At 39.3% G+C, this 72,089-nt stretch overlaps 2 protein-coding genes across 2 annotated transcripts; both read left to right on the forward strand.

Annotated features, from left to right (window-relative positions):
* The first annotated feature begins 8,273 nt into the window (after positions 1–8,273).
* Positions 8,274–22,099, forward strand: LOC129499988 (protein FAM240B-like). The gene is made up of 2 exons (XM_055310150.1): positions 8,274–8,656; positions 21,994–22,099. The coding sequence occupies exons 1-2, from the start codon at positions 8,514–8,516 to the stop codon at positions 22,097–22,099; spliced, it is 249 nt and encodes an 82-aa protein (XP_055166125.1). The 5' UTR covers positions 8,274–8,513.
* A 10,289-nt stretch (positions 22,100–32,388) lies between these two features.
* On the forward strand, positions 32,389–53,005 carry LOC129499989 (protein FAM240B-like). Its single transcript, XM_055310151.1, has 2 exons — positions 32,389–32,638; positions 52,879–53,005. The coding sequence occupies exons 1-2, from the start codon at positions 32,496–32,498 to the stop codon at positions 53,003–53,005; spliced, it is 270 nt and encodes an 89-aa protein (XP_055166126.1). The 5' UTR covers positions 32,389–32,495.
* Positions 53,006–72,089: the final 19,084 nt, after the last annotated feature.

The following is a 72,089-nucleotide window of genomic DNA, read 5'->3' on the forward strand; positions in this document are numbered from 1 at the left end:
CCATGCCCTGGGCAGGGCTCTGCTCCATGACACCGTTGGCTCCAGGATAGGATATTTTTGTGTGCGATGAAAACATTCCTCAGCAAGAGAATGGCCCATAATTCATAACTGTCCATAGTGTCAGATGTATGCTTTTGCATAAAGGCTTTTTTCTAACTTTTTATTTTGAAGTCATTTTGGAATTTGACAGAGTCACAAACCTGTCACCCAGTTTACTCCAACATCTTACATAACCAGATACACTTATCAAAACTCTGAAACTAACATTCATATGATAAAATTAACTACAGTTAATTTGGATCCCTCCAGTTTTTCCACATATATCCTTTTTTTCTGCTCCAGGACCCAATCCAAGACACTACGTTGCATTTATGTAGTATATATATTATATATTTATCATGCCTCCTTTGTCTTCAATATGTGATAATTTTTCAGTGTTTACTTGTCTTTTGTGACCTTGACACTTTTAATGAATATTTTGTAGAATGTTCTCAAGGTTAAATTTATCTACAGTTTCTCAGGAATAGACAATTTTCTGGTGTTAAGGGAGGTATACCACAGAGGTGATGTGCTCCTCTGTCAAACTATATCGGGGACATATAATATCAACATTGCTCATTACCAGTGACACGAACCTTCATCACACGCGTAGAATGGTGCTTTTTTCTCAACTGTAAAGTTACAATTTTCACCTTAGTCACCAAGTCATCCCCGATGCAAAGGGAAGGGAATTCAGTTCTACATGTGGTCGTATGTTAAAACCAAAAGAGTTAGTAAATTTGGGGAGGGATGTTTTTGAGGCTATGCAAATATCCTGTTTGCCCTTAAAGTTTCATCAGCTAATCTTATTATTCACCAGTGGATCCTGCCTGTAGCAATTATTACTGTGGTGTTGTCATGATGACTTTCTATTCCTTCTCTCCTTCTCCTTCTAAGAATTCATCAGAATTCTTCTGAAAAAAAATAGTTTTCCTTCCCCCTTATTTATTTTTTTCAATACTTTATATCAGTTTGGATTCATTCTTTGGGCTGTAACTAATAATCAGGTTTTATGTATTTTGTTGTTTTGTGAATGGGAGCTCTTTGAAATTGACTCCTCTCTCTTTTGCAATGCCCCCCCCCATCTATGTTTTACTTTCTTACTTTTTGGCATTACAAAATGCTCAGTACAAAAAAACCTTGAAAGGTAAAGTGTGTCTAGGGATTATTGTCTAGGTTGGTGATCTGAATAAGAGGTTGGGGTAAATATGAAAGAAGTAAGGTAAATAGCGGTTTTTCTCTTGAAAAGAGAGAAGATTTATTATTTTTTAATCATTTATTTGAAATAACTTCAAAGTTATAAAACATTACAAGAATAGTTCAAAGAGTTACCCTATACCATTAACTCAGATGCACCTATCACCACCCTGTTTACTCTACTATTTGCTTTATTATCTACCTATTTTTTCTGAACCATTTCAGAATTAGTTGACTCATCATGAGCCTCCACCTCTAGCTAATTCAGTGTGTACTTCCCAAGAACAGATCATTCTCTTCCATAGTTATAGCACAGGTGTCAACTTCAAGAAATTTAACACTAATGTGATCCTGTTATTGTCCATATTCCAATTTTGTCCATTGATTCAATATTGACCTTTATAGCATTTTGAAATTTGATTTTTGAACAGCTCAACTAACTAGATTGATGTTTCTGATCTTGCTGGTCTTCATGTCCAGCTGGGTGCCTAGAGCTCCTCTCCTCTACAAACTGTTGTCTGAATCTTGATAAAAGGCTCCTAACCAAGCTCTCAGGGACTGTTAGGAATTGCTCTTGCATCTTGGGGTAATTATATTCTCTGGTAATAGACATAATTATCCGTACTTTTTTAGGGAAGATGAACTTTCCCCTAAATGAGTGGGGGAAGTGGTTCAAACTGTGGGAGGTGATGACAGGACCTTTGGAATCAGCATAGGTTTAGAGCTCAGCTCTAGCATTTACTGGTTCTGAGATTTTGACAAGAACTTAAACCTTCTAAGCCTGGCTTCTAGTCTGTTATCTGGGAAAATAATACCTGCTTCCCAGAGCTATTGATATCATTAAATGAGATAATTTTCAAGATCTCATTAGCAACTGCAAAGCATGATTTATTGCTCACTGTTACTAATGCGTGATGTCAGCACTGGATGAGCAAACAGATGAGGGACTGTGAAATCAGTAGGTCTGGGTTAGATCCCTGACTCTCCCCCTTGTTAGCTCTGGGAGCTCTGGGACAGGAGGAAAGTCATTTAAGTTCTCAGATTCACTTCCTCAACCTCAAATAAGGGAATAATAAAACCTACCACCATGTGTTGAGAATTAAATAACATTTGGTGCTGTACTCCGTGCAGTTTGTGAATACGAATATAAATGATGGTGATAATGATGAGAGTTTTTCCTTGGGCTAGCTATTACAATAAGTGTCTTGGATGGTAATCTCATTTAATTCTTAGAACAATTAAGTTTTTTTTACATGAGAAACTTAAGTTTTAGAAAGGTTATACAAATTTTCCAAGGTTACATGGACGCAAAGCCCCTTCTTCACTCATACAATTATTAATTACTTACATAGTAATTGTTGGTGTCAGCCCAATTAATTCAGATAAGCTACACAGAAAATAAAAGGGCTGAATTATTATGGACACATTCCATAAAAACATTTTTTTGTATATATCTATTTTTAGTTAAAATTTCCAACTACTCAAGAATTCACTCATACTACCCCAGGTGGCCTTTTATTTCACCTGCACCTTTTCTTAACACCCAAATATCACACTGTGGGCAAAACTTGAGATGGCTTTGAAGGATATTAATTGGAGGGAAAACTATAGAGACAGATTCAAGACTTAAATTCAAATAACTTGACTGGATTTTGGAAGGCAGGTAAAAATAAATGTGGTTTTTTTTTGTTTTTTTTTTTTTTGAAAAAATACTACACTGAGGAGAACTTCTTTCACATAATGCTCCAAAATCTCTCTGTGAAGGAGGAGAGGAGAAGTGGGGTCTGAGGGTGGGACGGGAGGAAAAACCCATCTTAGGCCCATAATTAGTTGCTGTTATCTTAGAAACTGGACCTAGAAATATCATTCCTAAAGATATTTTCAGTGAAGGTGAAAAAAGACCACCTCAGAGGAAATGGGGTAATGTCTGTGTCCCTCAGCAGCTGCAGAGGCAGAATCTCCAGCTGTTAGAACGAGCATTCGGCAGAATGGTGAGAAGATGACATTTCATTAAGTGCTGATGCAGGAGGGGTCAGTGCACCATGTAGGTGTTTGTTTTAGTCCTTATCATGCCACACATAAAACAGGTAATAGTGAGCACCTCTGACAGGCTTTGAATTTGGCTAGGTTTCAATCCCAGCTCCACCACCATTGATGAAGTTGCCTTGGGCAACAGTGACCTTGGGCAATGGCTTGCCTCTTTGCACCTCTTCTGTCAAATGTGGATAAGAATAACGTGACAACTGAATGCAAGATGTAAAGCCCTTTGAAGAGTGAAGGGTATTCAGTAAGAACTCAATAAAGGGTATAAAACTAAGCCACAAATCATAGACTAGCAGCCCACTAACCAGGTGGTGAATGTGTGGCATCAAGTTTTACTGGCCCATTGGTTGAGGGAGTCCTGCTCCATCTATGGACTCACTTTTCTTTATTGTCCCACCAAGGCGGAGTATCCATTGCCAATACCCTAGTATCTATCTTAAAGAAGAGAAATGTATCACTGTACTTGTGTTTTTTAAATCAAAGTAGGATACAAAAAAGATAAGAACAGTGACTCTGACATATATTTTTAAAGGAGGAGAAGCAGATACTATTTCTAAGTGTTGATTGTGAAACAAACCTGAATAACTCATTTATGGTAAACTTCTGGTCACTAGAGCAATTTAACTTTTCTGCTCCTGAGTTTTGAACCATTGGGAGTGAAGGACAACAAAGCTCTCTGGGTATCAAGAAAAATAAGTTATCCTATATTCTTAGAGAATCTCAGGATTAGAGGGAACCAAAAATAAGCACATGCACTCACTTGAGAGGTCTATTCCTCTCCTTTTTTAAAAAGTTTTATTTATTTATTCATGAGAGACACACACACACACAGAGAGAGAGAGAGAGGCAGAGACACAGGCAGAGGGAGAAGCAGGCTCCATGCAGGGAGCATGATGTGGGATTCAATCCTGGGATCACACCTTGAGCAGATGCTCAACTGCTGAGCCACCGAGGCATCCCAGTCTATTCTTTTCCAATCTGCCCATACCATGAGAAGAAAGCAGCAAACTGAATTGTAGAAAAGATGAATGTAAAGATCTAAACTTGGGTTTGTAGAAAATTCACTTGCACAAGAACAGAATAAAGACACTTGAGTTTGAAAATTTCCTCAGTACAAAATAGAAACTTAATCTCAAGGGGGGCACTTGATGGGATGAGCACTTGGTGTTATTCTATATGTTGGCAAATTGAACACCAATAAAATAAAATTTACAAAAAAAAAGAAACTCAATCTCAAAATCTTTAAATGTGACTCAAGAGATTTCAGGTACCTGATGGATTTATGTATCTGCACATTCCTTAGTATTTCTATTTTGTGACTATAAAAGCACCACTGATCTGTCCCACAGGAGATCACACCAGCTTTCTTCTTTCTGGTCCTATTCAGAACGATTTGAGAAAGTGATACCTTTTCACTCCCATTGGAACATCTATTGGGGCAGAACCATATCCACAGAACATATAGTTGGTGGTTTTCTCCACCTAGACCAGTCCATGCTTAGGTTTCCCATCAGTACGCCCAGGGAAAACTGTATTCTTTTTATTTTCTGTTTCCTGCCTTATTTTGACATTCTTAAGCATGTTAGGTGTCCTTCAGTCAATGTGATTATAAGATCTGACTACAAAGATCCCCAAATATAACATCATAAATGATGTAAGAGTGAAACTCATCACCAAGAGCTTCTGCTAAAGGCTTCTCTGTATGCTTTCCAACACTGGACCTTGGACAAGAAGGGAAGCATCTTATCCCTGAGATCTAAAGCTATCTAATTCTGACAGCCCAGCAACAGAAATGAATAAACCTTAATTACATGTTGAGTCAATAAGGAACAAAGTATTTAAAGTCATGCATAAACTAAAGACAAGAACTTACTTAGGTGGTGGTTCAAATCTCTCAACCAGGGATAGGACAACAGATTGTGAACTCCCTCAGGGCAAGCATGTTCTAGGTTGGTAGATGAACATTTAGGGAATAAAAGGCAATGTATTTGGAACTTTTGTCTTTATTACTACGTTTCATCTCCACTTTATAGATAATAAAACTGGGGGTCAGAGCACATAAAGGGCTTATTGTCCAAAGTCACAATAGTGACAACAATCCTCTGCCCTCCTCAATTCCCGGGCCATCCTGTCTGTCAGGGCATACCCTCTAGTCCTGGTGAGTGACAGTCCCTGTGGGACTGTAGTTGTGGTTGGCAGTTGGGATAGTTGTTTTCACACATCCTGTAGTGGATGAGGTGAGACCTGATGAAGAGTTCCAATCCTAGTTGCTTCAGGGATAATGGCAAAAGAAAGACTGACCAACAAGGGTGGTATCCCATCCTCAGGTAGAGAGGCAGGAAAGGGGCTACAAAGAGAAGCTCAGCAGAAGGAAGCGAGCAGAGAGAAAGTGAAACAGTTCAGGTTGCCCTGTAGAGAAAGCACAGGGAAGAGATTTGAGAAAAGCTAAAAAACAAAAAACAAAAAACAAAACAAAACAAAACAAAACAAAAAAAAACATAGGGCCAAAGCTGCAGGTAGAAAATTCATCTCTTAAGAAGGGCAATGAGGGAACCCTTAAACTGCATCCATATGAAAGTCATGTTTCCTTTTGGCCAGCACAGTTTTCAACTCCTTCTTGAATAAAGTGTCTCTACAGATGATCCCAGTGCCCACCACTCTCTGTCACTTGGGTCCTGTAGCTTCGCTCCTATATGACACCTACCTGGGCACTGAGGTATCTAAATTCACGACTCCGCCTTAAGTCCTCCCAAAGGTCACAGCCCCAGAAATGCCTCCTGATCCAAAGGGAACAGGAGATGGAACCAGCATGTATCAGATTCTCCAGAGCCTTCTGCTTGATTTCCTTTGGGCTCACCTTGATTTAATTTACTCTTTCAGTGTATGGACACCACCCTGCTTTCAGCTATTTCTCTTAAAGTAGCTCATAATTATGTAGCTACAGAGCCTTGTAGACTAAATCTTCCTTCCATATCTTTTTCCCAAATAGAATGAATGTGAAATGACGTGATTATATGAGTAGTCTGGGTGCCTGCATAGGCTTCTTTTTTTTTTTTTTTGATAACTTTTTTAGAAAAATGTTAATTATAAATTTCAAGAAAAGAAAATAATTCCAGTGAGCACTTATTTGACTAAACTGTCCTTTCTCTGAATATGGAATACCTAATATGAACTTGAAATTCATACTCAACTTGAAATGTTTAGGAGCATTTTGTAATAAAGGAACACATGAATAAGTACTGCATTACTTTTGCTCTACTTAAGTTACAAGTTTGCAAGTTTGTCTGTTCAAAGCAAGGACTATTTTCTTATCAAACGTTTATACAGGCAGAGTCACATGAGGAAAATGAGAAAACTTCAGACACTTCTGCAGCTTCAAACAAATCCATAGGAAACCTAACTGCTACAGAGGAGCACACCTAAACTCTAGTTCTATGAATGCTGGTATATATTTTTAACAACTCTTTTAATATTGAATGACTAAGAATTTATTAGAATTCTTTGCACTAAATTTATTAGCCTGGGGGAGAAAATAAGTGGGAAATACACTCTTAGAAGATGGAGTATGTGTTAGCTCCAAGCTAGAGCTTCAGAACTCAAGTGGGGCTTTGAGAAAACCCAGAGAGGCTTCCTGAGACTACAGAGGGCCTTGAGCACACCCCCTACTCAGAAAGTGCAAAAGTCACCCTCCAGACCATCTGTCAGCATCTGAGGCCTTTGGCAATCCCAGGCCAGGTCTTTTTAGAAAAAATTTAACTTGACAAGTGTCATTTAATTTAATTTAATGAAGAATAACTAAGAACCTATTACATATTTCAAGATATCAAAAACAATAGCAAAACAGTAAGGTCCAGGTTCTTCCCAACCTCCAGCCAGGGCCAAAGCCCTTCTCTGAACAGGTACTTACCAGCAGACAGGAAAGGATCTTTTCTGCTGTCCTTTGCATCTGCCTGCTTGTTAAAGCCACTAAGATCTGGAAAATGGGAAATATTCACATAAGTAAATATTTTTGAGTATTAAACATGTGCACTTTCATGGGACACACATACACGTCACACAAGCTTGTTCTGGATGTGACCGTTTCCAGGTATGCCAACCATTTCTTGTGATGAGAATCCCAGGGCCAAAAGTATCCACCTTGAAAATGGACAGACCTAGGTTCAAATTCCCACCACTTTGTGTTCAGTTATGAGGACATAGGCAAATTCTATTTCTCAGTTTCCTCATCTGAACAATGAGTGTAGAATCACCCAGCTCCCAGAGTTGTAGGAAGGATCAAATGTAAGTGTGTATAGAAAGCCTATCACATATTATGGGCTCAATAAATGGTAGAGGTTATTGTTACTCTGTGAGGAAAGACAGAAAGAGCATAACATCTCTCGATTATCTACTTGCCATATACTGTGTTTAGAGCTTCTGCATGTATATTTCACTTTGTGTACATATACACACAACTGTGACATAACTGTTAAGAATCATTTCTTTAAGTTAAAATCATAACTATCACGCAAATATAAAATGAACATGAGTCAAATATTTTATTTAACTTATTAATGAGAAAACTGGTAAGATATTACAAGTAATTAAAAAAATTAAAAACACATAAGTAGTCTATCAAGAATATTGAAGTGAATTTAGAAGTATTTTAAATTGCTTGGTATCCACACAGCTATCAATTGCATTCCCCTAGACAAAATTTATTTGAATCTCTATGTTCAAGAATCATTTGCATTACTATGTTCTTTCTATTATTTCAGAGTTGTAAAGCAGCTTGAAGACAATAACATCAGATCATCTGTAGGGGTTATTAGCACCCTTTAAAATTTTTTTCATTTCAATTTTTTTTACACTTTCTGACAATCGTTATATTCCCATTTGCAATTGAAGAAACAAAATCATGGTGATCGTGAAATCTGTCTACAACCACAAAAAGTGTAAATGGCAGGGGCTGGATTTAAACTCACCTTTGGAGGATCCCTGGGTGGCTCAGCGGTTTAGTGCCAGCGGTTTGGTGCCCATGGTGAGATCCTGGAGTCCTGGGATCGACTCCCACATCAGGCTCCCTGCATGGAGCCTGCTTCTCCCTCTGCCTGTGTCTCTGCCACTCTCTCTCTCTCTGTCTCTCTCTGTGTGTCTCTCATGAAGAAATAAATAAACTCACCTCTCATCACTCCAAAATTAGAGTGGTTTTATCTGAAGAACTGGGATTTGTTTTTTCTTCTATTTTTCAGGGGATGAACAATCAATATATCCGTCGGGAAGTCTTTTGCTGTGAAACTTGTCATGAGCTCAAAAGTTTCTGGGAAAAAGAAATTAGCAAACAGACTTGTTACAGGGAACTGGAGGAAGATCGTCAGGGAAGGAGCGCCCTGAGAAAGTATGTGGATTGTTTCTCTACTATTTTTTAAATTAGCTTTCTGTAGAAATATACCAAATGTGAAGACAGGAGACTGAATTATTTTCATTATTACTGTTCTAAGAATGAAAATATTCAGTATGGTATGGTAAAGTCAGGGCAGCCATGAGAAGAAAGGAAGCAACACCTGGAAGAAGTTTATTATATTCATAGTTCTAGAGAAATGTTCACTGCATACCATGCAGGGCCACAGAGGAAGCACCAGGTCTTGCGCAGTGGCAAAAGAAAGAAGCAAAAAAAAAAAAAAAAAAGACAGAAGCATGGTGAAAATCTAGTCCAGAACTGTTATTGGAGTTTCTGAGCAAAAATCAGGGCAGAGTAAACGGTTTAGGATTGGCTAGTTTGAATAATTCCAGAGGGCTTTGGGCTAAGACGTGGTTTATAGTTGTATGGCACTTAGCCCTGGGATGATTTAAGAAATGGGAAATATGGCTTCATGGGTGAGTCTTATTGGTGGTTGGGACCCCAGATTTAGGATTGGTTGACATGTTTACAGCAAGCCTTCTGATATCTCTAAGAAAAGGCAAGTTTTGGGCTTTTCCATGACCAACAAGCTTCTTAAGATGTCAAAACATCATAAATATAGAAAATTCAAGACACAATTAAGTCATCTACTCATTCAGTCTTATCACCACATATACCATGGTTTTTCAACCTTGTACTATCGACAATTAGGGCCAGGGGTAGGGGGCGGTCCTGTGCTTGTAAAGTGTTTAACAGCATCCCTCATAACATTACAGTCCAATAGGACTCTCCCCTACCCATTATGACAATAAAAAATATCTTCTAACATCACCAAGTATTCCTTAGAGGGCAAAGTCACCCCTTATTGAGAACCAGTGACATAGATAAGGATGAGCCTTTTATACATAAATAAAATGAAGTTCTATTATTTATACTTGATAAACTGAAAAAAAAACTTTCCTCGCCATTCCTCTGTTGCAATCCCCAGCACATAAGGAACACTGAAGTTCAGGGTTAGGTCAACAGATATATGTAAGTATAAAAGATCTCACATCTAGGATGATATATATTAATATTCTTGGGGAAAGGAAAATGTGGTTTTCCTCTCTTTGGCAAAAAACTGGTTTTTCTTGCCAAAGGAATCTCCTGAGGGGGAACATATAGTTATGAGAGGTCACATGTGTCAACAGAACTCTGAATAAAAAAGCCTTACCCTTACAAGTGCAGAACTTTGGAGCAGACAGGTCAACCCAACTTTTTAGATATTATCTAGTTTCCTCTCTCCCTAAAATGGGAACAACCTAGCTAAGCTGTCTGTTTTGCCAAGATGCCTACTTCGAAGTGGAGTGGCAACTGAGCATTCTGCTAGTCACAAGGCACTATGCCTCCATGTTTCTGATCATGCTGAGCTGAAAATAATTGTAATTCACATGTGTTGAACCAATATTAACTTCTAAAAACCTTTTTTTTTTTTTAAATCTCTGGAGGGGGTATAGCTTCTCTCCATAGCCAAAGAAGAGACATGCCACCATTCCAGCTACATTCTTGTTTATCTAGAAAGCAAAATCAGGCCTTTGTACATGCTAGAATACTTGCATATTAGAGCATCCAGTCCTGGTGATTCCAGGAGAGTGAGGAAAGTCAGTTGTGTGGTTCCTGCCATCTTCCAGCCTCCATGTCTTGGCCCCACAAGCCCACTGGGAGCCAGATCCCAGCATGAACTCTCTGTACATCTTCTAGATGAACAATGTGGAGTTAAAAGTATGATTTGTAATATCATTTTATTTTTCTCAAAATATATACACAGTCTATCTGTATATACCAGCAAAAGATTAAAAGAAAATGCACTAAGATACGGAGTGATTTTTTTTTAAGATTTATTTATTTATTTATTTATTTATTTATTTATTTATTTATTTATTTATTTATTTATTTGAAAGAGAGACAGAAGAGAGAGGGCACAAGCAAGGGGAGGGACAGAGGAAAAAGCAGGCATCCCACTGAGCAAGGAGCCCAACTCTGGGCTCCATCCCAAGACCCTGGGATCATGACCTGAGCTGGAGGCAGACACTTAACTGACTGAGCCACTCAGGCGCCCCTAAGAGTGATTATTTTTGACTACTAAAATGGCAGATTTGATGTGTATGAGCCCTCCTAGTATTTCCAGTTTCTACAAGGATGTTCTGCCATTTTGTAATTAGGCAAAATATTATAAAAAAGGCAACCAAGGGGGATCCTTGGGTGGGTCAGTGGTTTAGTGCCTGCCATCAGCCAAGGGCGTGATCCTGGAGTCCTAGGATCGAGTCCCACATCAGGCTCCCTGCATGGAGCCTGCTTCTCCCTCTCCTATGTCTCTGTCTCTGTCTCTGTCTCTCTCTGGTCTCTCATGGAAAAATAAAATAAAATCTTTAAAAAACAAAGAAAAAGGCAACCAAGGAAGGGGCAAGATTGCAGAAGAATAGAGGGACCTCATTTCATCTGGTCCCTTGAACTTACCTAGATACCTATCAAATCATTCTGAACACCCAAAATTCAAACTGAGATGTAAGAAAAGAATTGCTACAACTCTACAAGTAGAAAAGTGGCCACTTTCTGCAAAGTAGGAGGAGGTGCAGAGAAGTGAATCCCAAGAGATATATTGGAAGATAAATGGGATAAGGGGTGGGGATCGTCAGTAACTTGGTTCCTGGAAAGTGATATAGTCCCCAAGTGCAAAATAAGGACCCTTAAAAATCGGCTCCAGTGAAAGATATCAATGCCTGAAAGATGTTCAGGTGGTGAAATGGGGCAGAATCCTAGTCGGAACAGTATGGCCCCAGGATCTCTGGAATCACAGAAAGAATGGGGGTGCCTGAACTGGTAGAGTTCCCAAGCATTGGAGCCAGGAAACTGGTTAGGTCTGGGAGGGGGCTCTGAGATCAGTTCACCATAAACTGTGAGCAGTGGTCCCATGGGGTGACAGCTTTCCATGTGAGGACTGTGCAAAGGACAGAAACATAGAGATCCTCTGCCTTCCCCTGAGAGGGGTGGAGCATATCTTTATGCACATGATAAAGAGCTTCCAGGAATAGACAGAAACTGAAAGAATATGTGACCACCAAACCGACTCTGCAATAAATATTAAGGGGGTCCCTGTAATAGAAAGAGGGTGCAAACAGAAACAATCCACAAAAATAGGGACTGAATAGGTAATACGATGACACTAAATTCATATCTTTCAATAGTTACTCTGAGTGTAAATGAGCTAAACGATTGCATCAAAAGGCACAGGGTATCAAATTGGATTAAAAAGAAAGACCCATCCATATGCTGCCTACAAGACACACATTTTCAGGATGCCTGGGAGGCTCAGCGGTTGAGCGCCTGCCTTCAGCCCAGGGTGTGATCCTGGAGTCCTGGGATTGAGTCCTGCGTCGGGCTCCCTGCATGGAGCCTGCTTCTCCCTCTGCCTGCATCTCTGCCTCTCTCTCTGTGTGTGTCTCTCATGAATAAATAAATAAAATATTTTTTAAACAAAGACACTCATTTTAGACCTGAAGACAACTTCAGACTGAAAGCATGGGGGTGGAGAATCATTTATCATGCTTCTGGATCTCAAAAGAAAGCTGGGGTAGCAATCCTCATATCAGATAAATTAGATTTTAAACCAAAGACTGAAGTAAGAGATGAAGAGGAACACTATATCATACTTAAAGGATCTATCCAGCAAGAAGATCTGACAATTATAAATATTTATGCTCCTAACTTTGGAGCAGCCAATTATATCACCCAGTTAATAACCAAATTAAAGAGATACATTGATAATCATACAATAATAGAAGGTAACGTTAACACCCAACTCAGAGCAATGATAGATCATTTAAGCAGAAGATTAGCAAAGAAACAGGGCCCTGGATGACACACTGCGCCTGATGGACTTCACAGATATATATAGAACATTCCACCCCAAAGCAATAGATCATACATTCTTCTCAAGTACACAAAAAAACTCTCGCCAGAGAAGATCCCATACTGGGTCACAAATCAGGTCTCAACCAATACCAAAAGATTGGGATTATTCCAGGACGCCTGCGTGGCTCAGCGGTTGAGCATGTCTTTGGCGCAGGGCGTGATCCCAGGGTGCTGGGATCGAGTCCCACATCAGGCTTCCTCCATGGAGCCTCCTTCTCCCTCTGCCTGTGTCTCTGCCTCTCTCTATGTCTTCAATGAATGAACTGTTGGTGGGAATGTGAACTGGTGCAGCCACTCTGGAAAACTGTGTGGAGGTTCCTCAAAGAGTTAAAAATAGACCTGCCCTACGACCCAGCAATTGCACTGCTGGGGATTTACCCCAAAGATGCAGATGCAATGAAACGCCGGGACACCTGCACCCCGATGTTTCTAGCAGCAATGTCCACAATAGCCAAACTGTGGAAGGAGCCTCGGTGTCCATCGAAAGATGAATGGATAAAGAAGATGCGGTTTATGTATACAATGGAATATTACTCAGCCATTAGAAACGACAAATACCCACCATTTGCTTCGACGTGGATGGAACTGGAGGGTATTATGCTGAGTGAAGTAAGTCAATCAGAGAAGGACAAACATCTCATTCATTTGGGGAATATAAATAACAGTGAAAGGGAATAGAAGGGAAGGGAGAAGAAATCGGTAGGAAACTAGAAAGGGAGACAGAACATAAAGACTCCTAACTCTGGGAAACGATCTAGGGGTGGTAGAAGGGGAGGAGGGCGGGGGGTGGGGGTGACTGGGTGACAGGCACTGAGGGGGGCACTTGACGGGATGAGCACTGGGTGTTACTCTGTATGTTGGCAAATTGAACACCAATAAAAAATAAATTTATTATTTAAAAAAATGAATGAATAGATAAAATCTAAAAAAAAAAGATTAGGATTATTCCTACATATTTTGAGACCATAATGCTTTGAAACTTGAACTCAATCACAAGAAGAAATTTGGTAGGAATTCAAACACCTGGAGGTTAAAGACCATCCTATTAAAGAATGAATGGGTCAAGATTCATGCAAATGAATGAAAATGAAAACACAACTGTTCAAAACCTTTGATATACAGCAACGGCAGTCCTAAAACAGAAGTACACTGCGATAGAAGCTTCCCTCAAAAAATTGGAGAAATCTCGAATACGCTAAGGAACCTTACACCAAAAAGAGCTGGAGCTATATCAGCAAATAAAGCCCAACCCCCCCCCCCAGGATATGAGGACTAATAAAGATTAAAACAGAAATCAATGAAATAGAACAGTAGAAACCAGAACATTAGAACAGATTTATGAAACTAGGAGCTGGTTCATTGAAAGAATTAACAAGATTGATAAACGCCCAGCTAGACTTATCAAAAACAAAAGGGAAAGAACCCAAATAATAAAATCATGAATGAAAAAGGAGAGATCACAACCAACACCAAGTAAATTCAAACAATTTTAAGAACATATTACGAGCAAGTATATGCCACCAAATTAGGCAATCCCAAAGAAATGGATGCATTCCTGGAAACTACCAAAACTCAAAGAGTCAAAGACTGATTAAAATTAATAAAAAATTAATTAAAAATCAATAAAAGAAAGGACAAGAAGCATATGACCAGGATGCCTGGGTGGCTCGCAGGTGGGCATCTGCCTTCAGCTCAGGGTGTGATCCTGGAGTCCCAGGATCGAGTCCCACATCAGGATCCCTGCATGGAGCCTGCTTCTCCCTCTGCCTGTGTCTCTGCCTCTCTCTCTCTCTCTGTCTCTCATTAATAAATAAAATAAAATCTTATAAAAATGTGTTAATTTGATGAGAAGCAGAGGGCAAGGCAAGATTTGATGGGTATAAGATTTATTATGGGAAACACCTGTGAGAGAAAAATGGGGAGGAAGTTATGGTGTGCTAATAAATGTTTAACAATTGGCTCACTGTGGGAAAAAATGTACATACATACATGTTTATCATAAATTTCACAGGCATAAAGGATGTATAGCACACAATTTACAAATATTAAGAAGATATACAGTGCTCTTTATTATACAGTCCATAAAGCCAACTGATTTTCATAGTATACTTTTATTGTTTTTTGCCAACCTCTTTCATCTATAGCCAATCTGTAGTTGAAATTCAACCATAATTTGACAAAATCACACAATGAATAAATACTTAATTACTATTAATTTAACAAATAGGATAGTTTTCTAGTACTGGAAGAACATTTACACAATTTATGTATGTATGTATGTATGTATGTGTTTGTTTCATATTAGCAATGTAATATCTATAGACACACCATATTTCTAAATTTAATCTGCATTATTAAAATTATCTCCATTATTTCATAAGTCTAGATGAGGGGTCAACAAACATTTTCTATAAAGACAAGGTAGTTAATATTGAGGGGAGGAGACATGTGTCTCTGTTGCAACTACTTAACTCTGTCATTGTTGTGTGTAAGCAGCTATAGACAATATGTAATCAAAAGTCAGGACTGTATTTCAATGAAACTTTATTTATTAACACAAGCAGCTGGTCAGATTTGGCCTGAGGGACAATACTCTGTCCAGACAATGAACAAAGCAATAAACCAAGTCATGACTTACAGTGTTTGCCAACATCTGTGTTGTAAATAGTCTCTTGAGTCCTTTATCCTTTTTTCTAGAGCCACTAGTTGCTGTATAATAGTGCTTCTGAATTGGCTTTCTGACATTGAATTGTAATCCAAATTTTGTAACTCTGTGGAAGAGAGGGCTGTTTCTGATTCTTTCTTTTGAGGTGAGGTTTTCCTTCTAGTCATTTTGCTCAGTGCAGAGTGGCCAAAAACAAGTTGTATTGGGAAAAGGAGAAAAAGAGAGAAGAGAAAGAGGGAAAGAAAAAATAAAAAAAAAGGAGAAAAAGAGAAAAAAAAAAAAGAAAAAAAGGTGGGGGAGCAAACAGAAATCAAAAAGTGGAAAAAAAAAAAAAAACAAGGAGGAGTATCCTCTGATTCTGTATACTGTAAGTCCCTTGACTTCCTCTGGAACTTTCCAGGGCTGCTTGGTCAATAATTTGTTTTTTCCCCTGTCCCTCTAGCTGGTCTTCTGGGGAAGGGGCCTGCTGTGCTGATATTCAGGTGTCAGCACTTGGGGGAGCTGCTCAGCCCCCTGCCTGGTGCAGGGCTCAGTGAATGATGTTTAAGCTGCTCATCCGGTGATGCTCAGCGGGGGTTGTTTACCCCGTGAGGCCCCAGGAGGAACAACCACAGTGGCGGGGCCAGCTCTGGAGCCCTGGATTCAGCCTCCGCAGGAACTACGGGGCTCTCCGTCCGCAGGGCCTGGAGGCTCCGGGGCGGGGCCGCTGATCTGCTCAGCTCGGGGCAGGAGCGTCCTCGCTGTCCTGGGCCCTCCCGGCCTCTGCCTGTCCCGGGGGAGGCCGGATCCTGGGCTGTGTCCCGGCGCCCTGTGCTCCGGGGCCTGCGCTGTTGGATTCGCGCTCCCGCCCCGCAGCCCCCTCCGCGGAGCCGCTCCCAAGCCCCTCCGAGCTGCTCCGGTCGGTCCCCGCCGTGCGGTGCGCGCTGCAGCCCTTAGGGAGCTCGTTGCACTCTCCGGGGGCGCAGGTGTCTGTTAGTGTCCCCGGGAGTCCGAGGGCATCCCCGCCCTCCTGGGTCCTGCTCTAACTCCCTGCGGGCCCCTTTCCCCCCGGGAAGGTTGGTGCAGCTCCTGCTCCTCCGGGACGGGGCTCTCCTGTCCTGGGGACACTCGCCCCGGCCTCAGCCCGGCTCCTCGCGGGGCCCCTCCCCCTCCGAGGCCTTTTGTTTCTTTATTTCTTTTTCCCCGTCTTCCTACCTTGATAGAAGCGCGGACTCTTCTCACTGTAGCGTTCCAGCTGGTCTCTCTTTACATCTCAGGCCGAATTCGTAGATTTTCAGGATGGTTTGAAGGTTATCTAGGTAATTTGGTGGGGACAGGCGATTTGGGGACCCTGCTCTTCCGCCATCTTGCCCCTCCTCCACTCTTTGAGAATTTGAGGAAAGTTATGACCTTCTCTTTAGAAAAGAACAACGTACAGATGTATGCATATGAAAGTTCCCCAAGGTCACAAGCCCAGACAAAAGCAGGGGCCTTAACAAGAACCCCTAGACTTCTCTGCCATCCCAGCTACCTCTTGCTGACACACTTAACAGGGTTTAGTGGCTAAGAATGGAAGACCCCTCAGGGGGTCTCAGGTTGGAAAGATATAGCCCTCAAGAGAAGGCTGGAAGAATAGGAAATAAAGATGTAGGGCCCTTATGAGAAGACAAGATGGTCCCAGAGTTTTACTCTGCCCAAGTAACCATTTATCTAGAAACCCCAGTGGCCAGGTTGAGCCACAGTGATCAGCTGTCCCCAGGCCACGGGCAGTAGGAGTGCAGGGCCAAAAGTCTATGCTCTGAGATCCGCTGGCATGACATTGGAAGCAACAAAGAATATAGAGATGTTATCAAGGAGGGTCTACTAGCTGTTATCCATACTGTATTAACTATTTTTTTCTTATTTTTGTATTCCTGATGCTCTGACCTTTGGGGCCTTGATCCTGGGGAGGTTCTACCTCCCAGGGTTAGCTAATTCCTATAGAAAGCAAATTACTCCTTTCTAAGGCACCTTTGATAGACAAATCAACTGGTACAGAACCCATATCCCCACCTGGCTCCTCTAAAAAAAAACTATCACACCCCAAGCCAATATTTCCCCTGCCCTAAATCACCCCAGAGCCAGGTACCCAACAAATAGGGACCACCCTTATAGTCTTCAGCCTGCCAAAATTATTCAAATGAACCAATCTTCAATTTACTCTGAACACTTACCTTGCTTCACCTGTTTCTTCACTAAAAAAACACCAGTAAAGGCTCCAGGCCATGCTCTCCCTTCTGGTGCCTCTCTACCTATGAATGACTCTGGTCTTCCTCATGTGGTTCTGAGTGCCATAATGTGCCATGCCTCCTAATTCTAGAGATCTGTATCAACCTCTTCCTTCTTAACAGTCATTTCCATGTCTGTGTGCCTTACGACACCTGATAAAAACAAGTCTCAGGTACAAATTTTAACCCACATACTTGACAGCGAAACTGGAACTAGTATCACATGAAATGGAAGGATTGGAATTCAGCCTAGATACATGGTGTTGGGAACAAAGGTCTAGGGAAGGTCAAATGTTGGCTACCTAAAACACAGGCCCAGGCCATGGTCAGACTTGCATCAGTCCCTTGAAATGCAAGTTTTTAAACCAGGCAGTTTGAAGTAAAACATCAGATGAGAGACTTCTAATTTTCCACCTGTTAATGAATGACAAGGGGATCCCTGGGTGGCTCAGCGGTTTGGCACCTGCCTTCGGCCCAGGGCATGATCCTGAGGTCCTGGGATCGAGTCCTGTGTCGGGCTCCCTGCATGGAGCCTGCCTCTCTCTCTCTCTCTCTCTCTCTCTCTCTGTCTCTCATGAATAAATAAATCAATAAGTCTTTTTTAAAAAAATGAATGACAAGTTTCCCTCACCTCTTATCTGCATTTGATTCTTGCATAATCACCCTCACCTCCTACCCCAGCTAGTCCCAGGGGAGTCATTCAAGGACTCATCAGGAATTAAGACTCCTCAGAGATATATGCTCAAGAGAAGAGAGTTAGGTTTCTAGTTTCAGCAGTCCCCTCTCACTGGCAGGGCTGACTGTGGCCCAGTTGGTGGCAGATTTTTTTAAGTAAATATGGCAAAAAAGTAAAGTTCAAAAAAAGGCATAAATCCCCTGTTTCAAAATAAGAAAGGCTCTAGCTAATAATAGTACTAATAATAGTAATAATAGCAATAATCCATTGAGTGGATGTCTGTGCCAGAAGCTATGCTGAGACATCCTCCATTAATTCCTAAAATGTTCCATAGGCATTTGAAGAGGCTCTGCCTAACTGGGTGCCCCTACTTTGTTCCTGCCTCCATGTGGACCTGCCTTGGCCATAGACTCTTTAGGCCCTGTCGGACCCTCCAGGAAAACGGGTCCTGCAGGGTCTCTGACTTGAGCATGTGCTCTATCACGTCTTCTTCTTTCCTCCTCTTTTTTATTCTAGGGGAATGAAAAGTGAAAGCACTTGGGGGTGGGCAGAGACATGCTGTCTTAATAGTGAACATTTTTTTAAAGATCTTATTTATTTATGATAGACATAGAGAGAGGGAGAGGCAGGCTCCATGCCGGGAGCCCAACGTGGGACTTGATCCCGGGACTCCAGGATCAGCCCTGGGCCAAAGGCAGACGCCAAACCACTGAACCACCCAGGGATCCCTTAATAGTGAACATTTCATTTGAGTAAGAACTTGAGAGTTGAACAGCCTGGGTTCAGATTCCAATTCTACCACTTCCTAGCTGTGTAACATAACCTCTCTGTGCCCCTCTTCTCCCAACCTAATAAAATGTAAAAGTAAGATCAAAATTTGGATAGACAGATACTTATAGGTTAAAACGTCAGCTAAACTAAGAAGAACATAAATCTCATTCTTTGAAATAGAACAAATTATTAATTGTGCAAAACTCCATGTTAGTGGAGTAGGAATTTACAGAATTGCCATGAACCAGGTTAAATAATACCACACAACAGCACTTTGATAACCTTTCTCTTGGAAATTTGCTAATGGCTTAAATAAAGACTGAGGAATCTCATATAACCAAAATGATTATCATGGCTTTTGGAATATCAGGATGAGCACTGGGTGTTATTCTGAATGTTGGCAAATTGAACACCAATAAAAAATAAATTTATTATTAAAAAAATAAAAATAAAAAGCAAAACTATTTTTAAAAAAAATTCTTATGTGATTTGTAATACCCTTTTCTTAAATAAAATGTGTCCCGAGCAAAAAACAAAAAAACAAACAAACAAAAAAAGGAATATCAGTGATAAAGAGAAGGAGGGGAGAGAAGAAAGGGAGAGGGTAGAGGAGGGAAGAGAGAAAGAATGAGAGGAAAGAAGGAAGATAGTAAGGAAGGAGAGGAGGAAAAGGGGAAAGGAAAAGAAAGGTTGTTATCTATAATCTGTCATCTGCTTTATTCAATTTCACTGTACTTTCTTAAATAGTATATAAATAAACTTCATGACTGTGATTTCAATGTACTTCTTGGAAATATTTTATATTGAAGTTTTCTCTCTTATAAGGTTGCTTTTGTGTAGGTGATATCCTGTAAAATGATTTCAGAATTAACCCCTCTCTCTCTTAATGGAAAAAAAAAAAAACCTCATCTATAAAATTTGGTTCTGCTATTAAAGTAGGCATCCAGCTTAAAGTAAACTGGCTTATTAAAGTACTTTCATAGATTCAACATTAAATATTGCCACTTCTGGGATCCCTGGGTGGCGCAGCGGTTTAGCGCCTGCCTTTGGCCCAGGGCGAGATCCTGGAGACCCGGGATCGAATCCCACGTTGGGCTCCCGGTGCATGGAGCCTGCTTCTCCCTATGTCTCTGCCTCTCTCTCTCTCTCTCTCTCTCTCTCTCTCTCTCTCTCTCTCTCTCTGTGTGTGTGTGTGTGTGTGACTATCATAAATAAATAAAAATAAAAAAATAAAAAAATTTAAATATTGCCACTTCTGCAAGATAAAATTTGAATATCAGTATTAGTCAAGATTGCCATGTATCGTGTAAATTATAGATTTCTAACCCACTGAACCAAATAATAGGTATTCAATTCATAGCATGGTAGAAGGATTTGATAAAAACCAGAGCTATTTTTGTTATCAGATGAGTATTCTAAATGTTTTTCCTAAGGACAAAATATGCTCTTCCACAACAGGATAAGAGCCACTCTAAAATGAGAAGTCGATCTCACTTGGATGCATTTTATTGGAAACCACTCACCAGGGGTCAATGCCTGCTCCAAATGGTTAGAGAACTAAACAGACCGTGATATGTCATCACCAGATTCCATTCAAGGATTAATGGCTCCAAAGTACAAGATGCCTCTCTAAGTCTTCCTGTAATATTACACCCAAGAGTGACGTTTCCCACCATTCCAGTCCCCTTTGCACACCGAGGGTTAGAGAATGGCTCTTCACAAGTCTCAGAAGAACAGGGCACATGGATAATCCAGTACATGTTCTAAATCATCACTCTTGGTTCAGGCCAAGTCATAGTACTCATGGGACAAGCCAAAATAGGAGCTCGCCTGCCTTGGAGCAGGTCAGAATTTATTTAGAGCTATCTCCCACAAGTGAAGACGGGAATGTGGCTGAAAAGATGTTGTCTGATTCTACTACTAATTAGGCTCAAATGACCTTGAAAGGCTCAGAGATTTCTGTAATTCCTCCATTCCATATATAAAAGACTGCAACAATAAGGTTGTAGGACAGTGCCTGTAGCCTTCACAAATCAAAGCTGAGGAGTCAGGAACAGAGCTGTGAAACTTGACCTCCTTTGCACCACAGCAGGATATCAGCTCACTTGCAAATTCATCTTTAAGGTACAGTGCGTTGAACCTGTGTTGTCAGGCGTGGGAACAGCTCACATTTGGGGCTGGAAATTGAGACACATTCCTTATACCTTTGTCCTGTGTTGGCCACTTGGGCTCATCTTCTCCCCACTTTGCACCAGTTTGGGAATAGATTTAGATAGAGGCTTTCCATCTCTGATTTCTACGTGTCAACAATGCATAGATTTCAAGTTAAAGAGTACTAAAAAAAAAAACAAAAAAAAAACCAAAAAAAACAGAAATTATTGTCAATCTCACTGAGCAAGTCTCTCTTGAGATTAAATAAAATAGAGAATATTGATTAATGGATAACTCATATTGATTGATGGATAACTTAGTCCCAAGGAAACATTCATGTAGCTCCCCAAACTACAGAGGTTTCTTGGAAAACTATCAGGAGGATTCATCTTTAATTTGGAGTTTTACTTGACTGAGTAAATTGGGACATAAGAAATTAAACTATAGAATTTTCTTTTGTTTTAATTTCTATGATTGGCCATTATGTAGTCCCTTGTTAGATATAAGTACATGAGCTTCACACAAAGTCAAGGTTTAATAAATATTATTTGACTAAAGTGATATTTATTTAAAAGGGAGTTCTAGTACTCTTTAAGTGTAAATTAATCTGTAAATTTAGAATTGCCATTGGCAAATTGAACCCCAATAAAAAAATTTTTAAATAATAAAAGAAAAAAAAGAATTGCCATTGGAATTATGACTTTCAAATTGGAAATGAGTTACTACAAATAAAACTAATCCTCTCAATAGATATAAACTTTAGTTAAAAAAAAACTAGTTGAAAAAAAACTTTTGCTATGGGGGATGCAGAGAATTGGACCTGTTCATTAGTAAAGGCCTAATTATTGGTATTTGCCCTTTATTTATGTGCAAGGCAACCAGATATTCTCATCTGGTGTGAAGAAACTGAAGTACAAATCACTGATAATGTTGAAAACACAGATTATTCCCTTGAACTTGATGTGGATGAATTTCCCTGACTATTAGAGCTGGAGGAAACTTCAGTGAACCTCAGTTCTACTGAAGTAGAATTTATTTAGAGCTGTCTCTCACCACAAGTGAAGGCTGCAATGTCACTGAAAAGATATTGTTGGATTCTGCTACTACTAATAATAAGTGATCCAGCTTATTTAGAAAGCACATCCTGTGAGACAGAAATTAGGAACAACACCATCATGACTTTATTCTTACTCAACAGGGCAATAGAAATGATTAAAGAGGACTTGCTCCAGATATTCCATTTGCTAAAATGAAAAAAAAATGTTCTGGAAGCAACGATTTGGGGTTAGAAATAGTTAAAGCCCATTCATTAAAAAAAAAAAAAAAAGATACATGGCCTACTTTCTATTCAGAAAAATAAAAAATAGCAATGATAAGTGACAGTCAGACATTAGGCTGGAGTTTTGGTAAAGGTGGGGAGGAGGGAAACAATATTTTAGCAAAATTTTGTATTTTAGCCTACTTAGCTTTCAAAGTTTTTAATAGAAATAGAATACAAAATTTGCTAAAGAAGTTAACATTTTTAGTTCAAAATCTTTGGAGATATGTTTACAAAGATTTTTATTTGATTATTTGAGAGAAAGTGTGCCTGCATTCACACAAGGAGAGGGAGGAGCAGAGGGAGATGCAGAGTCCCTGCTCAGCAAAGAGCCCCACACAGGGCTCATCCTAGGACCCCAGGATACCACCTGAGCCGAAGGCAGGCACTTACCTGACTGAGTCACCCAGGCACCCTTCTTTGGAGTATTTTAATTCACCATATGTGTGTTGTCAGCACAAGAGAATCATAGGTATTTTGCTTATTGAACAAGCAAGTCCAACATGTGCTGTGTGAAGGGCACCATACAAAGCAGGGTCCTTGCTCCAGAGTGGTTTAGAGTCCAGTTAATGGGACAAGAATATGGAGACCTGGCTCCTACTACCAACTCAACTAGGTGTGGAAGCTCTCCCTGCTTCAAAGAGGTTGGGGAGATGCAGACCCAGGGGCTACTCTGTGCATGGTAGGATGGGCTATTAATAATGGCCTCTCAGTTCCCTCTCAGCCCCAATTAGGTCCACTTAACGGGTGGGTTCAAGTGGAACCAGCAGGAAGTGACCAATATAAACCTATAGTGGTTAGCAGTGACCTGGGAGGTGGAGGAGGCTGAATTCTGTTTGCATTTGTTTTATGATGTTTTATTTTAATTCTACATGTGCCCAGTGTATATTTGTTGTGGAATCTAAGACATAGCTACATGGCTCATGGGGAACTCAGGTTTTCCCTCCTATTCCCTATAGGGTTCAAAGACTGGTGACCAAAAGACAAAACCCACTGACAAACATGTTCAGATGTTTCATACAATACTTTAAAATGTCTTTAATGAATTATTAACATTTTGAAATAAGGAGATTATACACATTTGTAAATATCAGGATTTCTAGCTTCTCTTGGGAAACTCAAATATTGGGTAACACTGGAACAGTGCTCCACTGGCAACAGCTGGTTGGAGCTGACTGTGTCTCCTTCAAATGGACCATGTATTCTAGAATTTGCCACAGGCCTTCTAAACACATCAATAATAATAATAATAATAATAATAATAATAATAATAATAATTACCCAGACCACACAGGCTTCTGAATCTATGACCTTTGATTTGTAGGTGATCAATATTATGTATATAAATTAGACAATCCAGGATTTTATTAAGCATTACTGTGTCAGGTGCTAAATATTTACTATAGCATTTTTTCAGTTGAAAACTCATTAACCTTGTGAAAGTATATATAGTTTCATTTTACAGCTGGGAAAAGAGACTAGTTTTGTTGTTAGGCAAGTGACTTGCCCACATGGGGACGCAGAAGTCTCCTAGATCCTAGTCCAGGGCTCTTTCCATGCCCTGGGCAGGGCTCTGCTCCATGACACCGTTGGCTCCAGGATAGGATATTTTTGTGTGCGATGAAAACATTCCTCAGCAAGAGAATGGCCCATAATTCATAACTGTCCATAGTGTCAGATGTATGCTTTTGCATAAAGGCTTTTTTCTAACTTTTTATTTTGAAGTCATTTTGGAATTTGACAGAGTCACAAACCTGTCACCCAGTTTACTCCAACATCTTACATAACCAGATACACTTATCAAAACTCTGAAACTAACATTCATATGATAAAATTAACTACAGTTAATTTGGATCCCTCCAGTTTTTCCACATATATCCTTTTTTTCTGCTCCAGGACCCAATCCAAGACACTACGTTGCATTTATGTAGTATATATATTATATATTTATCATGCCTCCTTTGTCTTCAATATGTGATAATTTTTCAGTGTTTACTTGTCTTTTGTGACCTTGACACTTTTAATGAATATTTTGTAGAATGTTCTCAAGGTTAAATTTATCTACAGTTTCTCAGGAATAGACAATTTTCTGGTGTTAAGGGAGGTATACCACAGAGGTGATGTGCTCCTCTGTCAAACTATATCGGGGACATATAATATCAACATTGCTCATTACCAGTGACACGAACCTTCATCACACGCGTAGAATGGTGCTTTTTTCTCAACTGTAAAGTTACAATTTTCACCTTAGTCACCAAGTCATCCCCGATGCAAAGGGAAGGGAATTCAGTTCTACATGTGGTCGTATGTTAAAACCAAAAGAGTTAGTAAATTTGGGGAGGGATGTTTTTGAGGCTATGCAAATATCCTGTTTGCCCTTAAAGTTTCATCAGCTAATCTTATTATTCACCAGTGGATCCTGCCTGTAGCAATTATTACTGTGGTGTTGTCATGATGACTTTCTATTCCTTCTCTCCTTCTCCTTCTAAGAATTCATCAGAATTCTTCTGAAAAAAAATAGTTTTCCTTCCCCCTTATTTATTTTTTTCAATACTTTATATCACTTTGGATTCATTCTTTGGGCTGTAACTAATAATCAGGTTTTATGTATTTTGTTGTTTTGTGAATGGGAGCTCTTTGAAATTGACTCCTCTCTCTTTTGCAATGCCCCCCCCCCATCTATGTTTTACTTTCTTACTTTTTGGCATTACAAAATGCTCAGTACAAAAAAACCTTGAAAGGTAAAGTGTGTCTAGGGATTATTGTCTAGGTTGGTGATCTGAATAAGAGGTTGGGGTAAATATGAAAGAAGTAAGGTAAATAGCGGTTTTTCTCTTGAAAAGAGAGAAGATTTATTATTTTTTAATCATTTATTTGAAATAACTTCAAAGTTATAAAACATTACAAGAATAGTTCAAAGAGTTACCCTATACCATTAACTCAGATGCACCTATCACCACCCTGTTTACTCTACTATTTGCTTTATTATCTACCTATTTTTTCTGAACCATTTCAGAATTAGTTGACTCATCATGAGCCTCCACCTCTAGCTAATTCAGTGTGTACTTCCCAAGAACAGATCATTCTCTTCCATAGTTATAGCACAGGTGTCAACTTCAAGAAATTTAACACTAATGTGATCCTGTTATTGTCCATATTCCAATTTTGTCCATTGATTCAATATTGACCTTTATAGCATTTTGAAATTTGATTTTTGAACAGCTCAACTAACTAGATTGATGTTTCTGATCTTGCTGGTCTTCATGTCCAGCTGGGTGCCTAGAGCTCCTCTCCTCTACAAACTGTTGTCTGAATCTTGATAAAAGGCTCCTAACCAAGCTCTCAGGGACTGTTAGGAATTGCTCTTGCATCTTGGGGTAATTATATTCTCTGGTAATAGACATAATTATCCGTACTTTTTTAGGGAAGATGAACTTTCCCCTAAATGAGTGGGGGAAGTGGTTCAAACTGTGGGAGGTGATGACAGGACCTTTGGAATCAGCATAGGTTTAGAGCTCAGCTCTAGCATTTACTGGTTCTGAGATTTTGACAAGAACTTAAACCTTCTAAGCCTGGCTTCTAGTCTGTTATCTGGGAAAATAATACCTGCTTCCCAGAGCTATTGATATCATTAAATGAGATAATTTTCAAGATCTCATTAGCAACTGCAAAGCATGATTTATTGCTCACTGTTACTAATGTGTGATGTCAGCACTGGATGAGCAAACAGATGAGGGACTGTGAAATCAGTAGGTCTGGGTTAGATCCCTGACTCTCCCCCTTGTTAGCTCTGGGAGCTCTGGGACAGGAGGAAAGTCATTTAAGTTCTCAGATTCACTTCCTCAACCTCAAATAAGGGAATAATAAAACCTACCACCATGTGTTGAGAATTAAATAACATTTGGTGCTGTACTCCGTGCAGTTTGTGAATACGAATATAAATGATGGTGATAATGATGAGAGTTTTTCCTTGGGCTAGCTATTACAATAAGTGTCTTGGATGGTAATCTCATTTAATTCTTAGAACAATTAAGTTTTTTTTACATGAGAAACTTAAGTTTTAGAAAGGTTATACAAATTTTCCAAGGTTACATGGACGCAAAGCCCCTTCTTCACTCATACAATTATTAATTACTTACATAGTAATTGTTGGTGTCAGCCCAATTAATTCAGATAAGCTACACAGAAAATAAAAGGGCTGAATTATTATGGACACATTCCATAAAAACATTTTTTTGTATATATCTATTTTTAGTTAAAATTTCCAACTACTCAAGAATTCACTCATACTACCCCAGGTGGCCTTTTATTTCACCTGCACCTTTTCTTAACACCCAAATATCACACTGTGGGCAAAACTTGAGATGGCTTTGAAGGATATTAATTGGAGGGAAAACTATAGAGACAGATTCAAGACTTAAATTCAAATAACTTGACTGGATTTTGGAAGGCAGGTAAAAATAAATGTGGTTTTTTGTTTTTTTTTTTTGAAAAAATACTACACTGAGGAGAACTTCTTTCACATAATGCTCCAAAATCTCTCTGTGAAGGAGGAGAGGAGAAGTGGGGTCTGAGGGTGGGACGGGAGGAAAAACCCATCTTAGGCCCATAATTAGTTGCTGTTATCTTAGAAACTGGACCTAGAAATATCATTCCTAAAGATATTTTCAGTGAAGGTGAAAAAAGACCACCTCAGAGGAAATGGGGTAATGTCTGTGTCCCTCAGCAGCTGCAGAGGCAGAATCTCCAGCTGTTAGAACGAGCATTCGGCAGAATGGTGAGAAGATGACATTTCATTAAGTGCTGATGCAGGAGGGGTCAGTGCACCATGTAGGTGTTTGTTTTAGTCCTTATCATGCCACACATAAAACAGGTAATAGTGAGCACCTCTGACAGGCTTTGAATTTGGCTAGGTTTCAATCCCAGCTCCACCACCATTGATGAAGTTGCCTTGGGCAACAGTGACCTTGGGCAATGGCTTGCCTCTTTGCACCTCTTCTGTCAAATGTGGATAAGAATAACGTGACAACTGAATGCAAGATGTAAAGCCCTTTGAAGAGTGAAGGGTATTCAGTAAGAACTCAATAAAGGGTATAAAACTAAGCCACAAATCATAGACTAGCAGCCCACTAACCAGGTGGTGAATGTGTGGCATCAAGTTTTACTGGCCCATTGGTTGAGGGAGTCCTGCTCCATCTATGGACTCACTTTTCTTTATTGTCCCACCAAGGCGGAGTATCCATTGCCAATACCCTAGTATCTATCTTAAAGAAGAGAAATGTATCACTGTACTTGTGTTTTTTAAATCAAAGTAGGATACAAAAAAGATAAGAACAGTGACTCTGACATATATTTTTAAAGGAGGAGAAGCAGATACTATTTCTAAGTGTTGATTGTGAAACAAACCTGAATAACTCATTTATGGTAAACTTCTGGTCACTAGAGCAATTTAACTTTTCTGCTCCTGAGTTTTGAACCATTGGGAGTGAAGGACAACAAAGCTCTCTGGGTATCAAGAAAAATAAGTTATCCTATATTCTTAGAGAATCTCAGGATTAGAGGGAACCAAAAATAAGCACATGCACTCACTTGAGAGGTCTATTCCTCTCCTTTTTTAAAAAGTTTTATTTATTTATTCATGAGAGACACACACACACAGAGAGAGAGAGAGGCAGAGACACAGGCAGAGGGAGAAGCAGGCTCCATGCAGGGAGCATGATGTGGGATTCAATCCTGGGATCACACCTTGAGCAGATGCTCAACTGCTGAGCCACCGAGGCATCCCAGTCTATTCTTTTCCAATCTGCCCATACCATGAGAAGAAAGCAGCAAACTGAATTGTAGAAAAGATGAATGTAAAGATCTAAACTTGGGTTTGTAGAAAATTCACTTGCACAAGAACAGAATAAAGACACTTGAGTTTGAAAATTTCCTCAGTACAAAATAGAAACTTAATCTCAAGGGGGGCACTTGATGGGATGAGCACTTGGTGTTATTCTATATGTTGGCAAATTGAACACCAATAAAATAAAATTTACAAAAAAAAGAAACTCAATCTCAAAATCTTTAAATGTGACTCAAGAGATTTCAGGTACCTGATGGATTTATGTATCTGCACATTCCTTAGTATTTCTATTTTGTGACTATAAAAGCACCACTGATCTGTCCCACAGGAGATCACACCAGCTTTCTTCTTTCTGGTCCTATTCAGAACGATTTGAGAAAGTGATACCTTTTCACTCCCATTGGAACATCTATTGGGGCAGAACCATATCCACAGAACATATAGTTGGTGGTTTTCTCCACCTAGACCAGTCCATGCTTAGGTTTCCCATCAGTACGCCCAGGGAAAACTGTATTCTTTTTATTTTCTGTTTCCTGCCTTATTTTGACATTCTTAAGCATGTTAGGTGTCCTTCAGTCAATGTGATTATAAGATCTGACTACAAAGATCCCCAAATATAACATCATAAATGATGTAAGAGTGAAACTCATCACCAAGAGCTTCTGCTAAAGGCTTCTCTGTATGCTTTCCAACACTGGACCTTGGACAAGAAGGGAAGCATCTTATCCCTGAGATCTAAAGCTATCTAATTCTGACAGCCCAGCAACAGAAATGAATAAACCTTAATTACATGTTGAGTCAATAAGGAACAAAGTATTTAAAGTCATGCATAAACTAAAGACAAGAACTTACTTAGGTGGTGGTTCAAATCTCTCAACCAGGGATAGGACAACAGATTGTGAACTCCCTCAGGGCAAGCATGTTCTAGGTTGGTAGATGAACATTTAGGGAATAAAAGGCAATGTATTTGGAACTTTTGTCTTTATTACTACGTTTCATCTCCACTTTATAGATAATAAAACTGGGGGTCAGAGCACATAAAGGGCTTATTGTCCAAAGTCACAATAGTGACAACAATCCTCTGCCCTCCTCAATTCCCGGGCCATCCTGTCTGTCAGGGCATACCCTCTAGTCCTGGTGAGTGACAGTCCCTGTGGGACTGTAGTTGTGGTTGGCAGTTGGGATAGTTGTTTTCACACATCCTGTAGTGGATGAGGTGAGACCTGATGAAGAGTTCCAATCCTAGTTGCTTCAGGGATAATGGCAAAAGAAAGACTGACCAACAAGGGTGGTATCCCATCCTCAGGTAGAGAGGCAGGAAAGGGGCTACAAAGAGAAGCTCAGCAGAAGGAAGCGAGCAGAGAGAAAGTGAAACAGTTCAGGTTGCCCTGTAGAGAAAGCACAGGGAAGAGATTTGAGAAAAGCTAAAAAACAAAAAACAAAAAACAAAACAAAACAAAACAAAACAAAAAAAAAACATAGGGCCAAAGCTGCAGGTAGAAAATTCATCTCTTAAGAAGGGCAATGAGGGAACCCTTAAACTGCATCCATATGAAAGTCATGTTTCCTTTTGGCCAGCACAGTTTTCAACTCCTTCTTGAATAAAGTGTCTCTACAGATGATCCCAGTGCCCACCACTCTCTGTCACTTGGGTCCTGTAGCTTCGCTCCTATATGACACCTACCTGGGCACTGAGGTATCTAAATTCACGACTCCGCCTTAAGTCCTCCCAAAGGTCACAGCCCCAGAAATGCCTCCTGATCCAAAGGGAACAGGAGATGGAACCAGCATGTATCAGATTCTCCAGAGCCTTCTGCTTGATTTCCTTTGGGCTCACCTTGATTTAATTTACTCTTTCAGTGTATGGACACCACCCTGCTTTCAGCTATTTCTCTTAAAGTAGCTCATAATTATGTAGCTACAGAGCCTTGTAGACTAAATCTTCCTTCCATATCTTTTTCCCAAATAGAATGAATGTGAAATGACGTGATTATATGAGTAGTCTGGGTGCCTGCATAGGCTTCTTTTTTTTTTTTTTGATAACTTTTTTAGAAAAATGTTAATTATAAATTTCAAGAAAAGAAAATAATTCCAGTGAGCACTTATTTGACTAAACTGTCCTTTCTCTGAATATGGAATACCTAATATGAACTTGAAATTCATACTCAACTTGAAATGTTTAGGAGCATTTTGTAATAAAGGAACACATGAATAAGTACTGCATTACTTTTGCTCTACTTAAGTTACAAGTTTGCAAGTTTGTCTGTTCAAAGCAAGGACTATTTTCTTATCAAACGTTTATACAGGCAGAGTCACATGAGGAAAATGAGAAAACTTCAGACACTTCTGCAGCTTCAAACAAATCCATAGGAAACCTAACTGCTACAGAGGAGCACACCTAAACTCTAGTTCTATGAATGCTGGTATATATTTTTAACAACTCTCTTAATATTGAATGACTAAGAATTTATTAGAATTCTTTGCACTAAATTTATTAGCCTGGGGGAGAAAATAAGTGGGAAATACACTCTTAGAAGATGGAGTATGTGCTAGCTCCAAGCTAGAGCTTCAGAACTCAAGTGGGGCTTTGAGAAAACCCAGAGAGGCTTCCTGAGACTACAGAGGGCCTTGAGCACACCCCCTACTCAGAAAGTGCAAAAGTCACCCTCCAGACCATCTGTCAGCATCTGAGGCCTTTGGCAATCCCAGGCCAGGTCTTTTTAGAAAAAATTTAACTTGACAAGTGTCATTTAATTTAATTTAATGAAGAATAACTAAGAACCTATTACATATTTCAAGATATCAAAAACAATAGCAAAACAGTAAGGTCCAGGTTCTTCCCAACCTCCAGCCAGGGCCAAAGCCCTTCTCTGAACAGGTACTTACCAGCAGACAGGAAAGGATCTTTTCTGCTGTCCTTTGCATCTGCCTGCTTGTTAAAGCCACTAAGATCTGGAAAATGGGAAATATTCACATAAGTAAATATTTTTGAGTATTAAACATGTGCACTTTCATGGGACACACATACACGTCACACAAGCTTGTTCTGGATGTGACCGTTTCCAGGTATGCCAACCATTTCTTGTGATGAGAATCCCAGGGCCAAAAGTATCCACCTTGAAAATGGACAGACCTAGGTTCAAATTCCCACCACTTTGTGTTCAGTTATGAGGACATAGGCAAATTCTATTTCTCAGTTTCCTCATCTGAACAATGAGTGTAGAATCACCCAGCTCCCAGAGTTGTAGGAAGGATCAAATGTAAGTGTGTATAGAAAGCCTATCACATATTATGGGCTCAATAAATGGTAGAGGTTATTGTTACTCTGTGAGGAAAGACAGAAAGAGCATAACATCTCTCGATTATCTACTTGCCATATACTGTGTTTAGAGCTTCTGCATGTATATTTCACTTTGTGTACATATACACACAACTGTGACATAACTGTTAAGAATCATTTCTTTAAGTTAAAATCATAACTATCACGCAAATATAAAATGAACATGAGTCAAATATTTTATTTAACTTATTAATGAGAAAACTGGTAAGATATTACAAGTAATTTAAAAAATTAAAAACACATATGTAGTCTATCAAGAATATTGAAGTGAATTTAGAAGTATTTTAAATTGCTTGGTATCCACACAGCTATCAATTGCATTCCCCTAGACAAAATTTATTTGAATCTCTATGTTCAAGAATCATTTGCATTACTATATTCTTTCTATTATTTCAGAGTTGTAAAGCAGCTTGAAGACAATAACATCAGATCATCTGTAGGGGTTATTAGCACCCTTTAAAATTTTTTTCATTTCAATTTTTTTTACACTTTCTGACAATCGTTATATTCCCATTTGCAATTGAGGAAACAAAATCATGGTGATCGTGAAATCTGTCTACAACCACAAAAAGTGTAAATGGCAGGGGCTGGATTTAAACTCACCTTTGGAGGACCCCTGGGTGGCTCAGCGGTTTAGTGCCAGCGGTTTGGTGCCCATGGTGAGATCCTGGAGTCCTGGGATCGAGTCCCACATCAGGCTCCCTGCATGGAGCCTGCTTCTCCCTCTGCCTGTGTCTCTGCCACTCTCTCTCTCTCTGTCTCTCTCTGTGTGTCTCTCATGAAGAAATAAATAAACTCACCTCTCATCACTCCAAAATTAGAGTGGTTTTATCTGAAGAACTGGGATTTGTTTTTTCTTCTATTTTTCAGGGGATGAACAATCAATATATCCGTCGGGAAGTCTTTTGCTGTGAAACTTGTCATGAGCTCAAAAGTTTCTGGGAAAAAGAAATTAGCAAACAGACTTGTTACAGGGAACTGGAGGAAGATCGTCAGGGAAGGAGCGCCCTGAGAAAGTATGTGGATTGTTTCTCTACTATTTTTTAAATTAGCTTTCTGTAGAAATATACCAAATGTGAAGACAGGAGACTGAATTATTTTCATTATTACTGTTCTAAGAATGAAAATATTCAGTATGGTATGGTAAAGTCAGGGCAGCCATGAGAAGAAAGGAAGCAACACCTGGAAGAAGTTTATTATATTCATAGTTCTAGAGAAATGTTCACTGCATACCATGCAGGGCCACAGAGGAAGCACCAGGTCTTGCGCAGTGGCAAAAGAAAGAAGCAAAAAAAAAAAAAAAGACAGAAGCATGGTGAAAATCTAGTCCAGAACTGTTATTGGAGTTTCTGAGCAAAAATCAGGGCAGAGTAAACGGTTTAGGATTGGCTAGTTTGAATAATTCCAGAGGGCTTTGGGCTAAGACGTGGTTTATAGTTGTATGGCACTTAGCCCTGGGATGATTTAAGAAATGGGAAATATGGCTTCATGGGTGAGTCTTATTGGTGGTTGGGACCCCAGATTTAGGATTGGTTGACATGTTTACAGCAAGCCTTCTGATATCTCTAAGAAAAGGCAAGTTTTGGGCTTTTCCATGACCAACAAGCTTCTTAAGATGTCAAAACATCATAAATATAGAAAATTCAAGACACAATTAAGTCATCTACTCATTCAGTCTTATCACCACATATACCATGGTTTTTCAACCTTGTACTATCGACAATTAGGGCCAGGGGTAGGGGGCGGTCCTGTGCTTGTAAAGTGTTTAACAGCATCCCTCATAACATTACAGTCCAATAGGACTCTCCCCTACCCATTATGACAATAAAAAATATCTTCTAACATCACCAAGTATTCCTTAGAGGGCAAAGTCACCCCTTATTGAGAACCAGTGACATAGATAAGGATGAGCCTTTTATACATAAATAAAATGAAGTTCTATTATTTATACCTTGATAAACTGAAAAAAAAACTTTCCTCGCCATTCCTCTGTTGCAATCCCCAGCACATAAGGAACACTGAAGTTCAGGGTTACGTCAACAGATATATGTAAGTATAAAAGATCTCACATCTAGGATGATATATATTAATATTCTTGGGGAAAGGAAAATGTGGTTTTCCTCTCTTTGGCAAAAAACTGGTTTTTCTTGCCAAAGGAATCTCCTGAGGGGGAACATATAGTTATGAGAGGTCACATGTGTCAACAGAACTCTGAATAAAAAAGCCTTACCCTTACAAGTGCAGAACTTTGGAGCAGACAGGTCAACCCAACTTTTTAGATATTATCTAGTTTCCTCTCTCCCTAAAATGGGAACAACCTAGCTAAGCTGTCTGTTTTGCCAAGATGCCTACTTCGAAGTGGAGTGGCAACTGAGCATTCTGCTAGTCACAAGGCACTATGCCTCCATGTTTCTGATCATGCTGAGCTGAAAATAATTGTAATTCACATGTGTTGAACCAATATTAACTTCTAAAAACCTTTTTTTTTTTTAAATCTCTGGAGGGGGTATAGCTTCTCTCCATAGCCAAAGAAGAGACATGCCACCATTCCAGCTACATTCTTGTTTATCTAGAAAGCAAAATCAGGCCTTTGTACATGCTAGAATACTTGCATATTAGAGCATCCAGTCCCGGTGATTCCAGGAGAGTGAGGAAAGTCAGTTGTGTGGTTCCTGCCATCTTCCAGCCTCCATGTCTTGGCCCCACAAGCCCACTGGGAGCCAGATCCCAGCATGAACTCTCTGTACATCTTCTAGATGAACAATGTGGAGTTAAAAGTATGATTTGTAATATCATTTTATTTTTCTCAAAATATATACACAGTCTATCTGTATATACCAGCAAAAGATTAAAAGAAAATGCAGTAAGATACGGAGTGATTTTTTTTTAAGATTTATTTATTTATTTATTTATTTATTTATTTATTTATTTATTTATTTATTTATTTATTTGAAAGAGAGACAGAAGAGAGAGGGCACAAGCAAGGGGAGGGACAGAGGAAAAAGCAGGCATCCCACTGAGCAAGGAGCCCAACTCTGGGCTCCATCCCAAGACCCTGGGATCATGACCTGAGCTGGAGGCAGACACTTAACTGACTGAGCCACTCAGGCGCCCCTAAGAGTGATTATTTTTGACTACTAAAATGGCAGATTTGATGTGTATGAGCCCTCCTAGTATTTCCAGTTTCTACAAGGATGTTCTGCCATTTTGTAATTAGGCAAAATATTATAAAAAAGGCAACCAAGGGGGATCCTTGGGTGGGTCAGTGGTTTAGTGCCTGCCATCAGCCAAGGGCGTGATCCTGGAGTCCTAGGATCGAGTCCCACATCAGGCTCCCTGCATGGAGCCTGCTTCTCCCTCTCCTATGTCTCTGTCTCTGTCTCTGTCTCTCTCTGGTCTCTCATGGAAAAATAAAATAAAATCTTTAAAAAACAAAGAAAAAGGCAACCAAGGAAGGGGCAAGATTGCAGAAGAATAGAGGGACCTCATTTCATCTGGTCCCTTGAACTTATCTAGATACCTATCAAATCATTCTGAACACCCAAAATTCAAACTGAGATGTAAGAAAAGAATTGCTACAACTCTACAAGTAGAAAAGTGGCCACTTTCTGCAAAGTAGGAGAAGGTGCAGAGAAGTGAATCCCAAGAGATATATTGGAAGATAAATGGGATAAGGGGTGGGGATCGTCAGTAACTTGGTTCCTGGAAAGTGATATAGTCCCCAAGTGCAAAATAAGGACCCTTAAATATCGGCTCCAGTGAAAGATATCAATGCCTGAAACATGTTCAGGTGGTGAAATGGGGCAGAATCCTAGTCGGAACAGTATGGCCCCAGGATCTCTGGAATCACAGAAAGAATGGGGGTGCCTGAACTGGTAGAGTTCCCAAGCATTGGAGCCAGGAAACTGGTTAGGTCTGGGAGGGGGCTCTGAGATCAGTTCACCATAAACTGTGAGCAGTGGTCCCATGGGGTGACAGCTTTCCATGTGAGGACTGTGCAAAGGACAGAAACATAGAGATCCTCTGCCTTCCCCTGAGAGGGGTGGAGCATATCTTTATGCACATGATAAAGAGCTTCCAGGAATAGACAGAAACTGAAAGAATATGTGACCACCAAACCGACTCTGCAATAAATATTAAGGGGGTCCCTGTAATAGAAAGAGGGTGCAAACAGAAACAATCCACAAAAATAGGGACTGAATAGGTAATACGATGACACTAAATTCATATCTTTCAATAGTTACTCTGAGTGTAAATGAGCTAAACGATTGCATCAAAAGCCACAGGGTATCAAATTGGATTAAAAAGAAAGACCCATCCATATGCTGCCTACAAGACACACATTTTCAGGATGCCTGGGAGGCTCAGCGGTTGAGCGCCTGCCTTCAGCCCAGGGTGTGATCCTGGAGTCCTGGGATTGAGTCCTGCGTCGGGCTCCCTGCATGGAGCCTGCTTCTCCCTCTGCCTGCATCTCTGCCTCTCTCTCTGTGTGTGTCTCTCATGAATAAATAAATAAAATATTTTTTAAACAAAGACACTCATTTTAGACCTGAAGACAACTTCAGACTGAAAGCATGGGGGTGGAGAATCATTTATCATGCTTCTGGATCTCAAAAGAAAGCTGGGGTAGCAATCCTCATATCAGATAAATTAGATTTTAAACCAAAGACTGAAGTAAGAGATGAAGAGGAACACTATATCATACTTAAAGGATCTATCCAGCAAGAAGATCTGACAATTATAAATATTTATGCTCCTAACTTTGGAGCAGCCAATTATATCACCCAGTTAATAACCAAATTAAAGAGATACATTGATAATCATACAATAATAGAAGGTAACGTTAACACCCAACTCAGAGCAATGATAGATCATTTAAGCAGAAGATTAGCAAAGAAACAGGGCCCTGGATGACACACTGCGCCTGATGGACTTCACAGATATATATAGAACATTCCACCCCAAAGCAATAGATCATACATTCTTCTCAAGTACACAAAAAAACTCTCGCCAGAGAAGATCCCATACTGGGTCACAAATCAGGTCTCAACCAATACCAAAAGATTGGGATTATTCCAGGACGCCTGCGTGGCTCAGCGGTTGAGCATGTCTTTGGCGCAGGGCGTGATCCCAGGGTGCTGGGATCGAGTCCCACATCAGGCTTCCTCCATGGAGCCTCCTTCTCCCTCTGCCTGTGTCTCTGCCTCTCTCTATGTCTTCAATGAATGAACTGTTGGTGGGAATGTGAACTGGTGCAGCCACTCTGGAAAACTGTGTGGAGGTTCCTCAAAGAGTTAAAAATAGACCTGCCCTACGACCCAGCAATTGCACTGCTGGGGATTTACCCCAAAGATGCAGATGCAATGAAACGCCGGGACACCTGCACCCTGATGTTTCTAGCAGCAATGTCCACAATAGCCAAACTGTGGAAGGAGCCTCGGTGTCCATCGAAAGATGAATGGATAAAGAAGATGCGGTTTATGTATACAATGGAATATTACTCAGCCATTAGAAACGACAAATACCCACCATTTGCTTCGACGTGGATGGAACTGGAGGGTATTATGCTGAGTGAAGTAAGTCAATCAGAGAAGGACAAACATCTCATTCATTTGGGGAATATAAATAACAGTGAAAGGGAATAGAAGGGAAGGGAGAAGAAATCGGTAGGAAACTAGAAAGGGAGACAGAACATAAAGACTCCTAACTCTGGGAAACGATCTAGGGGTGGTAGAAGGGGAGGAGGGCGGGGGGTGGGGGTGACTGGGTGACAGGCACTGAGGGGGGCACTTGACGGGATGAGCACTGGGTGTTACTCTGTATGTTGGCAAATTGAACACCAATAAAAAATAAATTTATTATTTAAAAAAATGAATGAATAGATAAAATCTAAAAAAAAAAGATTAGGATTATTCCTACATATTTTGAGACCATAATGCTTTGAAACTTGAACTCAATCACAAGAAGAAATTTGGTAGGAATTCAAACACCTGGAGGTTAAAGACCATCCTATTAAAGAATGAATGGGTCAAGATTCATGCAAATGAATGAAAATGAAAACACAACTGTTCAAAACCTTTGATATACAGCAACGGCAGTCCTAAAACAGAAGTACACTGCGATAGAAGCTTCCCTCAAAAAATTGGAGAAATCTCGAATACGCTAAGGAACCTTACACCAAAAAGAGCTGGAGCTATATCAGCAAATAAAGCCCAACCCCCCCCCCCAGGATATGAGGACTAATAAAGATTAAAACAGAAATCAATGAAATAGAACAGTAGAAACCAGAACATTAGAACAGATTTATGAAACTAGGAGCTGGTTCATTGAAAGAATTAACAAGATTGATAAACGCCCAGCTAGACTTATCAAAAACAAAAGGGAAAGAACCCAAATAATAAAATCATGAATGAAAAAGGAGAGATCACAACCAACACCAAGTAAATTCAAACAATTTTAAGAACATATTACGAGCAAGTATATGCCACCAAATTAGGCAATCCCAAAGAAATGGATGCATTCCTGGAAACTACCAAAACTCAAAGAGTCAAAGACTGATTAAAATTAATAAAAAATTAATTAAAAATCAATAAAAGAAAGGACAAGAAGCATATGACCAGGATGCCTGGGTGGCTCGCAGGTGGGCATCTGCCTTCAGCTCAGGGTGTGATCCTGGAGTCCCAGGATCGAGTCCCACATCAGGATCCCTGCATGGAGCCTGCTTCTCCCTCTGCCTGTGTCTCTGCCTCTCTCTCTCTCTCTGTCTCTCATTAATAAATAAAATAAAATCTTATAAAAATGTGTTAATTTGATGAGAAGCAGAGGGCAAGGCAAGATTTGATGGGTATAAGATTTATTATGGGAAACACCTGTGAGAGAAAAATGGGGAGGAAGTTATGGTGTGCTAATAAATGTTTAACAATTGGCTCACTGTGGGAAAAAATGTACATACATACATGTTTATCATAAATTTCACAGGCATAAAGGATGTATAGCACACAATTTACAAATATTAAGAAGATATACAGTGCTCTTTATTATACAGTCCATAAAGCCAACTGATTTTCATAGTATACTTTTATTGTTTTTTGCCAACCTCTTTCATCTATAGCCAATCTGTAGTTGACATTCAACCATAATTTGACAAAATCACACAATGAATAAATACTTAATTACTATTAATTTAACAAATAGGATAGTTTTCTAGTACTGGAAGAACATTTACACAATTTATGTATGTATGTATGTATGTATGTGTTTGTTTCATATTAGCAATGTAATATCTATAGACACACCATATTTCTAAATTTAATCTGCATTATTAAAATTATCTCCATTATTTCATAAGTCTAGATGAGGGGTCAACAAACATTTTCTATAAAGACAAGGTAGTTAATATTGAGGGGAGGAGACATGTGTCTCTGTTGCAACTACTTAACTCTGTCATTGTTGTGTGTAAGCAGCTATAGACAATATGTAATCAAAAGTCAGGACTGTATTTCAATGAAACTTTATTTATTAACACAAGCAGCTGGTCAGATTTGGCCTGAGGGACAATACTCTGTCCAGACAATGAACAAAGCAATAAACCAAGTCATGACTTACAGTGTTTGCCAACATCTGTGTTGTAAATAGTTTATTTCAAGCTTCCAATGAGACATCAGTGAAGATGAGTGGAGAATGCAGTGTACTCTATCATATAATAATTTCAGTATATAAATATAATAAGCCTAAATAACCTGAAGATCATAGATTATTGTAAAATGCAGTAAAATAATTAGAAAGTGATGAATCTCACATAGTTATGACTGTTTTTAATACAATTAGAATCAATGTAATTAATATAACATTAAATTAATCTTATAAATTTAATAGATTAATATAATTTTAACTTTATAATTTACTTTTAATGGCCAAATTTAATAACCAGCTTACAAAATTTCTAAAAAAATTGATTTTCCCCACAAACTAAAAGCACACCACTAGGAAGAGCCAGAGGATACAGGTCTGGCGTCCATGAAGGAGAAAGGGAAGGAAGTGGAACAGGGTTAGGCAGCAGGGCAAACCAGAAAAAGTTTTGGCCAGACTAGTGTGAAGTCCTTGAGTCAAAGACAACTGTTAAAGACACTCTGCATCTTGCAGAGATAGGCCTGCATTAGTACCTCTGCTGTGCTCAGTCACTGGTGGAAGGTAGCCCAAGAAAAGTTGGCTTTGGTGCAAATGCTTGAGGCAGATGTAGATGGAAAGTAGTTGCAGATGGGAAGTCAGCAAAGCAGCACTATATCCAGGAAAAGTTAAAGACTGTTTAACTAGTGAATGAGTCCACATTATATTAAGGAGTCCATCAAGTTCCATGAAATGCACAGATAGCAATTTATTTAAAAACAAATAGCCATTAGTGAGCTTTAAAAGATCTCAATGACAAAAGTCATGCACATTTGGAGGCAGATTTAGTTACAGAATCTTTCAGAGATGCTTAATAAGGGGAGCTTGTGAGCCTGGAGAGGTTACTTACAAGTTAAAATACAAGATAGATACTTAATAAGCATAATGAAGAAAAATAACTTATGGTTACTTTACTAATAGGTATCAACAGAAGGTCATATAAGCTCAATAAATCAACACTTCTTAAGTAAAGTGTGCAAAAAGACCTGTAAGGCAGCTGTCTGCTTACAGGAAAGCAGGCACTCCATGTTTTATCTCACCTTTCAAACAAGCAAACTGTATTTTTATGTCCATCACTTTAATATAATTTCAGGTAGAATAAGGATATAACTGTCTTAACATTATTCCGCATATCCCTAATTCTTCTCTCAATACTTCAACTTTCAATCCTTGGTTGCTAAAATGCTTAAGCAACAACTATCCCTAACAACAGGCCAATATACCAGATTCTTTCCATCCATCCTTGGGCCTATATTGAGTAGTTTTAAGTGAGAAGCTGCCAAGAACTGAATAGTAATAGGTGCCTAGATCCTCAAAATATTTATATGCTCTAAATTACTTGCCCTTAGGAATCCCTCTGAGGAAAATAGAGGAGTATATGAAAAGAGTATTATTATTATTATTATATTCATTTTTGAAACACATATGAGTGAAAAATTAAGGTAAGATCCAACTTTTTATTTTTTTATTTTTATTTTTTTAAGAAAATTGCATTGTTTTTCAATTTACGTTTGTTTGTTTGTTTGTTGGAGTTCAATTTGCCAACATATAGGATATCACACAGTGCTTATCCCGCCAAGTGCCCCCCTCAGTGCCCATCACCAAGTCACCCCAACCCCCTACCCACCTTCCTTTCCCCTACCACTTGTTCATTCCCAGAGTTAGGAGTCTCTAATGCTCTATCACCCTCACTGATAGTTACACTCATTTTCTCTCCTTTCCCTTTACTCCCCTTCACTATTTTTTTATATTCCCCAAAAGAATGAGACCACATAATGTTTGTCCTTCTCTGATTGACTTATTTTACTCAGCATAATACCCTCCAGTTCCATCCACGTCAAAGCAAATGGTGGATATTTGTCATTTCCGATGGCTGAGTAATATTCCACTGTATAAATATATCACATCTTCTTCATCCATTCATCTCTCGATGGACACCGGAGGCTCCTTCCACAGTTTGGCTATTGTGGACATTGCTGCTATAAACATTGGGGTGGAGGTGTCCTGCCATTTCACTGCATCTGTATCTTTGGGGTAAATTCCCAGCAGTGCATTTGTTGGGTCATAGGGCTATTCTATTTTTAACTCTTTGAGGAACCACTACACAGTTTTCAGGGTAGATGTACCAGTACACATTCCCACCAACAGTGTAAGTAGTTCCCCTTTCTCCACATCCTCTCCAACATTTGTCTTTCCTGTCCTGTTGATTTTCCCCATTCTCACTGGTGTGAGGTGGTATCTCATTGTGGTTTTGATTTGTATTTCCCTGATGGCAAGTGATGCAGAGCATTTTCTCATGTGATTGCTGGCCATGACTATGTCTTCCTCTGTGAAGTTTCTGTTCATGTCTTTTGCCCATTTCATGTTGACTGTATCTTTTGCTGTTCAGAAGCTTTTTATCTTGAGTAAGTCCAAATAATTCATTTTGCTTTTGTTTCCCTTGCCTTCAATGATGTATCTTGCAAGAAGTTGCTGTGGCCAAGTTCAAAAAGGGTGTTGCCTGTGTTCTCCCCTAGAATTTTGATGGAATCTTGTCTCACATTTAGATCTTTCATCCATTTTGAGATTATCTTTGTGTATGGTGTAAGAAAATGGTCCAGTTTTATTCTTCTGCATGTGTATGTCCAATTTTCCCAGCACCATTTATTGAAGACTGTCTTTTTCCAGTGGATAGTCTTTCCTGACTTATTGAATATTAGTTGAAAATAGAGTTGAGGGCCCATTTCTGAATTCTCTATTCTGTTCCACTGATCTATGGGTCTGTTTTGGTGCCAGTACCACACTGTCTTGATGATCACAGCTTTGTAGTACAACCTGAAATCTGGCATTGTAATGCCCCCAATATGGTTTTCTTTTTTATTTATTTATTTATTTATTTATTTATTTATTTATTTATTTATTTAATTTGTTTTTTATTGGTGTTCAATTTGCCAACATATAGAATAATAGCCAGTGTTCATGCCATCAAGTGCCCACCGCAGAGCCCGTCACCCAGTCACCCTCACCCCCCGCCCACCTCCCCTTCCTCCACCCCTAGTTCGTTTCCCAGGGTTAGGAGTCTTTCATGTTCTGTCTCCCTTTCTGATATTACCCACTCATTTTTTCTCCCTTCCCCTTTATTCCCTGACACTATTTTTTATATTCCCCAAATGAATGAGAACATATAATGTTTCTCCTTCTCTGATTGACTTATTTCACTCAGCATAATACGCTCCAGTTCCATCCACGTCGAAGCAAATGGTGGGTATTTGTCGTTTCTAATGGCTGAGTAATGCTCCATTCTATACCTATACCACATCTTCTTTATCCATTCATCTTTCGATGGACACCAAGGCTCCTTTCACAGTTTGGCTATTGTGGACATCACTGCTAGACACATCGGAGTGGGGGATCCCTGGGTGGCGCATTGGTTTAGTGCCTGCCTTTGGCCCAGGGAGTGATCCTGGAGACCCTGGATCGAATTCCCCGACCGGCTCCCGGTGCATGGAGCCTGCTTCTCCCTTTACCTATGTCTCTGCCTCTCTCTCTCTCTCTCTCTCTCTGTGTGACTATCATAAATAAATTTAAAAAATTTAAAAAAAAGAAACATCGGGGTGCAGGTGTCCCGGCGTTTCATTGCATCTGTATGTTTGGGGTAAATCCCCAGCAGTGCAATTGCTGGGTCGTAGGGCAGATCTATTTTTAACTCTTTGAGGAACCTCCACACAGTTTTCCAGAGTGGCTGCACCAGTTCACATTCCCACCAACAGTGCAAATGGGCTCCCCTTTCTACACATCCTCTCTAACATTTGTGTTTTCCTGCCTTGTTAACTTTCTCCATTCTCCCTGGTGTGAGGTGGTATCTCATTGTGGTTTTGATTTGTATTTCCCTGATGGCAAGTGATGTGGAGAATTTTCTCATGTGCGTGTTGGCCATGTCTATGTCTTCCTCTGTGAGATTTCTGTTCATGTCTTTTGCCTATTTCATGATTGGATTGTTTGTTACTTTGCTGTTGAGTTTAAGAAGTTCTTTATAGACCTTGGAAACTAGCCCTTTATCTTATACATCATTTGCAAATATCTTATCCCATTCTGTAGGTTGTCTTTTAGTTTTGTTGACTGTTTCTTTTGCTGTGCAGAAGCTTTTTATCTTGAGTAAGTCCAAATAATTCATTTTGGTTTTGTTTCCCTTGCCTTCATTGATGTATCTTCCAAGAAGTTGCTGTGGCCAAGTTCAAAAAGGGTGTTGACTGTATTCTCCCCTAGGATTTTGATGGAATCTTGTCTCACATTTAGATCTCTCATCCATTTTGAGTTTATCTTTGTGTATGGTGCAAGAGAGTGGTCTAGTTTCATTCTTCTGCATGTGAATGTCCAATTTTCCCAGCACCATTTATTGAAGAGACTGTCTTTCTTCCAGTGGATAGTCTTTCTTCCTTTGTCGAATATTAGTTGACCATAAAGTTGAGGGTCCACTTCTGGATTCTCTATTCTGTTCCATTGATCTATGTGTCTTTTTGTGCCAGTACCACACTGTCTTGATGACCACAGCTTTGTAGTACAACCTGAAATCTGGCATTGTGATGCCCCCAGCTCTGTTTTTTTTTTTGTTTTGTTTTTGTTTTTGTTTTTTAATATTCCCCTGGCTATTCGGGGTCTTCTCTGATTCCACAGAAATCTTAAAATAATTTGTTCTAACTCTCTGAAGAAAGTCCATGGTATTTTGATAGGGATTGCATTGAATGTGTAAATTGCCCTGGGTAACATAGACATTTTCACGATATTAATTCTTCCAATCCATGAGCATGGAATATTTTGCCATCTCTTTGTGTCTTCCTCAATTTCTTTCAGAAGTGTTCTATAGTTTTTAGGGTATAGTTCATTTACCTCTTTGGTTAGGTTTATTCCTAGGTATCTTATGCTTTTGGGTGCAATTGTAAATGGGATTGACTCCTTAATTTCTCTTTCTTCAGTCTCATTGTTAGTGTATAGAAATGCCACTGACTTCTGGGCATTGATTTTGTATCCTGCCACACTGCCGAATTGCTATTTGAGTTCTAGCAATCTTGGGGTGGAGTCTTTTGGGTTTTCTATGTAGAGTATCATGTCATAGGCGAAGAGGGAGAGTTTGACTTCTTCTTTGCCAATTTGAATGCCTTTTATGTCTTTTTGTTGCCTGATTGCTGAGGCTAGGACTTCCAGTACTATGTTGAGTAGCAGTGGTGAGAGTGGACATCCCTGTCTTGTTCCTGATCTTAGGGGATAGGCTCCCAGTGCTTCCCCATTGAGAATTACATTTGCTGTGGGCTTTTTGTAGATGGCTTTTAAGATGTTGAGGAATGTTCCCTCTATCCCTACACTCTGAAGAGTTTTGATCAGGAATGGATGCTGTATTTTATCAAATGCTTTCTCTGCATGTATTGAGAGGATCATATGGTTCTTGTTTTTTCTCTTGCTGATATGGTCTATCACATTGATTGCTTTACGAGTGTTGAACCAGCCTTGCATCCTGGGGATAAATCCCATTTAGTCATGATGAATAATCTTCTCAATGTACTGTTGGATCCTATTGGCAGTATCTTGTTGAGAATTTTTGCATCCATGTTCATCCAGGGATATTGGTCTATAATTCTTCATTTTGGTGGGGTCTTTGTCTGGTTTTGGAATTAAGGTGATGCTGGCCTCATAGAACGAATTTGGAAGTACTCCATCTCTTTCTATCTTTCCAAACAGCTTTAGTAGAATAGGTATAATTTCTTCTTTAAACGTTTGATAGAATTCAACCCAGATGGCTGGTAAGCCATCTGGCCCTGGAGTTTTGTGTATTGGGAGGTTTTTAATGACTTCTTCAATTTCCTCCCTGTTTATTGGCCTGTTCAGGTTTTCTATTTCTTCTTGTTCCATTTTTGGGAATTTGTGGTTTTCCCGAAATGCGTCCATTTCTTCTAGATTGCCTAATTTATTGGCGTAAAGCTGCTCATAATAAGTTTTTAAGATCGTTTGTATTTCCTTGGTATTGGTGGTCATCTCTCCTTTCTCATTCATGATTTTATTAATTTGAGTCTTTCCTCTCTTCTTTTTAATAAGACTGGCTAATGGTTTATCTATCTTACTAATTCTTTCAAAGAACCAACTCCTGGTTTTGTTAATCTGTTCCACAGTTCTTCTGGTCTCTATTTCATTGATTTCTGCTCGAATCTTTATTAACTCTCTTCTTCTGCTGGGTGTAGGTTCTATTTGCTGTTTTTTCTCCAGCTCCTTTAGGTGCAAGGTTAGTTTTTGAATTTGAGTTCTTTCCAGTTTTTGGATGGATGCTGTATTGCAATGTATTTCCCCCTCAGGACTGCTTTTGCTGTATCCAAAGTTTTTGAAAGGTTGTATCTTCATTCTCATTAGTTTCCATGAATCTTTTTAATTCTTCTCTAATTTCCTGGTTGACCCTTTTAGCAGCATGTTCCTTCACCTCCACATGTTTGAAATCCTTCCATACTTCTTCTTCCGATTTAGTTCTAATTTCAAAGCATTATGGTCTGAAAATATGCAAGGGATGATCCCAATCTTTTGGTATTCGTGAAGTCCTGATTTGTGACCCAGTATGTGGTCTATTCTGGAGAAAGTTCCCTGTGCACTTGAGAGGAATGTGTATTCAGCTGAGTTTGGATGTAAAGTTCTGTAAATATCAGTGAAATCCATCTGGTCCAGTGTATCATTTAAAGCTCTTGTTTCTTTGGAGATGTTGTGCTTAGAATATCTGTCAATTGTAGAAAGTGCTACATTCAAGTCACCAAGTATAAGTGTATTATTATCTAAGTATGTCTTAACTTTGGTTATTAATTGATGATATATTTGGCAGCTCTGACATTCGGTACATAAATATTGATGATTGTTATGTCCTCTTGTTGGATAGATCCTTTAAGTATGATATAGTGTCCCTCTTCATCTCTAACTACAGTCTTTGGGATAAAGTTTAATTTATCTGATATGAGGATGGCTACCCTGGTTTCTTTTGAGGACCATTTAAATGGTAAATGGTTCTCCAACCTTATATTTTCAGGCTGTAGGTGTCCTTATGTCTAAAATGAGTCTCTTGTAGATAATAGATGGGTCTTGCTGCTTAATCCATTCTGAAACCCTGAGCCTTTTGATGGGGTCCTTAAGCCCATTTACGTTCAGAGTTACTATTGAAAGATATGAATTTAATGTCATCATAATACCTATTCAGTCCTTGTTTTTGTGGATTTTTCCCTTGGACCTCCTCTTTCTATTACAGAGTCCCCCTTAGTATTTCTTGCAAAGCTGGTTTGGTGGTCACATATTCTTTCAGTTCCTGCCTATCTTGGAAGCTCTTTATCTCTTCTTCTATTCTCAATGAGAGCCTTGCTGGATAGAGTATTCTTGGCTGCATGTTCTTCTCATTTAGGACCCTGAATATATCCTGCCAGCCCTTTCTGGCCTGCCACGTCTCTGTGGAGAGGTCTGCTGTTAACCTAATACTTCTCCTCATATAGATTAGGGATCTCTTGTCTCTTGCTATGTTAAGGATTTTCTCTTTATCTTTGGAATTTGAAAGTTTCACTATTAAATGTCAAGGTGTTGAATGGTTTTTATTGATTTTAGGGGGGTATCTCTCCATGTCCTGTATATGAATGCCTGTTTCCCTACCCAAGTTAGGGAAGTTCTCAGCTATGATTTGTTCAAATACACTTTTTGGTCCTCTAACCCTTTCAGCGTCCTCTGGAACCCCAATTAAATGTAGATTTTTTGAGATTTTCCGAGGCTGTCATTTATTTCCCTTAACCTTTCCTCATGATCTTTTAATTGTTTTTCTCTTTTTTTTCAGCTTCCTTTCTTGCCATCAACTTGTCTTCTATGTCACTCATTCTTCTACCTCATTGACCCTCGTCATTAGGACCTCCCGTTTGGATTGCATCTCATTTAATTGATTTTTAATTTCAGCCTGATTAGATCTAAATTCTGCAATCATGAAGTCTCTTGATTCCTTTATGCTTTTTTTACAGAGCCACCAGTAGCTTTATAATTGTGCTTCTCAATTGGCTTTCTGTAATTGAATTGTAATCCAAATTCTGTAACTCTGTGGGAAAGAGTACTATTTCTGATTCTTTCTTTTGTGGTAAGTTCTTCTTTCTAGTCATTTTGCTCAGTGTAGAGTGGCTAAAAACAAGTTGTACTGGAAAAAGGAAGGAAAAAAAGAGAAAAAAGGGAAAAAGAAACAAGGAACAAAAAAACAAAAATAAACAAAGGAGGGGTATCCTCTGGTTCTATATAGTGGAAATCCCTCCACTTCCCCTGGAGCTTTCCAGTGCTGCTCAGTCAAGAACTTGCTCTTCCCCTGTCCTTCCATCTGGTCTTCTGGGGGAAGGGCCTGCTGTGCTGATTCTCAGGTGTGTGCACCTGGGGGAGCTGCCCCCCCCCACCAGGTGCAGGGCTCATTAGGAGCTGTTTATCTTGTGAGGCCTCTTTCCCTGGCTGCCCGCTCTCTCCTAGGTACAGGGTCTCGCAAGGAGGAACAACAAGACTGGCTGCGGCCAGGTCTCCAGCTCTGGAGTCAGCTTCCGTAGTAACTACTGCAGTCTCCTGGTCTGCGCTGGCTTGGATGCTCCGGGGGTGGGGAGCGCTGATCTGCACAGTTCTGGGCCGCCCGGTGGCCGGAACATCCTCACTGTCCTGGGCCCTCCCGGGCTTCACCTGTCCCAAGGGGAGTGCAGGATCCTGGGCTGTGTCCCCCAGCGCCCGGGCTCCAGGGTCTGCAGTGCTGGAACCATGTTCCTGGGGCCGCGCAGCCCCCTCTGTGCAGAGCCACCACCTGAGCCACCGCCTGAGCTGCTCCCAAGGCCCCGCCGGGTGCATGCTCCAGTCCTTTACCACGCTCTGCCCACGGTGTGTGGCGTACTCTCCCCCGGGGCACAGTTCCTCTGTTAGTGACCCCGGGAACCTGGGGGCTCCTTTCACCTCCTGGGATCCTGCGAATGCCTTTCCATCCAGGAAGATTGGTAAAGTTCCTGGTTCTCTGGGACTGGGCTTTCCTGTCCTGGAGGCTCTTGCCGCCCAGCCTTAGCCGGACTCCTCGCGGGAGCCCCTCCCCCACTAGATTCTTTTTTATTTTCTTTATTTACTTTTTTCCCCATCTTTCTACCTTGTTAGAAACGCAAACTCTTCTCACTGTAGCATTCTAGCTGTTCTCTCTTTAAATCTCAGGCCGAATTCATAGGTTTTCACGATGATTTGAAAGCTATCTAGGTAAGTTGGTGGCGACAGGTGACATGGGGACCCTACTCTTCCGCCATCTTGCCTGCCCCTGTTGTTTGTGTGTGTGTGTGTGTGTGTGTGTGTGTGTTTTATTCATGAGAGACACACACACACAGAGGCAGAGACACAGGCAGAGGGAGAAGCAGGCTCCATGCAGGGAGCCTGACTTGGGACTCCATCCAGGGTCTCCAGGATCAGGCCCTGGGCCAAAGGCAGCACTAAACCGCTGAGCCACCCAGGCTGCCCTGGATCCAACTTTTTAAATCCTTTATTGTATATTCTTGTTTTCCTACAGTAAGCATGCATTACTTTGCTTTAGCAATGTTATGAACTGAATTATATCCCCTCAAATTGATGTTAAAGTCCTAACCATCAGTATCTCAGAGTGTGACTGTATTTGGGGATAAGACCTTTAAAAGAGGTGACTTGTTTAAAGTAAGACCTTTAGTGTGAGCCCTAATCCAATCTGAGTGATGTCCTTATAAGAAGAGATTAGGATGCACAAAGGGACACTGGGGATGCACCCCCCCCTCCCCCGAGGAAAGGCCATATGAGAATGAAGCAAGAAGGCCATCTGCAAAGGAGAGAAGCATTAGGAAAAACCAAGTCTACTGACACCTTGATCTTGGATTTCTAGCCTCCAGAGCTGTGAGAAAATACCCTAGTCTGTAGTATTTTGTTATGGGAGCTCTAGCAAACTAATAACATTTACCCAATCATTTCATTTTTGTTATTTTTATACTTATGAAATGAACACAAGTGCATATATATATGTATACATATATGTGTATATATTTTTTTAATTCAAGCATCACAGAAGGATATATAATTAGAAGTGAGTATCCTTACTTAGGGTCCTAGACTTGCTCTTTAGGAAAAGCTGACATCCACAGTTTCTTGTGTATCTTTCCCAAAACTTGTGAAGTTTCCCAAAACTTCAATTTGAATAAGCAAATAAATATATATGCTATATTTTTATGCAAAATGAGACTATCGTATCTTCACTAATCTGTGCCTTGTTTTTTTAAATTTTTTTTTAATTTTTATTTATTTATGATAGTCACACAGTGAGAGAGAGAGAGAGAGGCAGAGACACAGGCAGAGGGAGAAGCAGGCTCCATGCACCGGGAGCCTGACGTGGGATTCGATCCCGGGTCTCCAGGATCGCGCCCTGGGCCAAAGGCAAGCGCCAAACCGCTGCGCCACCCAGGGATCCCTGTGCCTTGTTTTTTTAACTTACCTGGAAGTCTTTCTATATCAGTAAATTCAGTTCTTGTTTAATGTTTTCCATTATAAGAATGTTAACAATTGATTTAACTAATCACACCAAAGAACATTTATATTGTTTTCACTTTCTGGCTTCACAAATAATATTGTAATAAGAATATTTGTACGTACATTTTGTATATGTGGATAAGAATTATGGAATAAATTGATAGAAATGAAAATGTTAAGTCAAAAGATAAATTTTTGTTGTTTTTTTTAAATTTTGGCTTCTTGACTTCTTATCTTGCAAAGATGTTTTAATTTAAACTCCCACCCTGAATAGACAAGTGCCAATTTCCATAGCTGCTCACACTGTGTGTTATCAAACTCTTGATTATTGTCAATCTGACAGGTGAAAAATGACATCTCACTATTTTAAACTGAATTTAATTAATTGTAAGTTTGGTTGAGATCTTTTAAAAAAAAGATTTTATTTATGTATTTGACAGGGAGAGAGCACAAATAAGCAGAGTGGCGAGGGAGAAGCAGGCTCTCCACTGAGCTGTGAGCCCACTGTGAGGCTTGATCCCAGGATTCTGGAATCATGACCAGTACCAAAGGCAGATGCTTAACTGACTGAGCCACCCAGGGACCTTTTTATATGTATAGGAAACAGCTGGATTTCTTCTTCTGGTGCCAATTTATATCCTCTGTCCATTTTACCATAGATTTTCTTTTTCTTGATTTATAAGCACCATGCCTTTCTTTTCATGTATGTATATACAGTTCTATGAGTTTTGACAGATGCTTAAAGTCATGGAATTACCATATAATCAAGCTATAGTATAGTTTTTTTTTACTGAAGAATCCCTTCATGATGTTCCTTTGTGATCAATTCCTCTACCAATTTCCAATCCCTGGCCACTACTGATCTGTTATTTATCATTATAGTGCCATATGAAGTATATAATATGTAATCTTTTGAGTCTGGCTTTTTTTCACTCAGCAAAATATATTTGGGATTATTTATCATTGTGCATATCAGTTGTCTATTCCTTATTATGTGGGAAACAAAGGCAGAAGAAAAATTATTAATGTTCCTTACTACTGAGAGTCTACTGACAAGTCTTTGAAACAGGTAGAGTGACATTCCTCTAGGGACTCAATTGCCTGATGTTGACACCTGCTAAGGATGAAAGGCAATCCTAGCTTGGCCTCCTGATCCTGTTAGCCTACTTCAACATATAAAACTTCCTTTAGAAATTTTCATTTATCACCAAGATAGCAATCATCCCCCAAGTATATGACACATCGATATACATCTGAAGGGTCTTCCCAACAATAGCTAGCTCCCCTCAAGATCCTGGAAATCTTATTTACAAAATTCCTTAGAGACTTACACTATCCCTAACCCCTTCCCAACTTGACAGTATATAATGGGCCATTCCTCATGACCCCATTGCAGCTCTTTCTGCCCATGGGTCCTGTCCCTGTCCTTTAATAAATCCAATGTTTTGCACCAAAGACATCTCAAGAATTTGCTTGGCCATAGGCTTCAAACCCTAACATCTTTCCTATATCATTTATCGTTGCTGAGTATTAGTCTGTTGTGTGGACGTATCATAGTTTGATGATCCACTCCCCACCTGAAGGACATTTAGGTCATTTCCAGTTTTTTATTATGAATTAAACTGTTGTAACGTTTGCATACAAATTTCTGTGGAACATAAGTTTCCATTTTTCTTGAGTCAATACCCAGGACTAAGATTGCTGGGTCATATGGTAAATGCCAAACTATTTTCCCAACTGACTATACCATTTTGCATTTCCATCACAATGTTACTCAGCTTTTGATTTGAGTTTTGTTGTAAGGGTTTTTAAAATTTTGTCAGGGTTTTTTGGGGGAAAAGAGGACTTTTTGTTTTCTTTTTGTTTGGGTCATTCTATAAGGTTAGTGTTACCTCATTGTAATTTTAATTTGCATTTTCCTAGTTATGTTAAGCATTACTTTTAGGTGTTTATTTGCCATCTATACAACTTCTTTTGTAAAATGTTCAAACTTTTTGACCATTATATTATTTTCTTATCATTTAGTTTGAACTTTATATATTCTAGAAACAAGTCCCTTAACAGATATGTCATTTGCAAATATATACTCCACTTATGGCTTGCCTTTTACTCTCTTTTACAGTGTATCACTTTGATAAAGACCCAAATTTTCTTTTTTCTACAAATCATGCTTTTTGTGTTGTCTCTAAGAAACTTTACCCTAACATAGGGTAAATAATGAAGATATTATTTTGTGGGTTTTTATTTTCTAGAAGTCTTGGTCTTACATTTTATATTTAGGTCCATGATCCATTTGGGGTTAATTTTGTATAAGATATGGGGTATGGATTAAAGTCCATTTTTTAAAAATATGAATGTATGATCCTCCAACACCATTTGTTTAAAAAAAATCCTTCCTCCATTGAGTTGCATTTGCCTCTCTCATCAACAATCAATTGACTATATTTGAGTACATTTATTTTTGGACTTTATTCTGTTCCATTGACTTGTTTGTCGTTTCCTTCACCAGTGCCATACTGTCTTGATTATGATAGCTTTATATTAAGTCACAGAATAAAATAATGTGAGTCTTCCAACTTTCTTCTTCAAAAGTGTCTTGCCTAGGGACATTTGGGTGGCTCAGCAGTTGAGCAGTTGAGCATCTGCCTTCCACTCAGGGAGTGATCCTGAGTCCAGGGATTGAGTTCCTATCAGGCTCCCCGAGGGGAGCCTGCTTCTGCCTCTGCCTATGTCTCTGTCTCTATGTGTCTCTCATGAATAAATAAATAAAATCTTTTTTAAAATGCCTTGCCACATAAAATTTAGAGTCAGCTTGTCAACATCTACCAAAAGGTTTTGCTGGGATTTTGTTTGACATTACCTTGAATCCACACATCAGTTTAGGAAGGAACACATTTGTAAAACTATATATTCATAGATGTTGCTCATTTATTGATTTTTTCTTCATTAATTTGTAAAAGCCATGTGTTTTTCTTAAAAATATTTGTTAGGGGGTGGGGAAAAACAACCTCAATTGGACCAGCAGATATGGAGACAAAAGCACTAACCATTTGTATTTTTCCCTCCTCAGGCTCAGGGAAGAATGGAAACAGAGACTGGAGAAAAGGATGCAGATGCTGGACAATCCAAACGATAAGAAAAAGCAGGCAAGCACAGTGGGCCAAGACCCTCCAGCTTCAACCACTTCATTTTTTTAAAAAATTATTTATTTATTTTTTCAGCTTCAGCCACTTCAAAGATAACAAGCCACCACAGGCACTCTTCTAGGAGAAAAATCTAACACCCAACCTATGTTGATTTACTAAGCAGAACACTCTCTATTTGCTTTCCCATTTGTAAGGGATTTATGTGTGAAATCTCCCCCAGTGCTAATGGGAGTTATTATCCAACTCAATCCCCTCTGCACAGGACAGAGTGACAGCCAATGTGAAAGGAAAGCTCAGGTTATCTAATATAAAAAGCTCTTAGAATTAACACTCCCCAAGTGTCAAAGATCCATGTAGTGTTATTTATTTCCACAATTTCTTTTCGTTTTTAAATCTGAATATTGTATCTAAGCTTACCAAAGGCAATGACCTAGGTGGGAATTTGGCTTCCCTAGATCTTCTGGAAAAACAGAGTCAATCTTTTCTTCCCATGTCTGCTTTTGGTGAATAAAATGCAAATACTTTAAAAAATAAAGCTATTATGATAAAAAGAATAATTTATTAACAATACATCTGAAAATGAACTGAACTAAGTTCATATGAATTTTTTCTCATAAACATCTTTAATTAGAAATATGAAAACAAGATAATGCTTAATAAACTTGTTTGTTGTGTCCTCAACTGGTATGTGCCCTGTGTTAACTCCTTCATCATGCCTGTCTTGGTTAGCTCTCTGGTACTAGAGCAAGTGTTAGCTCCAGCTACCGCCAGACACATTGTGGAATTTAGCCATCTTCAGTGTAGTCTCTTCTCAGTTCTTGAGCATGACCACAAGGCTGGGCAGGTTCTAAGAGTCATGGTAACTAGGGTTCTTCTGCCCACAGTTTCCTCTCTGGGGAACAAGAACAGAGAGGGAAGCCCTGAGCACAAAGGAATGCAGATAGCCAGAGAGACCCAGGGGAGATAACTGAGGCAGTTCTGGGAAAGGCATCCATCTCTCACTAACACCTAGTGGCAGCATAAACTGCTTCCCTTGGAAAACTAAAAGGGCTTCTCACAGCTAAGAGAAACATGAGGTAGCCAGAGGGTTGGAAAGGGGATTCCACATCCCCACAGTTATGAGATCCAGACCCCTGCTACAGGTTCTTATTCAATTTAGATACAACATATAAGCAGTAATCTACAGCTGGGAAAATCTGATCAAAGTTTGGGAAAAGAAGCTAGTAATAAAATACAATTTTAGTAAGGACAAAGAACCATGGAAATACAGATCAGGTTACCTAACAATATAAAGCAGTTGGGGAAAGTCCCTGCAAAACTGGTGTTTAAGCTGAGCCCTATAAAAATGAGAAAGAGTCCATCCAAGAAAAGAAAAGTCATTAAATATCCTAGACAGAGGGGAATAACACATGTGAAAAGTCAAAGAGGAGCGTGAGAACTGCAGAGCAGAGGGTGACTAAGGATCTACAAGGAAGTAAAAAACTGGGAAATGTGTGTCTGTGACACAGAGTGAAGAGGGAGCAGTTTTATAGGAGGGTAGAAAGGGGACAGGGGCCTCTAAAGCCCAGGCTAAAGATTCTGGATTGATCCACAGGAGAACAGAAAGCCACTGACACAGATTTTAAGGCAGAAGAATTAACTGATTAGACTTGCATTTTTAATTTTTGAAAATTTTGTGATACACATACACACAATATAATTTCATAAATCATTATATCATATATGTTGGCATGCTTTTATTACAGTTTTTATTAACCCTGTGCCCCATAACACATGTTAATAACCTGGTGTGAGTCCTCCTATATTTTCTCCATGTTCATATAGCAGTGTACAGACACACACATTCACACCCACACTTACACATTTATGCAAACATAAATATGCATGCATACTCACACACACTCTACATCTAAAGGGCTTTGTATGAATATGTTTGTGTGGTAATATTTTACAAAATAAGATCATATGACACTCTTCTACATCTTGCTTTCCTCACTCAAACTTTCTTCATATAAATGCTAGGCCAATCTAACTCTAATTCATGTTTTTAATGGGATCACAGTATACCCTGATGTGGTTGTTCCATAATAAAGCCAACAATTTTTTTAGAGATGGACAGTCACATAATTTTCAGGTTTTGGTCACTCAAACACTGGCAGCTTTCTTATTCAGAGTATTTATTTATTTATTTATTCATTCATTCATTCATTCATTCTATTGGTTCTGTACTAGAAAATAGATTCCCAAATATTGGAAATATGAACAAACAATAATGCAGTTCCTACTTTTTAAGTGCTACTAGAATGCTTTCCAGAAAGGCTGGTAAAATTCCCATTTGAACAAGCAGTTATTTTTTTTTTGTTTATTCTTTAAAGGTTTATTTATTTATTTATTTATTTATTTATTTATTTATTTATGAGAGACACAGAGAGAGAGAGAGAGAGAGAGGCAGAGACACAGGCAGAGGGAGAACCAGGGGCCATGCAGGGAACCCGACTTGGGACTGGATCCCAGGTCTCCAGGATCACACCCTGGGCTGAAGGTGGCGCTAAACCGCTGAGTCACCAGGGCTGCCCTTGAACAAGCAGTTAATAAAGAGTTCATCCCTTCTCCCCATGTCACTGCAGGAATAAGCACCATAGCATCATAGCTGTTCTTTTTTTTTTTTTTTTTCTAATCTAAGAGATGACATAACTTGGTTTCTTTGATTCTTAGTGATTGGGCTTTCTTTTCATGTGTTCGTTTATTAGCTTAATTTTCTTGTCTGTGAATTACTTAGTTAAACTGCGTGTTTTTCTAAGGTTTGACTTTTTATATCAATGTGTATAAACCATTTATACATTGCAAAACCTAATTCCTGCATTATCCTTTGCATTAGGAGTCTGGAGGGTAGGGAGGGCTTGCTTAAACACATAGTATTAATTCTGAAAACCTTAAAGCTATTGAGGAAAAAGTAGACATTTTTAAAATATGTAAATATGTAAACATAAAAAGCTTATATGTGGTGAAAGTTACCATAAGCAGTGGCTTTGGCAGTTTTGAAAACTTAAATGATCATTTGTTTGCAATTGGGACAATAGGAGAGGTGGCAGGAGGTGAATTAAGATGTTTCCAAAGTCTACATGGCAAAGAACAGGGTTGAGCAGATAGAGTGGATAGGTCATGCAGGTTGATCAAATATAGGGTAGCAAGGCATGGAGATTCTAAAAATATAAATGTTCATTTGTTTTATTTAAGATTTTATTTATTTATTTATTTATTTATTTATTTATTTATTTGAGATAGAGAGCACAGATGCACTAGTGAGGGAAGGGGCAAAGGAAAAGGGAGACACATACTCCCCGCTGAGCAGGGAGTCCAAGGTGGAGCTTGATCCCAGGACCCTGAGATCATGACCTGAGCAGAAGGCAGATGTGTAACCAACTGAGCTACCCAGGCATTCCTAAATGTTAATTTATTTCAACTGATGTTTAATTAACGTGGGTTAAGTAAAAAGAATATGAGCCTAAAGAGACATCAAAGCTGGATCTGTTACTGCTGGGAACTCAGAACAGGGCCAGATTCCCCGAGCTATGGTTTCCTCATTTATAGTAATGGGCATACCATCCTCTGTTTCTCAAGGTGGTTGGGATTAAATGAGCAGATGTGAAAGCCAATAGACCAGGACCTGGTACAAAGGAAGACCTCATGTGTCACAACTCTCTGCCTCATCCCATCCCTTGCTTTCACTGGACTGGGCTCACAGAAAATGAATGACTTGTATGGGGCAGTAGTCACTAAGTCTGCCTGCTGGTCAGAATCACCCAGAAAACTTTTTTAAATTTATGGATCCCTAGACTTCACTCCCAGAGATTCGAATTCTATTGGTTTGGTTTGGGGTTCAGGAATTTTTGTATTTTAATCATGCTTCTCAAGAGATCCTGATACTTAGGTAGATTTGGGAACAGCTTTCCTAAAGGACACAGGTTCTAGTGGAAAAGACAAAACTGAGCCAGTCACCAGGCTGTACATTAAATTTCCAGAACTTAGTCATCCTGCACAACTGAAATTTTACACTTTTTGACGAATATCTCACTATTTCACCCACCTCGCAGCCTCTGGCTACCACTGTAGTTAATAACACTGTTTCGTATACTTGGAATTTGCTAAGAGAGTATAAACTTTAAATGTTAACACAGATACACGTGGTTTATGTGAGGTGATGGAAATGTTAATTACTGTGACTGTAGTAACCATTTCACAAAATATGTATGTATCAAAACATCACATTGTACTTTAAATATATGTAATTTTTATTGGTCAATTATACTTTGGTAAAGGGAGGGAAACTGAGTCAGGGTGGTAAGGCCATAAGAAAAGTATGTGAGGTGCTATAAATGGTCCCACCTCAGGGAGGTGTAAAGGTCTCACAGAAGGGGTGAGATCAGGCCTTGAAGAAGGAATCAACTGTAGCGTCAGCAGGAGGAGTGGAGGGAGGGAAAGGAGAGGTAGGCTGAGGTTAAATGGGAGGCTCTTGAAATGTTAGCTAAGGAGTTTGGACTTCAGCACAAAGGCAATGGAGACTCATCAAACGTTTTAAGCAGGGCAGTAACTTGCTAAGAACTTGTCTTAGTAACTGAGTAAAACAACCCTGGCAGCCATGTGGAGAATGCACTCTACAGATATTAGGGATTGTCTTTGTTAAAACTGTGATTATCCAAACAGCCTGATTTGGAAAATATACCAATGTGATCTTCCACTCGGTCCAAGGTGAGTGGAAGTACAAATAACAGTGTGGTCGAAGTGATGAAAAACACAACAAATCTGTCTTATGTCCTGTCTCAAGGTCAACACCTTTAAAATTCCAGCCTTTTATTTTAAAATTATTTAGCACTTTTCCTTTAACAAATTTGCCTGAGATATAGACTGAAAAATAACAAAATCTTGAATTGCACCAATTTAGAGGTGAGTTCAGCGGCTCAGAAGGCTTTACTGAATTGAAACCACAGCTTTATTTATGTCTGGCAATGAGCAGCAATAAAAGTTCCTTTTGTCTATCGGGCAAATGATTCAGCATTAATGAAGGAAGAAATTAGAACAGAACGTGTCCCTTTTCACAAAGTAATTCAAAGGTGAAATTGTGAAGAACTTTTGACTTTCAGCGCAGTGCCCAAGCCCATGCACTGTATGGTACAGACAAGCTGAAATGGGTGTGCCCAGCTAGGAGACACAATGGCACTTAGAGGATTTGCTGCTGGACATCTTAAATGGAGAGGAGAAGGGAGGGGGAGAAAGACACTGGTTAGAAAGATTTACTGTCCTAATCATCAAATGAGATGGACAATACCCAAAGACTATTGGGTAAATTGGAGGATTACTTTCAGTGCTGGGCCACCACCCCCAGCACCATGAGCACTAAAGCATAGCTAAAGTGCAAAGGAGGCACAGAGCCAGGCCTCCCCAGATGACCATGGGCAAGAGAAGAAGAACAAAGAGGAGCTCCAGCCAATCCCCTCAGCCTCTGCTCACCAACATGCTCTTTGAAAATGTACAGATTCTAAAGGAAAACAGTAGAATTCTCTCACACCAGGAATCTTATATTAGTTTAGAAAACAATGAGTTTTCTTTGAAAATAGTGAATAATTGCAATTTCTCCAATTACAAAAATATATATGTTTATGATAAGAAATTCAGGAAAGCAAGAAAGCTTACAAAAATTACTCAAAGTCCATCACCCAACAATAAACACTGCTAATATATTTTTTTAAGTTTTTATTTATTTATTCATGAGAGACACAGACAGAGAGAAGCAGATACACAGGAAGAGAGAGAAGTAGGTTCCATGCAAGGAGCTTGATGTGGGACTCGATCCTGGATCCTGGGATCAATCAGGACCAGAGCTGAAGGCAGGTGCTCAACCGCTGAGCCACCCAGGCATCCCTAAACACTGCTAATATTTTGAAAACTATCAATCATCTCCCCTATTCATGTAAACTAAAAAAGATCAATAGTTTTCCAAAAGTGGGCTCTTGTCACAAATAATTTTTGTAAGCTGTTTTTCCACTCAACAATATGTTCCAGAGATGCAAAAAATGATAATTACAGATCTACATCATTTCTTTGTCAGTTGCATAGTATTTGGATTTGTAGGAGACAAGGGCAGGCCATCCCAAGATAGGCCACTTGGCATGAAAATTATTTTGAGTTAAAAGCAAACAAACCCCAAAGAGTTAAGATAGTGGAATAGGAGACCCTAAACTCATCTGGTCCTTAGAACTCAGCTAGATAATTATGAAATCATTCTGAACACTTGCAAAATCAATTAGAGATCTGAGGGAAAAAAATGCTTCAATTCTACAAATAGAAAAGCAACCACTTTTTGGAAGGTAGGATGTGCAGAGACTTGAATCAGGGGTAGTATATTGAAGGATACCTCGTGGGGAAGGAGCCCGCTTAAGGAAGCTACTACAAAGTATTGTAAGCAGTGGAGAACAAAATTGGAACTTTTGCAGGGCAGCCCCGGTGGCGCAGTGGTTTAGCACTGCCTTTGGCCCAGGGCGTGATCCTGGAGACCCGGGATCGAGTCCCACATCGGGCTCCCTGCATGGAGCCTGCTTCTCCCTCTGCCTGTGTCTCTGCCTCTCTCTCTCTCCCTCTGTGTCTCTCATGAATAAATTTTAAAAAATAAAATCTTTAAAAATTAAAAAAAATTGGAACTTTTGCTGCTGGACTTCTTAAATGGAGAGGAGAAGAATAACAGAACCAATAACAATAACAGAAAAAATAATTTAAAAAAAAAACAGAAGGAAAAATAAACAAAACAAAAACAGAGAAAAATCAAGTCAGAAACAAAACAGAGTAAAACAAAATACTAGATCCTGCTGTATTTTGGTCTGATTGTTAAAAGAGCAGGGATGCCTGAGTGTGATAGAGTTCCCAGGCATTGGAAGGGAAGCTGGCTGAAAACAGCAAATCTAGACACTGGCTTTCTGCTTAGTGTTGCCATAAACTCTGAACCACTCTTGGGTCAAGGGACCACTCTTGGGGCAGAGGCCCAGCAGAAGGCAGAAATGCCAGGAAACCCCCTCTCCCTCCCCCAGGGAGGAACAGCATTGGTCTGTGCCACAGGAGTCCATAAAATTTGGAGGCTTGAAACTCAGTCATGCATCTGAGATAAAAATGTTTGTTCATAGAACTCTGAACACAGAGTTTGGTTGGAAACTAGGGAGACATGAGTGATTGACTGCTTTTCTGTAAGGGACTGCTGAAGAGTAGGGGGCACAGAATTTGAGATCAGGGCACAACCATTTTCATCCCCCCTATCAGTGCTGAATGCCTACAGGGAGCAAAACAGTGCCACATAGTGCAATCCAGAGCTGCTTACACTGAGCCAGGACCCCTGGTAAGGGAAGCATTTCTTCAAGAGTGCAAAAGCACTTGAGAATTAGATCAGCAGACCCCTTCATGACAAAACCAAGAGGAACAACTTGCTACACCAAGTTTACCAATCATAGAGAACTGCAAACTTCAGGTCTTGGGGGAAACAGTATATGGCATCTATAGGGCTTTTTGTTTCTTTGTTTATTCTTTAATCTTTCAGGTTGTTTATTTCAGCTATTTTCTTATTTTTTACATTATTTTTGTTCTTACTTTTATATATACATTATATATATTTTAATCTTGATTTCATTCATTGTATTTTATTTTATTTTAACTTTATTTTTGTATATATATGTAAGTTTTTCATTTTTCCTATTTTGAGATCTAGTTCCTTTTAACAATCAGAGAAAAATACAGCAGGATCTAGTATTTTGTTTTACTCTGTTTTGTTTCTGACTTGATTTTTTTCTGATCTTGTTTTCTTTATTTTCCCTTCTGGTTTTTTTTTTTAAACTTTTTTTTTTTCTGTTACTGTTTTTTGTGTTCTCTTTTCTCTCTTTTCACCTATTCTTTTCTGGACATGATGATGAGATGGTGAAATACTCCACAATAGAAAGAACAAGACATAGTACTCATTGCCAGGGATTTAATCAATATGCATATAACTAAGAAGTCTAAATTAGAATTTAAAACAATGACCATAAAGATACTACCTTCGCTTGAGAAAAGCATAGAAGACACTAATGAACCACTTACTGTAGAAAGAAAAGAACTAAAATCTAATCAGGTTGAAATTAAAAATGCTATTACTGAGATGCAGTCTAAAATGGAGGCTCTAACAGGATAAATGACACGGAAGAGTAATACAGAAGACAAATGATGAAGAATAAAGAAGTTGAAAAGAAGAGAGAAAGACAACTATCAGGTCATGAAGGGAGACTTCAAGATTTCAGTGACTCCATAAAATGAAACACTATCTGGTTAATAGAGGTCCCAGAAGATAAAGAGAGAGTGAGAGAGAAAGAGATAGAAAGAGAGGTGCAGAAGGTTTATTTGAACAACTTATAGCTGTAAAATTCCCTAATATGGGGCAGGAAACAGACATTCAAGTTTAAGAGGCACAAAGAACACCCCTCAAAATCAATAAAAATAATCAATACATTGACATATCATAGTGAAGCTTGCAAAATTTAAAGATAAAGAGAAAATCCTTAAAGCCACTAGGTATAAGAGATCCTTAATCTACAAGAGTAGACACATAAGGTTGGCAGAAGACCTGTCCAGGCTACAAAGGACTGGCATGATATATTCATTGTGCTAAATGGGAAAAATAAGTAGCCAAGAATACTTTAATAAAACTATCATTAAGAATGGAAGAAGAGGGCAGCCCCGGTGGCCCAGCAGTTTAGCACTGCTTTCGGCCAGGGGCGTGATCCTAGAGACCGGGGATTGAGTCCTACATCAGGCTCCCTGCACAGAGCCTACTTCTCCCTCTGTCTGTGCCTCTGCTTACCTCTCTCTCTCTCTCTCTCTCTCTCTCTCTCTCTCTCTGTGTCATAAATAAATAAAAAATCTTAAAAAAGAATTGAAGAAGAGATAAGGAGTTTCTAGGACAAACTAAAACTAAAGAAATTGGTGAACACTAAACCAGCTCTGCAAAATGTATTAAGAGGGATCCTTTGAGCACGAAGAGAGCTCAAAAGTAATGAAGACCAGAAAGGAACAGAGACAATATACAGAAACTATAACTTTACAGGGTAATATAATGGCACAAAGTTCATATCTTTCAATAATTACTCTGAATGTAAATGGATTAATGCACCAATCAAAACACACAGGGTATCAGATTGGATTTAAAAAAAAAAAAAAGACCCATCAACATACTGTCTACCAGTCTCATTAGACCCAGACACCTGCAGATTGAAAATGAGGAGTGGAAAATTATTTATCATGCTATTGGACCTCAAAGAAAGCTGAAGTAGCCATTGCGATATCAGACAAATCACATTTTAAACCAAAGACTATAATAAGAGATGAAGGACATTATGTCATAATAAAAGGATCTATCCAACAAGGAAAACTAACAATTTGTAAGTATTTATGCCTCTAACTTGGGAGCAACCAAATATATAAAATAATTGATAATATTGTTATCAATTGTTATATTTAAGAAACATATTGATAATAATACAGTAATACTAGAGGACTTAACACCACACTACAGCAATAGACAGATAATCAAAGAAAAGAGAAACAAGGGAATTTAATGACACACTGGACCAGATGGACTTTACAGATATATTCAGAGCATTCCTTCCTAAAGCAACAGAATATATGTTCTTCTCAAGTGCACAAGGAACATTCTCCAGAATAGATCACATACTGGGTCCCAACTCAGGTCTCAACTGATACCAAAGGACTGAGAATATTCTCTGCATATTTTCAGACTACAATGCTTTAAAACTTGAAGTCAATTACAAGAAAAAATTTGGAAGGATCACAAATATATGGGGGTTAAAGAGTATCCTACAAAAAGAATGAATGAGTAAACCACGAAGTTAAAGAAGAATTAAAAATTCATAGAAGCAATGAAAATGAAAACATGACAGTTCAGAACCTTTGGGATGCAGCAAAGTATATAGTAATGCAGGTCTGTCTCAAAATACAAAAACTCAAACCCACAATCTAAACTTATACCTAAAGGAGCTGGAGAAAGAACAGCAAATAAAGCCTAAACCTAGCAAAAGAAAAGAAATCAGCAAAACTAGGGGCTAGTTCTTTGAAAAAATTAATAAGATCAATAAACCCATAGTCAAACTTATCAAAAAAAAAGAAAAAAAGAAAAGGACCCAAATAAATAAAATCATGAATGAGAGAGGAAAGATACAGCTAACATTGAAGAAATAAAAACAATTATAAGAATATTATGAGCAATTATATGCCAACAAATTAGGCAATCTGGAAGAAATGGATGCATTCCTAGAAACATATAAAGTACAAAAACTGAAACAGGAAGAAAAAGAAAACCTGAACAGTTCCATACCAGAAAAAAAAAAAAATTGAAGCACTAATCAAAAATCTCCCAATATGAAAGAGTCCTGAGCTGGATGGCCTCATAGCAGAATTCTACCAATCATTTAAAGAAAAAATATCATCTATTCTTCTTAAACTGTTTCAAAAAAATAGAAAGAGAAGGAAGGAAAACTCCCAAACTTATTCTATGGAGCCAACATTATGTTGTGCCCCAAACCAGACAAGGACCCCACCAAAAAGGAGAATTATAGGTGTTGGAGAAGATGGCGAAGGAGTAGGGGTCCTCAACTCACCTGGCCCCACCAACTTACCTAGATAACTTTCAAACCATCCCGAAAAACTAAGAATTCATCCTGATATTTAAAGAGAGAACAGCTGGAATGCTACAGACAGAGGGGTTTTCACTTCTAACAAGGTAGGAAAGCTGGAAAAAAATTAAAAATAATCCAATGGGGGAGGGGCCCTGCGAGGAGCCCGGCTAAAGCCAGGCGGCGAGAGCCTCTGGGACAGGAAAGCTCAGCCCCGGAGAAGCAGAACTTTAAAAAATATGCACTGGATTCTTCCTGGATGGAAAGTGCTCAGCAGGGAAATCGAACAGAATCACAGGAGAACCAGTGGAGCCTCCAGTCTCCCAGATTCACTAATAGAGGAAGCGCACCCTGGAGTAAAGCACACCACACACTGCAGCCGATCTTGGTAAAGGGCTGGAGCGGGCGCCCGGTGGGGCATCCGGGAGAAGCCGGTTGGTCAGGCAGAGGCTCCAGGCGGAGGGGTCTGCACCCTGCTGCTTTCAGGACGTGCGGCCCTGGAGCGTGATTTCAGCAGCACAGGCCTCAGATCCCAGGGCGCTAAGACACAGCTGGTGACCCTGCACTCCCCCTGGGAGGGGCAGAGGCAAGGAGGGCACAGGAAAGTGAGGACTTTCCTGCCGCCGGGCGCCCCCAATCTGTGCAGATCAGTGAACCCATACCTCACCCAGAGCATCTAGGCCAGTGCAGACTGGGAGACTGTGGTAGTTACTGGCGGGAAGCTGACTCCAGACCTGGGCACCTCGCCGCTGCCTGTATTGTTGTTCCTCCTTGTGTCACAGTGTGCCTGGGACAGTATGGGCTCACGGGTAAACAGCTCCCACTGAGCCCGGTACACGGCAGGGGCGGGGCAGCTCCCCCAGGTGCACACACCTGAGAATCAGCACAGCACACCCTCCCCCAGGAGAGCAGCTGGAAGAACAGGGGAATACCAAGTTCTTGACCAAGCAGCCCTGGAAAGCTCCAGGGGAAGTAAAGGGATTTACAGTACATAGAACCAGAGGGTATCCCTCCTATTTTTTTTTCATCCTTTTTCCAGTACAACTCGTTTTTATATCACACTGTAAATTTCCAATTTTTTTCTCCTTTCCCACCTTAACTACAATATTTTATCACCTGTTCATTTTTAAGATTCTTCCTTTTTGACTTTCATATTTTTACAATTACAGGTCCTAGATATATTTTCCACTTCTAGATTCCCTTCAACATAATCAATTTTGAGAGATATACAAGATTTTTTTTGTTTTTAATTTTCTCTGCCTCATTTTGTTCTACAATGGCAAAAGTTAATACCTTCTAAAACGTGAACAGCATGCACCCAGAACCAAGTGGTATACCAAGCTGACTCATTCTCTGAGATTCCTCATTCCCATTCTGCCCCCTCTTTTACCTTGTTTATATTTTGGTGGTCAATATTGAAGCCTCTACAAGTATTTCTGATTTATATAAATTTGGGACTGAGCATCCTCTAACATACAGAACTGAATATAATCAGGAACAAGAGGATCACCCTCTAGAAGCCCTCAAGTAGACTACATTCTCCCTCCACTACAACTTTCTCAGTGCCACTATCTGACAGTCCCCCCCACCCCCATTTTTCTTCTCCTTTCTTTTTCTTCTTTTTTCTTTTCTTTTTTTTTCTTCTCTTCTTCTTTGGGATTCTTGGCTTTATTTTTTAGTACTTTGTTTTAAAATTTGTTTTTCACTTTAGTGGTCTTTTTGTTTTATTTCTTTCTGATCTTTGTTTTTAATTTTGGGTCTCTGGCTTCTGCAGAATCATCTATGGTGACATCTACTTAGGTTGTCGTTGATATTTTTGATACAGCATGCTATACACCCACTCTGCACTAAGCAAAATGACTAGAAGGAAGAACTCACCCCAAAAGAAAGAATCAGAAATAGTACTCTCTCCCAGAGTTACAGAATTTGGATTACATTTCAATGTCACAAAGCCAATTCAGAAACACAATTATAAAGCTACTGGTGGCTCTGGAAAAAAGCATAAAGGATTCAAGAGACTTCATGACTACAGAATTTAGATCTAATCAGGCCAAAATTAAAAATCAATTAAAGGAGATGCAATCCAAACTGCAGGTCCGAATGACAAGGGTTAATGAGGTAGAAGAAAGATTGAGTGACATAGAAGGCAAGTTGATGGCAAGGAAAGAAGCTGAGGAAAAAAGAGAAAAACAATGAAAAGACCATGATGAAAGGTTAAGGTAAATAAATGATAGCCTCAGAAGGAAAAATTTATGTTTAATTGGGGTTCCAGAGAATGCCGAGGTCAGGGCCAGAAAGCATATTGAAACAAATCATAGTTGAGAACTTCCCTAATTTGGGGAGGGAAACAGGCATTCAGATCCAGGAGATAGAGAAGTTCCCCCTCCCAATCAATAAAAACCACTCAACACTTCGACATTTGATAGTGAACCTTGCAAATTCCAAAGATAAAGAAAAAATCCTTAAAGCAGTGAGAGACAAGGTATCCCTAACTTATATGGGGAGAAATATTAGATTAACAGCAAACCTCTTCACAGAGACCTGGCAGGCCAGAAAGGGCAGGCAGGATATATTCAGGGTCCTAAATGAAAAGAACTTTCAGCCAAGAATATTCTATCCAGCAAGGCTCTCATTCAGAATAGAAGGAGAGATAAAGAGCTTCCAGGATAGGCAGAAACTAAAAGAATATGTGACCATCAAACAAGCTCTGCAAGAAATATTAATGGGGATCCTGTAAAGAAAGAGGAAGCCCAAAGAAATAATCTACAAAAACAGGGACTGAATAGGTGTTATGATGACACTAAATTCATATCTTTCAATGGTAACTCTGAATATGAATGGGCTTCATGATACCATCAAAAGATGCAGGTTTCAGACTGGATAAAGAAGCAAGACCCATCTATTTGCTGTCTACAAGAGACTCATTTTAGACCTAAGGACACCTACAGCCTGAAAATGAAAGGTTGGAGAACAATTTACCATTTAAATGGTACTCAAAAGATAGCTGGGGTAGCCATCCTCATATCAGATAAAGTTTATCCCAAAGACTATAGTAAGAGATGAAGAGGGACACTATATCATACTTAAAGGATCTGTCCAAGAGGACCTAACAATCATGAATATTTTTCCCCTATGTGGGAGCTACCAAGTATATCAATCAATTAATAACCAAAGTTAAGACATACTTAGATAATGATACACTAATAGTAGGAGACTTCAACATGGCACTTTCTGCATATGACAGATCTCCTAAGCACAACATCTCCAAAGAAACAAGGGCCTTAAATGATACACTGGACCAGATCAATTTCACAGATATATACAAAACTTTGCATCTGGATGCAATTGAATACACATTCTTCTCAAGTGCACATGGAACTTTCTCCAGAAGAGACCACATACTGGGTCACAAATCAGGTCTCAGCCAATACCAAAACACTGAGATTGTCCTTGCATATTTTCAGACTACAATGCTTTGAAACTAGAACTCAATCATAAGAAGAAATTTGGAAGAAACTCAAACATGTGGAGGTTAAAGACCATCCTGCTAAAAGATAAAAGGATCAACCAGGAAATTAGAGAAGAATTAAAAAGATTCATGGAAACTAATGAAAATGAAGATACAACAGTTCAGAATATTTGGGATACAACAAAAGTGGTCCTGAGAGGGCAATACATCGCAATACAAGCATCCCACAAAAAAAAAAAAAATGGAAAAAAACTCAAATACACAAGCTAACCTTGCACCTAAAGGAACTGGAGAAAGAACAGAAAATAAAACCTACACCCAGCAGAAGAAGACAGTTAATAAAGATTCGAGCAGAACTAATGAAATGGAGACCAGAAGAACTGTGGAACAGATCAACAAATCCAGGAGTTTGTTCTTTGAAAGAATATATAAAACAGATAAATCATTAGCCAGTCTTAAAAAACCAAAGAGAAAAGACTCAAATTAATAAAACCACGAGTGAAAAAGGAGAGATCATCACCAATACCAAGGAAATACAAACGATTTTAAAAACATATTATGAGCAGCTATATGCCAACAAATTGGGCAATATAGAAGAAATGGATGCATTTCTGGAAAGCCACAAATTACCAAAAAAGAAACAGGAAGAAATAGAAAACCTGAACAGGCTGATAACCAGGGAGGAAATTGAAGCAGTCATCAAAAACCTCCCAAGAACAAAACTCCAGGGCCAAATGGCTTCCCAGGGGAATTCTATAAAATGTTTAAAGAAGAAATCATAACTATTCTACTAAAGCTGTTCCAAAAGATAGAAAGGGATGAAATACTTCCAAACTAATTCTATGAGGCCAGCATCACCTTAATTCCAAACCAGACAAAGACCCCACCAAAATGGAGAATTATAGACCAATATTCCTGATGAACACAGATGCAAAAACTCTCAACAAGATACTAGCCAATAGGATCCAACAGTACATTAAGAAGATTATTCACCATGACCAAGTGGGATTTATCCCCGGGATGCAAGGCTGGTTCAACACTCATAAACAATCAACGTGATAGATCACATCAACAAGGGAAAACACAAGAACCATATGATCCTTTCAATAGATGCAGAAAAAGTATTTGATAAAATATAGCATCCATTCCTGATCCAAACCCTTCAGAGTGTAGGGATAGAGGGGACATTCCTCAGCATCTAAAAAGCCATCTATGAGAAGCCCACAGGTAATACCATTCTCAATGGGGAAAAACTGAGAGCCTTTCCCCTAACAGGAACATGACAGGGATGTCCACTCTCACCACTGCTATTCAACATATTACTAGAAGTCCTAGCCTCAGCAATCAGACAAAAAAAGAAATAAAAGGCATTCAAATTGGCAAAGTAGAAGTTAAACTTTCCCTCTTTGCAGATGACATGGTACTGTATATAGAACACCCAAAAGACTCACCCCAAGATTGCCAAAACTCATACAGCAATTTGGCAATATGGCAGGTAACAAAATCAATGCCCAGAATTCAGTGGCATTTCTCTATAGTGAGACTGAAGAAAGAGAAATTAAGGAGTGAATTCCATTTACAGTTGCACCAAAACCATAAGAGGTACCTAGTAATAAACCTAACCAAAGGGGTAAAACATCTATACCCTAAAAACTACAGAACACTTCTGAGAGAAATTGAGGAAGACACAAAGAGATTGAAAAATATCCATGCTCATGGATTGGAAGAATTAATGTTGTGAACATGTCTATGCTACCCAGGGCAATTTACACATTCAATGCAATTCCTATCAAAATACCATGGGCTTTCTTCAGAGAGTTGGAACAAATCATCATAAGATTTGTGTGGAATCAGAAAGACCCCGAATGGCCAGGGGAATATTGAAAAAGATAATCAGAGCCGGGGCATCACAATGTTAGATTTCAAGTTGTACTACAAAGCTGTGATCATCAAGACAGTGTGGTACTGGCACAAAAACAGACCCATAGATCAATGGAGCAGAATAGAGAATCCAGAAATGGCCCCTCAACTCTATGGTCAACTTCTATTCGACAAAGCAGGAAAGACTATCCACTGGAAAAAGGACAGTCTCTTCAATAAATGGTGCTAACAAAATTGGACAGCCACTTGCAGAAGAATGAAACTAGACCATTCTCTTACACCATACACAAAGATATTCAAAATGGATGAGAGATCTAAATGTGAGACAAGGGCAGCCCGGGTGGCTCAGGGGTTTAGCACCTGCCTTCAGCCCAGGGCATGACCCTGGAGACCCGGGATAGAGTCCCACGTCGGGCTCCCCGCATGGAGCCTGCTTCTCCCTCTGCCTCTCTCTCTGTGTCTCTCATGAATAAATAAATAAATAAAATATTAAATAAATAAATGTGAGAGAAGAATCCATCAAAATCCTAGAGGAGAAAACAGGAAACACCCTTTTTGAACTTGGCCACAGCAACTTCTTGCAAGATACATCTATGAAGGCAAGGGAAACAAAAGGAAAAATAACTATTGGGACTTAATCAAGATCAAAAGCTTCTGCACAGCAAAAGAAACAGTCAACAAAACTAAAAGACAACCTACAGAATGGGAGAAGATATTTGCAAATGACCTATCAGATAAAGGGCTGGTATCCAAGATCTATAAAGAAGTTATTAAACTCAACAGCAAAGAAACAAACAATCCAATCATGAAATGGGCAGAAGACATGAACAGACATTTCACAGAAGACATAGACATGGCCAACAAGCACATGAGAAAATGCTCCACATCACTTGCCATCTGGGAAAAACAAATGAAAACCACAATGAGATACCACCTCATACCAGGGAGAATGGTGAAAATTAACAAGACGGTAAACAACAAATGTTGCAGAGGATGTGGAGAAAGAGGAACCCTCTTGCACTCTTGGTGGGAATGTGAACTGGTGCAGCCTCTCTGGAAAACTGTGTGGAGGTTCCTCAAAGAGTTAAAAATAGAGCTACTCTATGTTCCAGCAATTGCACTTCTGGGGATTTACCCCAAAGAGACAGATGCAGTGAAAAACTGAGACACCTCTACCCCAATGTGTATAGCAGCAATGTCCACAATAACCAAACTGTGGAAGGAGCCTTGGTGCCCATCGACAGATGAATGGATAAAGATGTGGTCTATATATACAATGGAATATTACTCAGCCATTAGAAATGACGAATAACCACCATTTGCTTCAACATGGATAGAACTGGAGGGTATTATGCTGAGTGAAGTAAGTCAATCAGAGAAGGACAAACATTATATGATTTCATTCATTCAGGTAGTATGAAAAATAGTGAAAGGGATTTAAGGGGAAAGGAGAGAAAATGAGTAGGAAAAATCAGAGAGACTGACAGAACATGAGAAACTCCTAACTCTGGGAAAGAACAAGGGGTAGTGGAAAGGGAGGTTGGTGGGGGATGGGATAACTGGGTCACTGGCATTCGGAGGGCACTTGATGGGATGAGCACTGGGTATATTATATGTTCGCAAATTGAACTCCATTAAAAAAATATACAGAAAAGGAGAATTATAGACCAATATCCCTGATGAACATGGATGCCAAAGTTCTTACCAAGATATTAGCCAATTCGATCCAACAGTACATTACAAGAATTATTCTCCATAACCAAGTTTGATTTATTCTTGGGTTGCAAGTGTGATTCAATATCCAGAAATCAATCAGTGTGATACCCTACATTAATAAAAGAAAGAACAAGAACCATTTGATCCTCTCAACTGATGCAGAAAAGGAATTTGATAAAATATAGCATCATTTCTTGATTAAAAAAAAACACCTCTCATCAAATTAGGGATAGAGGAAACATAACTCAATATCATAAAAGCTATGTATGAAAGATCCACAGCTAACATCATCATCAATAGGGAATAACTGAGAGCCTTTCCCCTAAGATCAGGAATACAACAGGGACGTCCACTCTCACCATGTTAGTCAACAGAGTACTAGAAGTCCTAGCCTCAGTAATCAGACAATAAAAATAAATAAAAGGCATCCAAATTGGCGAAGAAGAACTTAAACTCTTACTCTTCATAGATGACATGATACTCTCTGTAGAAAACCTGAAAGATTCCACCCCAAAATTGATAGAAATCATGGAGAAATTCAGCAAAGTGCTAGGGTATAAAATCAATGCACAGAAAACAGTTGCATTTGTATACACTAACAAGGAGACTGAAGAAAGAGAAATTAAGGAGTCCATCCCATTTACATTTGCACCTCAAAGAGATAAGATACCTAGGAATAAAACTAGAGTTAAGGGATCTGATTCTGAAAACTATAGAACATTTATAAAAGAAATTGAGGATGACACAAAAAAATTGAAAAACATTCCATGCTCATGGATTAGAAGAACAATTATTGTTAAAATGTCTATACTACCCAGAGCAACCTACACATTCAATGCTATCCCTATCAAAATACCATCAACATTTTTCACAGAGCTGGAACAAGTAATCCTAATATTTGTATGAAACCACAAAAGACCTCAAATAGCCAGAGGGTTGTTGAAAAAGAAAACCAAAGCTGGAGGCGTCATAATGCCTGACTTCTATATTACAAAGCTGTGATCATCAAGACAGTGTGGTACTGGCTCAAAAACAGACACGTAGATCAATGAAACAGAATAGAGAACCCAGAAATGAGCCCTCAGCATTATGGTCAACTAATATTCAACTAAGAATATCCAATGGATAAAAGTCTCTTCTACAAATACAGCTAGGAAAACTGGACAGACACATGTAGAAGAATGAAACTGGACCACTTTCTTAGACATTACACAAAAATAAACTCAAAATGGATGAAAGACCTAAATGTGAGATAGGAATCCATGAAAATTCTAGAGAACACAAGCAGCAACTTCCTTGGCATTAGCTGCAGCAACTTCTTACTAGACATATATCCAAATGCTAGGGAAACAAAAGCAAAAATTGAACT

Source organism: Nyctereutes procyonoides, unplaced genomic scaffold, assembly GCF_905146905.1.
Source record: "Nyctereutes procyonoides isolate TBG_1078 unplaced genomic scaffold, NYPRO_anot_genome, whole genome shotgun sequence".
NCBI classification, from domain to species: Eukaryota; Metazoa; Chordata; class Mammalia; order Carnivora; family Canidae; genus Nyctereutes; species Nyctereutes procyonoides.

Coding starts and splice junctions, on each gene's coding strand:
- LOC129499989 (XM_055310151.1), top strand. CDS start 32,496: ATGAACAATCAATATATCCGTCGGGAAGTCTTTTGCTGTGAAACTTGT. Junction 32,639..52,878: donor GGAAGGAGCGCCCTGAGAAA/GTATGTGGATTG, acceptor TTCCCTCCTCAG/GCTCAGGGAAGAATGGAAAC.
- LOC129499988 (XM_055310150.1), top strand. CDS start 8,514: ATGAACAATCAATATATCCGTCGGGAAGTCTTTTGCTGTGAAACTTGT. Junction 8,657..21,993: donor GGAAGGAGCGCCCTGAGAAA/GTATGTGGATTG, acceptor TTTATGTGCAAG/GCAACCAGATATTCTCATCT.